This window comes from Strongylocentrotus purpuratus, unplaced genomic scaffold (genome assembly GCF_000002235.5).
Source record: "Strongylocentrotus purpuratus isolate Spur 01 unplaced genomic scaffold, Spur_5.0 spur5_scaffold_4, whole genome shotgun sequence".
Lineage (NCBI taxonomy): Eukaryota > Metazoa > Echinodermata > Echinoidea > Camarodonta > Strongylocentrotidae > Strongylocentrotus > Strongylocentrotus purpuratus.
Genome location: NW_022145610.1, coordinates 11113717 through 11185805, shown reverse-complemented (window position 1 = coordinate 11185805; position 72089 = coordinate 11113717). Strand labels below are relative to the sequence as shown.

The 72089-nt window shown below is 37.6% G+C and overlaps 1 protein-coding gene across 1 annotated transcript; it reads right to left on the bottom strand.

Annotated features, from left to right (window-relative positions):
• Nucleotides 1-38144: 38144 nt before the first annotated feature.
• LOC115929032 lies at nucleotides 38145-44495 on the bottom strand. The gene is made up of 3 exons (XM_030997090.1): nucleotides 44299-44495; nucleotides 40242-40401; nucleotides 38145-39552 (listed from the first exon to the last, which is right to left on the bottom strand). The coding sequence occupies exons 1-3, from the start codon at nucleotides 44446-44448 to the stop codon at nucleotides 39494-39496; spliced, it is 369 nt and encodes a 122-aa protein (XP_030852950.1). The 5' UTR covers nucleotides 44449-44495; the 3' UTR covers nucleotides 38145-39493.
• Nucleotides 44496-72089: the final 27594 nt, after the last annotated feature.

Genomic DNA, 72089 nt, shown 5'->3' with positions numbered 1-72089 from the left:
TCAAAAGCTTTTGCGGAGAAATTATTTTTCGTTCGGCCGTGACGAACGAAAACGTGCAAAAATGCGTGTTTTGCGTGATTTTTTATGAAATGCTTATAATGGCCTAAAACGTATGCAAAAAAAATTTAAGACGATTTTGAGCAATTTAAAATTTTACGCGCGCATTAACGCGCGCGCCTACGCGTACGCGCATTTTTGCGCGCATTTATTGACCTCAAATTGACCCGACGGATATTGATCTTAATCTTGATAAATATGAATGTAAAATTACTTTCCGTTATGAAGATATGATCATAAGTTGATTTTTACAAAATGGCGCCTGGATGACGTCACGATGACTTTGAGTCTTTGAAAAGTCACGCAGTTCTAAGTTAGACTAAGATCTATCATCATTGAAATATTCATAACAATGGCTTCATTCAGTCTTGAGATATCCTGCGAACAAATTCGAGGAAGAATAATAATAAATAAAAAACTAGACATATAATACTTGTTTGGAACAAGTATAGGTGGGCTGGTCAACTAACATTTGAGACAAAATAGAGCAAAAATAAGCGACATACTGCTTACAAATTCTTAAAAGACAATATCATGTAGATTCATAACGTGAACTAAATTCACCTTCTATAGGCATAACACGCAAATTATGAAGTTTTTGACATGAGGCCTTTAATCAAAATTTTCACTATGATGACGTCATCAAAATGAAAAATGGTTATTACTGCGCTTGTAGAGAATTGTCTTAGCTACAACATATCGAAATTTTGAAGAAAATTGATCAATATTTACAGAGATACAATCAATTTTACATAAATATGCTGACGTCATAATATGCAAATTCGTATTTTGAGTTCCAAGGCCATTGTGATGATGTCACGATACACTTAATGGCCAAACTAGACATGGAATCATATTTCCGACTCATACTCTATCTTAATATGAAAAAAATTGAGGATCCCGGTGCATTCCAAAGAGCTATAACGGATTTTGTATAGGCATGTTTTTGCCCATATATGCTATGTATTAAAAGACCTCGCGCGCACTGACAATTATCTTGAATTTACGCTCATCTTGTTAATAATGGTCATAAAGAGATAAACATGGAATCAAATTCCTTGAAAAAATATGAGAAATATCATGAAAGAAAAAAAAATGGCGATTCTATGTTTTTTAATGGTGTTACGCGCGAAAACGCGCGCGCATGCTCGTACGCGCGATTTTTTATAAAATGCTTAAAATGACCTGAAACGTATGCAAAATAAATTTAAGACGAATTTGAGCATTTAAAAATTTTGCGCGCGCACTGACGCGCGGACGTACGCGCACGCGCGCGTTTTTTGACCTGAAATTGACCGGACTGATATTGACCTTGATCGTGATAAATATGAATGAGAAATGAATTACCGTTATGAAAATATGATCATGAGTAAATTTTCAGAAAATTTCACAAAATGGCGCCTAGATGACGTCATCAGTCAAGGTCAAGGTTGAAAACTTTGCTGTGCCTTGTTCATATGCCTATACATATGTGTGCCAAATTTTAAGATATTTGATTGAGTCATTTTCAAATTATCTTGCTCACAAAAAAGTGGGTCGAAATAAGAAAAATAAATAATAAAGAAATAATAAAGGCAATTTTAACAAAATTATAAGGTGGTCTGTATTAGATACAGCCCACCTAATAAATAAATAATAATAAAAATCTTGACGAAATCAAAAGGTGATACGTTGACTTCGTTACGTATCACCTAATGATTCCTTCAAAATTTGCAATTTCAACTTTCGATCGAAAATTTTAACATGATCCCAACATCTGATTAAAAAACAAAGTCACCCTTTTTTATAGCCCATGGTCTCAGCTATAACATACCCCAACTTGGGAGAAAACAGAGCACACATAAGATAGATAGTGCTCATAGATGAATGCCATGTAGATTCATGATGTGAACGAAATTCACCTTCCATAGACATAACACGCAAATGACGAAAATTCTGACATGTGGCCTTTAACTGAATTTTGTACTATGATGACCTCATTAAAATGAAACTTAGTGAAAAGTGATCTTGTAGAGAATTGCCTTATCTACAACATATCGACATTTCAAAGAGAATCGATGAATATTGAGAGAAATACACTACATTTTCCATAAATACAATGACGTCATAATATGCAATTTTGTATTTTTGACTTCCAAGGCCATTATGATGACGTAAAGATGCACTTAATGGCCAAATGAGATATGAAATCATACCTCCGACTCATACTCTATCTAAATATGAAAAAAAAATTGGCAATCCCTATTCATCCCAATGGACTTTTCATAGGCATGTTTTTGCCCATATATGCAATGTATTACAAAAATCGCGCCTACGGACGGTTATCTTGAACGGACGCTCATTCCGTTTTTAATAGTGATAAAGAGCTAAACATGGTATCAAATTTTCCGGAAAAATATGAGGAATATTCGGTCAAAAGCTTTTGCGGAGAAATTATTTTTCGTTCGGCCGTGACGAACGAAAACGTGCAAAAATGCGTGTTTTGCGTGATTTTTTATGAAATGCTTATAATGGCCTAAAACGTATGCAAAAAAAATTTAAGACGATTTTGAGCAATTTAAAATTTTACGCGCGCATTAACGCGCGCGCCTACGCGTACGCGCATTTTTGCGCGCATTTATTGACCTCAAATTGACCCGACGGATATTGATCTTAATCTTGATAAATATGAATGTAAAATTACTTTCCGTTATGAAGATATGATCATAAGTTGATTTTTACAAAATGGCGCCTGGATGACGTCACGATGACTTTGAGTCTTTGAAAAGTCACGCAGTTCTAAGTTAGACTAAGATCTATCATCATTGAAATATTCATAACAATGGCTTCATTCAGTCTTGAGATATCCTGCGAACAAATTCGAGGAAGAATAATAATAAATAAAAAATAAATAAATAATAATAAAAATCTTGACGAAATCAAAAGGTGATACGTTGACTTCGTTACGTATCACCTAATGATTCCTTCAAAATTTGCAATTTCAACTTTCGATCGAAAATTTTAACATGATCCCAACATCTGATTAAAAAACAAAGTCACCCTTTTTTATAGCCCATGGTCTCAGCTATAACATACCCCAACTTGGGAGAAAACAGAGCACACATAAGATAGATAGTGCTCATAGATGAATGCCATGTAGATTCATGATGTGAACGAAATTCACCTTCCATAGACATAACACGCAAATGACGAAAATTCTGACATGTGGCCTTTAACTGAATTTTGTACTATGATGACCTCATTAAAATGAAACTTAGTGAAAAGTGATCTTGTAGAGAATTGCCTTATCTACAACATATCGACATTTCAAAGAGAATCGATGAATATTGAGAGAAATACACTACATTTTCCATAAATACAATGACGTCATAATATGCAATTTTGTATTTTTGACTTCCAAGGCCATTATGATGACGTAAAGATGCACTTAATGGCCAAATGAGATATGAAATCATACCTCCGACTCATACTCTATCTAAATATGAAAAAAAAATTGGCAATCCCTATTCATCCCAATGGACTTTTCATAGGCATGTTTTTGCCCATATATGCAATGTATTACAAAAATCGCGCGTACGGACGGTTATCTTGAACGGACGCTCATTCCGTTTTTAATAGTGATAAAGAGCTAAACATGGTATCAAATTTTCCGGAAAAATATGAGGAATATTCGGTCAAAAGCTTTTGCGGAGAAATTATTTTTCGTTCGGCCGTGACGAACGAAAACGTGCAAAAATGCGTGTTTTGCGTGATTTTTTATGAAATGCTTATAATGGCCTAAAACGTATGCAAAAAAAATTTAAGACGATTTTGAGCAATTTAAAATTTTACGCGCGCATTAACGCGCGCGCCTACGCGTACGCGCATTTTTGCGCGCATTTATTGACCTCAAATTGACCCGACGGATATTGATCTTAATCTTGATAAATATGAATGTAAAATTACTTTCCGTTATGAAGATATGATCATAAGTTGATTTTTACAAAATGGCGCCTGGATGACGTCACGATGACTTTGAGTCTTTGAAAAGTCACGCAGTTCTAAGTTAGACTAAGATCTATCATCATTGAAATATTCATAACAATGGCTTCATTCAGTCTTGAGATATCCTGCGAACAAATTCGAGGAAGAATAATAATAAATAAAAAATAAATAAATAATAATAAAAATCTTGACGAAATCAAAAGGTGATACGTTGACTTCGTTACGTATCACCTAACTAGACTTTAATTCGTCACTTAGACGAATTAGGTGATACGTATGATAATGGTCTACATAACGAATAATGCATTACACGATATATTATTTTGTAAAATGCTTCTCCCATTCATATGCTTCTCCCATTATGATCTTTTCATATGTCAAGATTAAATTGTGTCTCCTTGATCATCATGGATCTAGGGAAGATAGATTAAAACAATATATGACCTTTGACCCTGTGCAGTAACCAGTTACACATTTGACTCTAATTTACATCATGAAGAACACCTTTTGACGATTTTTATCTCATTCAAAGAAATGAAAATGTAATTGATAAATGATTATCATCATTATGATAATGATGATCATGATCATCATGATCATGAGCGCGATCATGACATCTTATTGAAAAAATGAGGGTTGATTTAGATAGCATATAGTCTCAGCTACAACATACTCAAAAATCAACAAAATCCAAGCAGAAATAACGGCGATATTGCTCGCAAAAGACAGGAATGTAGACTCCAGATTTTAGAAAAAGTCATCTCCCATAGGGATTACACGCAAAAAGTAATGGATTAAGTGAAAATAGGGTAATAATAAAGTAAAAAGGGTTATTTATGACATTATTTGCGAATCTACGTGTTTAAATAATCAAAGGAGATGGTACAGTGAAAGTCAAAAGGAAAAAAAAGTGAAGCAAAAAATTGTTGGAGGCACCCGGACTCGAACCAGGGATCTCGAGGTTGGAAGTCAAGTGCGTTACCGATACACCAAAACATCTCCCATAGCGATTACACGTAAACGGGAAATGGAATTCTCACATCCTACTTTGCAAGTGAAATATGAGCATGATCCCGGTATCTAATCGAAAAAATAAAAAGCAAATTTGTGATAGCTTATGGTCTCAGCTACAACATATTCGAAGCTCAGCGAAAACTAAGCTAAAACAACGGAGATTTTGCTCGCGAAAGACAGGAGTGTAGAATCCAGTTTTGAGAAAAAGTCATGTCCCATAGAGAATACACGCAAAATGTGAAAAATAGACATGCCTCCTTTAATCGCAAAAATACGCCATGATGCCTTTGTCAAAATGGAAAATCGTGATAACTATGTTTGTAGAAAATTGTCACAGCTAGAACATAGCCAAATTTGGAAGAAAATCAATAAATATAACGAGAAATACACTAAATTTTCCATGAATATGCTGACGTCATAATATGCAAATTGAAATTTTGAGTTTGGAGGCAATTATGATGACGTCATGAGTTAATTGAGGGTCAAATGAGACATAAAATCATATCTTAGACTCATAATCTATCTAAATATGAAAAAATATTGGGAGTTCCTGTCTATTCTGAAGAGTTACAAAGAATTTTGTATAGGCATGTTTTTGCTCATGTATTGTGGATAAAGATAACGCAGGTCCGCGCGCGCTGTCAACTTTGACGGACGCTCATTGCGTTATTAAAAGGTTAACAAGTTATCAAAATGCTTGGAAAAATGTGCCAAATATGATGATAGACAAAATTCGGCGATTTTATGTTGCAAAATGCTAGTACGCGCAAAAAACGCGCGCGCATGCGCGTGAGCATAATTTTTTGTCAAATGCTCCATATGGCCTAAAACGTATGCCAAAAAATGTTGGGATGATTTAGAGCATTTTAATTTTTTGCGCCCGCGTAAACGCGCGAACGAACGCGCACGCGCGCATTTGCGCACGTTTATTGACCTGAAATTGACCGGACGGATATTGATCTTAATCGTGATAATTATGAATGAGAAATACTTTTCCGTTATGAAGATATGATCATAAGTTGATTTTCACAAAATGGCGCCTGGATGACGTCACAATGACTTTGAGTTTTTGAAAAGTCACGCAGTTCTAAGTTAGGCTAAGATCTATCATCATGGCAGGTTTCATGATAATGGCTTTAGCCATTCTTGAGATATCCTGCGAACAAAATTGAGGAATAATAATAATAATTTCTTCTATACAGACACAAAATAAATACTAGACTTTAATTCGTCACTTAGACGAATTAGGTGATACGTATGATAATGGTTTACATAACGAATAATGCATTACACGATTTATTATTTTGCTTCTCCCATTCATATGCTTCTCCCATTATGATCTATTCATATGTCAAGATTAAATTGTGTCTCCTTGATCATTATGGATCTAGGGAAGATAGATTGAAACAATATATGACCTTTGACCCTGTGCAGTAACCAGTTACACATTTGACTCTAATTTACATCATGAAGAACACCTTTTGACGATTTTATCTTATTCAAAGAAATGAAAATGCAATTGATAAATGATTAGCATCATTATGATAATGATGATCGTGATGATCATGATCATGATCATGAGCGCGATCATGACATCTTATTGAAAAAATGAGGATTGATTTAGATAGCATATAATCTCAGCTACAACATACTCAAAAATCAACAAAATCCAAGCCGAAATAACGGCGATATTGCTCGCAAAAGACAGGAATGTAGACTCCAGATTTGAGAAAAAGTCATTTCCCATAGGGATTACACGCAAAAAGTAATGGATTAAGTGAAAATAGGGTAATAATAAAGTAAAAAGGGTTAATTATGACATTATTTGCGAATCTACGTGTTTAAATAATCAAAGGAGATGGTACAGTGAAGGTCAAAAGGAAAAAAAAGTGAAAAAAAAAGTGTTGGAGACACCCGGACTCGAACCAGGGATCTCGAGGTTGGAAGTCAAGTGCGTTACCGAAATACCAAAACATCTCCCATAGCGATTACACGTAAACAGGAAATGGAATTCAGAAATCCTACTTTGCAAGTGAAATATGAGCATGATCCCGGCATCTAATCGAAAAATAAAGGGTACACTTGTGATAGCTCATTGTCTCAGCTACAACATATCCGAAGCTCAGCGAAAACGAAGCTAAAGCAACGGAGATTTTGCTCGCGAAAGACAGGAGTGTAGAATCTAGTTTTGAGAAAAAGTCATGTCCCATAGAGAATACACGCAAAATGCGAAAAATTGACATGCCTCCTTTAATCGCAAAAATACACCATGATACTTTTGTCAAAAATAAAAATTGTGAACATTACATTTGTAGGAAATTGTCTCAGCTAGAACATATCAAAATTAAAAAGAAAATTGATCCATATTTACAGAGATACAATCAATTTTCCAAAAATATGCTGACGTCATAATATGCAAATTAAAATTTTGAGTTTGGAGGCCATTATGATGACGTCATGAGTTAATTGAGGATCAAATGAGACATGAAATCATATCTCCGACTCATAATCTATCCAAATATGACAAAATATTAGGAGTTTCTATCTATTCTAAAGAGTTACAATGAATTTTATATAGGCATGTTTTTGCCCATGTATTGTGGATAAAGATAACGCAAATCCGCGCGTGCTGTCAACTTTGACGGACGCTCATTGCGTTAATAAAAGGTGAACAAATTATCAAAATGCTTGGAAAAATGTACCAAATATGATGACAGAAAAAAATCGGCGATTCTATGTTGCAAAATGCCAGTACGCGCGAAAACGCGCGCGCATGCGCGTGTGCGTAATTTTTTTATCAAATGCTCCATATGGCCTGAAACGTATGCAAAAAAATTTGGGATGATTTAGAGCATTTTTAATTTTTGCGCGCGCGTAAACGCGCGGACGAGCGCGCACGCGCGCATTTACGCACGTTTATTGACCTCAACTTGACCGGACGAATATTGATCTTAATCATGATAAATATGAATGAAAAATTATTATTCGTTATGAAGATATGATCATTAGTTGATTTTCACAAAATGGCGCCTGGATGACGTCACGATGACTTTGAGTCTTTGAAAAGTCACGCAGTTCTAAGTTAGACTAAGATCTATCATCATTGAAAGATTCATAACAATGGCTTCGTTCAGTCTTGAGATATCCTGCGAACAAATTCGAGGAAGAATAATAATAAATAAACTAGACTTTAATTCGTCACTTAGACGAATTAGGTGATACGTATGATAATGGTTTACATAACGAATAATGCATTACACGATATATTATTTTGCTTCTCCCATTCATATGCTTCTCCCATTATGATCTATTCATATGTCAAGATTAAATTGTGTCTCCTTGATCATCATGGATCTAGGGAAGATAGATTGAAACAATATATGACCTTTGACCCTGTGCAGTAACCAGTTACACATTTGACTCTAATTTACATCATGAAGAACACCTTTTGACGATTTTATCTTATTCAAAGAAATGAAAATGTAATTGATTAATGATTAGCATCATTATGATAATGATGATCGTGATGATCATGATCATGATCATGAGCGCGATCATGACATCTTATTGAAAAAATGAGGGTTGATTTAGATAGCATATAATCTCAGCTACAACATACTCAAAAATCAACAAAATCCAAGCCGAAATAACGGCGATATTGCTCGCAAAAGACAGGAATGTAGACTCCAGATTTGAGAAAAAGTCATTTCCCATAGGGATTACACGCAAAAAGTAATGGATTAAGTGAAAATAGGGTAATAATAACGTAAAAAGGGTTATTTATGACATTATTTGCGAATCTACGTGTTTAAATAATCAAAGGAGATAGTACAGTGAAGGTCAAAAGGAAAAAAAAGTGAAAAAAAAGTGTTGGAGACACCCGGACTCGAACCAGGGATCTCGAGGTTGGAAGTCAAGTGCGTTACCGATATACCAAAACATCTCCCATAGCGATTACACGTAAACAGGAAATGGAATTCAGAAATCCTACTTTGCAAGTGAAATATGAGCATGATCCCGGCATCTAATTGAAAAATAAAGGGCACACTTGTAATAGCTCATTGTCTCAGCTACAACATATCCGAAGCTCAGCGAAAACGAAGCTAAAACAACGGAGATTTTGCTCGCGAAAGACAGGAGTGTAGAATCCAGTTTTGAGAAAAAGTCATGTCCCATAGAGAATACACGCAAAATGCGAAAAATTGACATGCCTCCTTTAATCGTAAAAATACACCATGATACTTTTGTCAAAAATAAAAATTGTGAACATTACATTTGTAGAAAATTGTCTCAGCTAGAACAAATCAAAATTAAAAAGAAAATTGATCCATATTTACAGAGATACAATCAATTTTCCAAAAATATGCTGACGTCATAATATGCAAATTAAAATTTTGAGTTTGGAGGCCCTTATGATGACGTCATGAGTTAATTGAGGATCAAATGAGACATGAAATCATATCTCCGACTCATAATCTATCCAAATATGAAAAAATATTAGGAGTTTCTATCTATTCTAAAGAGTTACAATGAATTTTATATAGGCATGTTTTTGCCCATGTATTGTGGATAAAGATAACGCAAATCCGCGCGTGCTGTCAACTTTGACGGACGCTCATTGCGTTAATAAAAGGTGAACAAATTATCAAAATGCTTGGAAAAATGTACCGAATATGATGACAGAAAAAAATCGGCGATTCTATGTTGCAAAATGCCAGTACGCGCGAAAACGCGCGCGCATGCGCGTGTGCGTAATTTTTTTATCAAATGCTCCATATGGCCTGAAACGTATGCAAAAAAAATTTGGGATGATTTAGAGCATTTTTAATTTTTGCGCGCGCGTAAACGCGCGGACGAGCGCGCACGCGCGCATTTACGCACGTTTATTGACCTCAACTTGACCGGACGGATATTGATCTTAATCATGATAAATATGAATGAAAAATTATTATTCGTTATAAAGATATGATCATTAGTTGATTTTCACAAAATGGCGCCTGGATGACGTCACGAAGCATTTGAGTCTTTGAAAAGTCACGCAGTTCTAAGTTAGACTAAGATCTATCATCATTGAAAGATTCATAACAATGGCTTCGTTCAGTCTTGAGATATCCTGCGAACAAATTCGAGGAAGAATAATAATAAATAAATAAATAAATAATAATAAAAATCTTGACGAAATCAAAAGGTGATACGTCTACGTACGTATCACCTAATAAATAATAATAAAAATCTTGACGAAATCAAAAGGTGATACGTCTACGTACGTATCACCTAATAATAATAATAATAAAGAAAAATCTTGACGAAATCAAAAGGTGATACGTTGACTTCGTTACGTATCACCTAATAATGATAAATACTACTACTACTAAAATAAATAATAGTAATCATCATCACCATTACCATCAACAATAATAAACAATAAAGAAAATAATAATAGTATTGTTGAATATTGTCCTGATAGGATGGTTATCGGGAAAGTGGATGATTGCCACATGTACTACATAATTACTCACCTGAAATATAGTACCAGTCTTGATAGTATATAATTTCCTGCTTGTCAAGGTATTTACGAAGTTTTTCGTATTGCTTCACCGCATTGTGATTGGGCCCAACAAAGGTGATGCCGTAGAACTCCACAGATTCTTCCAAGTGCAGTAGCTCAATCCCAGAGTCCTTTAAACAAATGAAATCCACAATATCGATTAATTCTACTGAACAAAATGTTTGTACTTCAATCTTTCAAAGAGATTAATAGATTTCAAACATTTCCCGTTGATTATCATGTTTTCAAACAGAAGTTGTAGCTTTTTTTTGGGGGGGGGGGGGGAAGGGGGGTTTCAAACGTACCCCCAATTGGTTCGGCCTTATTCAAGATTATTTAAGTAACACTGCCTTTCAACAAGATGATAGTGAGAAAGAAAGAAATAACGAGTCCTTAGATCCTCAAAACTGCCGATGTAAAGGATAGCTCAATTAGAAAGTAAGGATGCCAGCAACTATAGCGGAACAGGCAGGTATGGCAGGCGGAACGTGCCATATTAATGTTGTTTTTGTTGTTGTTGGTAATACTTTAATGGCGTTCATTCAGTATTGAATATATACGCCATAAATATCCTCAATTTTATAAGAAAATCAGTTATACATAAGAAAACTGAGAATAAAGATTTGTAATGATATAATTGATTAATCAGTAACGCAATTTATTAGGAGTCTCTGGATGGTTTGCAACTTCGTGTTTCTGCTTTTTTTTAATGTTTAATCTGGTCAGCCCGGTTTCGATTGCATAGAAAAATGTCCGATTTGAAACAGGCTTCTCGGCTACTCGGCGTGCGTGCGCAGTGATCTTTTAATTTTGTAACGCACGGTGCCTATTAATTACAGCTATTCAACTTTATATACCTCACTTAAGAAATCCAGCCGTCTGATTGGTCGGAATTGGAGACGTGATTTTAGCCATTCCCGTAAAGAAAAAGAAAAATGTCAATACCGGTTTAGTCCAAGAGTGAGATCCCTCAAAACTCCGGTTACCAATAAAATAGCAAAATTTTGCTGCGATACCCATTGGATAACGTGTTGAAATGTTCCTTGTGCGAGCGCGGACACCATACAGTCCTTTTTGTCTGCGATTCCCAATTATTGAAATTTTCAGTCATTTTTTAAGCAAAGATTACAGACAGTGTTTCAGATTTTCAGCGATGTTTTAACCAATCTCTACTCAATAAATGGATAAGGTAAGAATTTATCATAGATTTTTTTTCAATTCGGCATATAAAAGACATATCGACTGCTTTAATATTCGAGGTCTGGCTGCTTTATATGCTGTCGGGAACTAGCACGTCCTGCCATGACCCCTCGGCGGCCGGTGCAATTTTTTTGTACACGCTAGCCTGGCCAGTTTCGCAATAATACTCGTAAAAGTGCGCTGGTGGGAAAGCCTACACATACATATAAAATACTTAATAAATGTAGTCTTTATTTGTAGAGGACAAAGACAGCCAGTCTAGCATTTTCTTAAATTAACAATGCCTTTACTCCTATGTGTAAATAGAATTAAAGTAGTTATTAATTTAGGTATGTGCACACAACATTTTATGAGTTCAATACTATCTTTATGTATCTCTTTTTTTTCTTATATCAAAATTGTTAAATTGATATCAATAATATTTTCAGTAATTCATTAATTCATATAACAATTGACTGGTTCCAGTAACTTTCGTTTTCAATTGGTTCCATTTACAGGGGGTGGTTAATAATAACCCAAAGAGTAACGTTAAATCTCTGATTGTCTAAAGACAACAAGCTTGTCGTGCACATAACCAAGTCCTTTGGCGTCACTTAAGAAATAAGGTAATCTTTGCTATAAAAGCCGCAAAGTCTTACCCACCTACAATCGATGAGTTAATTAAGACCAATTGCACTCACTTCATATTTTGCGAAGATTGCAGAGTCATTTATTGCAAAATGGTTTTGGGAGAATATTTCAGCCAAAATTGATCCAAATCAATTTGGAAATAGATAGAAAATGTCTACATGTCACTATCTGATTAGGCTGTTGCATGCCTTGTATAGTAATGCTGACAAACCTAAGTCACTGTCAACACTCATTCTGAATGATTTTTCCAAAGCATTCGATCGGATTAACCATAATATCATCATTGCTAAATTATGTGAATAGATTCTGGGGCAATTTCTATCAGTCATTTTAAATTTAAATTTAAATGTACTACCTATCAAATTTTAAATGATGCTTGTACACTTTATACATAATTTCATTTGTCCTGGCCTCATGTTGTTATATCATACTTGCATTGTATTTTACCTGCACTGTGAAAGCATGTACAATTTAGTCTTGACTGCCATTCATGTCTTTAATAAACCTTGATTGATTTGATTTGATATGAGAGAGAGAGAGTAAACTTCTCCGATACCCCAACGTGGGTGACATGAGAATACATTGTCATTGTCATTTGTTGCTCACTGATGATTGGCATGTATGATGTGTATAATGCACCTAGCATGGAGGCTGCTAGACTCTATTATATACCTCACTTTAGAAATCCAGCCATCTGATTGGTCGAAATTAGAGTCGTGATTTTAGCCATTCCCGTAAAGAAACGTAAAATACCAAAACCGGTCAATAGTCTTTTGAAATACGCCCTAGGGCACTTTTCAAAAGACTATTGACCGTTTTTGGCATGTTACGTATATGCGTGCAATCTCAATGGGAAGGATTTTAGCACACAAACTCGAGTGATGCGTGATCAGACACCCTATTAAGACTAGCTCTCGATAGCGTAAACAAATTTGATTACCATGATTAGTGATCGCACATGACTGTAATCGGACCCTTTTTGGTATATACAAGTTATAATGACTGCTTTAATATTCGACCATAGTTGTTTTTATAGGCTCTCGGGGAGATAAAATCGTGCTATCATTCCTCAGCACGTCTCAGGGCGAAAGCACGATGTAACCTACCCTTGAGCGTATAAAAAACTATGTCTCTCATAGCAGTCATTATTACTATAAGATTAGTCGCTTCCATGGTATTTATCACAAAAACTGCCAGGCAAGCGTGTACACACAATTTGCTCGCGCCGCCAACCCAGGTGCGTCTCAGGGTCATGGCAGGAGGTGCGCGCGCTCCCTTGAGCATAAAAAATAGCCAGGCCTCTCCAAGCAGTCGATATCCATTATATGGATGTATAGTTTTAACCAATCAGAACGTATGAAACTGTACGAATATACACCATAACGGGCCAAGCAGGCCAATATGCGTACACCTGTACGATTATACGTCTATCCAGCCATCCAATCAAAACGCAGGAAATTGTACATCTATACAACTATATATACAACTATAAATCCATTCGATGGCTGTATAGTCGTATATAGTCGCACGGTTGTATAGTGTAAACATGTACAGTTTCCTGCTTTCTGATTGGTTCAAACCTGTAAAAGAAAGTACAGTTTCCTGCTGTATTCGTACAATATACAACGATGACTATTATAAACTCTATGGCCCACATTCATAAAGCCAAAGGAGGTTTGTGGACAATCCTTGGTTTTCGTGCGTCATAATGACGCGTTTCGACGCGTTTTTACAAACCAGGTTTGTAAAAAAACGCGTCAAAACGCGTCATATGACGTACATAGATTTCATCGCTAATTTCTCTTCTTATTTCTCGGCTATTTCACTGGACATTTTTCACTTTACCCCTTTCACAGTGGTCGTTTCTTCTGATGCGTCTGCACTAGACGCATCCGATGAAATTCTGGGCCCCGTTGCACAAAACTTACCATTGATGGTAACTGTGCAATCAATGGTAACTACCATGGAAACCTTGATTTTGATTGGCTGTTGAGACCTATTACCATTTTATTTGCTATTGATGGCAAAGTTCCCATCAGTGGTAAGTTTTATGCAACGGGGTCTTCACTGTGCCCTGAACCTACCGCCATAAGGAATTCTCATAAAAATAAAGCTTCCCTAATCGTCGAGATATGGATTGGCAAGCTGAAGTATCTTCTGGCGGGACAACGGGTTCACTGTCTGTTTAAGATGTTTAAGCGCAACCAAATCTGGTGTCAGCGAATTATGATGCAATACGCCTGGACACTAACTACTACGTGGTTTTAAAGGTACTATGTCCCATTTGCAGGCCAAACAAATTAAATGGTGAAATTCCAACGGCATTTGGAAGATAAAACTAATTTAGAATTTCCCTTAAAATAAAAGGACTTGAAAATCTCTGTTGAATCGAATTTAGCGAGCGCGCTCGTTTATTAAATAGTCTGATTTTCAGACCCTTGTACCCAATTGGTCGTACATTTTGTGCTGCGCAAAGATTCAATCAGTTTAATTTTGGCTATTACAAGAAGTGTGTAATGGATGTAGACAAATGCTCATGTAGCCTACTGTATGTTATCACCACAGAAAAAAAGAAGTCAGTCAGTCAGTCACTCAACTAGTGTCTGACAGTGAAGTCTAGAAAGTGAACGGGTTTCCTTGCATAATTTGAATACTAGGACACTGCTAACGTTTAAATATTACAGATAGGATATACGTATAATTATGTATATTATATTCATAATTCCTGCAAAGTTCTACATAATTCGATGTTGGCTGAAAAAGGGGTACACTACCTGGGCTTTGAGTTTTGTACCTGTGATGGGATTGGGGTGTTTTCTTGCGAAGCTACAGGAATGAAGTGGTGAAGTGCGAAGCTTTGGTCACAGCAAGGGTAAGATCCTAATCCGTCGGTACACGAGGATTTTGGCCCGGGTATGTTTTCCGAGACTTTCAAAACCATTGGTGTTGTCACAGTTATGTTGTTGTCTAGCAAAACAATTCGACATGAAAAAAATGTTGATAGAATAAGACGAAACAGGCCTAATACAACATTTATGTTTACAAGTGCCAAAGTATACATCTCCCCTTCATTGGCCTGAAACAATTCATCAAGATTGAACAAAAAAAGAAACGGAATATAACATTGCGGCCAAAAAAGAGTGTAAATTGCCGTTTCATTTTAGGAAGCGGAATTTTAAATTTAATCTGCCATCTTCACTTTTATCCCATGTCAAATGACTGATTTAAACTGATATCCATGCTAATATTTTAAAGGAGGAGGGGGAGTCATTTTTTCTTATTTAAAAAAGATGAAGTAGGCATAGTAAGATAGTTATATTACTCTATCAACATAGAAAGTAATACAAGTAACAATAATTTATTATGGAAAACTGTAAAGGAACTCTTAAGCAAGAAAAATACAGAAAGTAATAAATGTTTCTTAATTTATGAACAACAAATAACAGATCCAATTAAAATGTCAAAAGCTTTTTATTATATAGATGTAGAACCCAAATCAGCAGCTAATATTGATTCAGGTGACATGGATTACAATAAGTCCTTGAATTTCACACGTGAAAATTCCTTATTTCTTACTCCAACCAATGATTATGAAATTATTAATGTAGTTCAACACCTTAATTCTACAAAATATAGTGGCCATGATAGTATAAGTGTTCACTTATTGAAACAAATAATCTTTAATATCGTAGCCCCCTGACATATATATTTGATTTATATATTTCAACGGTGTATTCCCACATTTGCTTAAAATCGCTAAAGTGATTCCTATTTATAAAAAGTACGATTCCTCAGTAATAAGTAATTCAGGCCAATTTTATTATTACCAAGAATCTCTAAAACTCTCGAAAAAATAATATATAAAAGACTTAACACTTTCTTACAAAAAAATAATTCATTGATTCCTAACCAGTTCGGATTTAGAATTGGTCATTCTACCGATTACGCAATTTTGCATATGTATAATAAAATAATTGAGGCTTTTGCGAACAGAGAACGTATTGTTGGAGTATTTATGGACTTGTCAAAAGCTTTTGATACGATTGATCATAAAATATTAATTCATAAATTACAATACCATGGCGTAAGAGGTCAAGCTCTTTCATGGTTTACTAACTATTTACAAGACAGACAACAATACGTATCTTTCCAAAATCATGAATCAACAAAATTAACAATTAAATGTGGAGTATCGTAAGGATCTATATTGGGTACATTGCTATTTATTATTTATATAAATGATATTATTGAAACCTCTTCACTTTAAAATTTAATCATCTTTGCTGATGATACAAGTATTACTTATTCCCATAAAAACTTTGATACGCTCATAACGCGGTTAAACTGTGAATTAATGAAAATTTCTAGGTGGTCTAAATCTAATAAGTTGTTATTAAATCTTAGTAAAACAAATTTAATTTATTCTAAACAGACCAACGCACATGATATAATAAATTGTAATATTGAGATTGATGGCTTGCCTCTCATTGAAAAACAATCTGTTAATTTTTTAGGAGTCACTATTGACTCTCATCTAAATTTTAATGAGCATTTTATACGTAATATACATACATCAATATCAAGCAATATTGGAATACTGTATAAGTTAAAACAAATTCTTTCTGAAAGATCTATGATTATATTATACAATTCTCTAATATTATTACATGTGATATATTGTAATATTGTATGGGGTAATTGTAGTTTAACAAGAATTAATTCCTTATTTTTGCTTCAAAAGAGAGCGATTCGCATGATCACAAACTCACATCATATATCACACACGGAACCTTTATTTCAGCGTTTAAAAACATTAAAAATACAAGATATTCACATTTTTCAGACATGCATTTTTATGTATAAATATTCTCATAATCAATTACAATCCCTATTTCACAATATTTACAGTTTAAGCTCAAACATTCACACATACCCCACACGTTATTAACGTTAACAAATTATCACTTAGAAAATCCTAGAATACTTTGAGCACAAAAATCAGTAAGACATCATGGACCAGATGTTTGAAACTCCTTACCTAATTCAATAAGGCATTGTTCATCTCTCTATTCTTTTAAAGCATCTCTCAAAATCTCTTATATCGAAGTATCTACATAACTGATTTCAACATGCAGTAGGCAATTGTCAAATATTGGTCACATTGCAACTCAGTTTTGCAAATTTTGTTTTCTATTTCGTACTCTTAGTTTCCTTTATTTTAAGGCTGCATTTGTTTCCACTCGACTATACCACAAAGAGCTACGTGCACTTCCAATATTCGTTACAAACACGCACGGTCGCGTGCACGCGCACACACATACACACACACTCACACTTTTAAAATATTCAATATTGATGCTTTTACATATACATAATTAAACACAAATTTATTTGCAGTATATATAACTTAGCAACAAAGTAAACTTATAAGTACCTACACATAATATGTCAATTGTAAATGCTAAACACTTATATACAAAACAAAACAAACTTAAACAAATCTGGAGGTAATTTTACTGGAACAATCCTGCCCCCTCCCTGCCCCCCTCCATCACACAAACATACTCACCCACCCACCCACACACATACTCACCCACCCACCCCCCCACACACTACTCACTCAGTGGATGTCTGCTAACATTCTCAACTCAAGAAAAATATACTAAATAAGTTATCCAGGCCGCAAAATAGAGTTACCTTTTAACAGACTCACGGTGGAGAAGAAAAAAACAATCTTAATTAATCTTAAGCTGCTCCCACTTTAAGAAATGTGATCCGGCTTTCCCATTTTAATTGCTATTTTCTTTTCCTTATCCCTATACTTAATTTTTTTTTCTTCATCTTTTCTAAAGTTGGTACTCGCCCCCCCGATCTTGACATAAATGTTACAAACTTCACCATGAAAATGATAGTATTACACATTTTTATTCTATATGAACTACCTACCAACCCAACAAATATATCTCGCCATTCTAAATATTTAATTTCATCTAACTCAAAAAGTTGTATTAAAGCCCGCCATATCCTTTGAACGCTCCCGCAAGATAAAAATAAATGTTTGTATGTTTCTATTTCCTGCTTACAAAACGAACATAAATTATCACCTACAAAACCAAATCTATGAAGATGCTCATTAGTTTATATGGCTCCATGAAATAATTTAAATTGAAATTCTCGTTGTTTTCTAATGAGTATAGTAATTTTTGGTCTAACAAATATTTCTTTTATTTCTTTATCTACAAAATCATAATCATTTTGCCCATCCATTACCTGCAAATCAAAAGTTTGTTGCAGTGCTTTGATAAAATAATCATAAATTGTTCTTGAACCTACATCCACAAACTGTAATTTTTTACTAAAAATATGGAAATAAGTATTAAAGCTTATCAAATCAACCTCGAGGAATTGTATTAACCCTGAATCATCCTTCCATAACCTGGGTATCGCATCATAAATATCAATAATCATAAGCAAATTATTACCTTTCATACCGAGGTTCATAAAATATTGAACAGACACACACACACACAATCACGCACACACACACAATATATATATATATATATATATATATACTGTATATATAAGCAAGTTTATATATATATATATATATACACTTGCACAACACACTCCCCAACTTTTTGGCCGCCATCCTTGTCAAGCTTTGCTTATGATTGCGGTCTCCTGCACTTTTCCAACATAATAGTTCGGATAATACTTTAAATTATAATAATTTGTTATGGAAATAATAACTTTCGTTATTATATGTACATATATTATGTAAAAAAAACATTTTGACATGAAGAAATTAATGTTTGTTTATGTTGTATTATACCTTACATTTATATGTTCTTTGTTATTCAGTTATATTTTATTTGGAAAAAATGCAGAAATCAAATCAAATAAAATCAAAAAATATCTGTAAAAGTCCTCATTCCATTTTCTACCCTCGGCATGTCCCCCTCCCCGCCCCTCCTCTCTTCCATATCTTTTCTCTTACTTTCTCTTTAAAAAGGCTTTTATATTCAATTAGATAAGGAAATAGGCGACTGGGCTGCTATTTTCTATTTTGGATAATGCTTACTATATATTATTCTTAATAATTAGAGGTACATTGTACACAAAATATACGAATACATAAATTATGGCAATATTCTTCCAAAGCTAACGTAAAGAAAAGCAAGACGTAGGAAATCAAACGGGACTAAAAAAATATAATAAATGTATAATTCGAATAGATGAAATTCATCAAGAAATAATTATCAAAAAATGATGTAGAAGATAATTTTGATTTTATCAATTCATTGCCTGGTTATAATTATTAATTACTTGTTACATCCGATTAGGGTACGTCCTTTTTAGGAGTAGAATGCATTACGCTAGTGCACATAACCTTAATATTTGTTTTTTGTTTTTGTTTTACAGCAGCTAACCAATGTTTTCCATTTATTATCAAATACCCGTTTAAACTTATTGTTTTTAACATAGGTTTAATATTGCAATGAACGATAATATCTTAAAATGGCTTTGAAATGATTGATCAACGATAAGCTAGATTTGCGTTTGATGGAAAGCGTGTAGTATTTGGCGTATAAGATAATAAAATTAGATCGAATTCATTCACTTCCATCAAATCCAAACAAAAAGCTAACCTTATTTAAAGTAGTTTTATCATCTAAAATCAAATGTTGGATAAACCTTCTTCTAAATTTGGCAATCTCAAAATAAGTGTTCTATGCTTTCTTCGGAATTATAAAAAAAAATGTACGAAAGTCTGATTCTCAAAGCTTACCCACAAAGTAGTTATGGAGGTCAAGACAGACTAAACCTACTGCTGCAGTTAGGTCGCAGGTTGGAGCAAACTTATACGCCCATACTCCTGGTACCATCCGTCTCTTCCACATATCTGAACCAATTTCTTCTAATGTAGTATAGACGGGGCACTCTAAGACTGCAGATAGATAATTAAATTGATATAAAGGTAAATAGATAAAAACAACAACAAAACAAACATGGATAAATATATCGATAAATGCACAACTAGAGAAATAACTGAATACATAAATAAATACTTGCATACATAGTCTACTAAATGCACAAATACATATATACAAATAAATTAATATATCTATTAAAAGACTCACTTGCACATTGGGGAATTCCATTAGGAGGCTGTGGGGTCGTGGTCGGGGTCGGTGTCGTGGCCGGGGTCTTTGCCGGGACTGCGGTAATCGACATCGCGATGAAAGTGAGGAGACATACTGCCAACATGATTAACGATTCTGTGTGAAGAAAACAAATATTGAAAAATCTATTCAAACACGACGGCAAAGATTTTCGAAAAAAAACACACAATTTAAGTAGATAAAGCAACTTTAATAACTAAACAAACGTGCTAAGGGTAGAAATTGATCTAATTCTTATTTTTTAAGCAAATAAGGTGGACGATGCTCCGCATGTTAGTAGATACCAAGAAAACATCACTTACGGGTGTTCAAAATGGCTACAAAAGTCACCCCCCCTCCTTGGCAAAAAGCTAGATCCGCCCCTGCTTTTTTGTAATATTTGTATGCAAGAAATTGCCACTCCCGGTGGTAACATTTCACACTGACTATATGCGTACGCATGATTATTATAAGTTACGTGTATAATAAAGGTAATTTTCATGGCGGTTTGCAAACACTAAAAAGCCCACATGTACATACAGACTAAAGCAGCGTTTTTCAACCTTTAAAAAAAAAAAAAATCCGCATTGCACTTCTTTCAAAGAAATAAAAACAGTTTCACGTCACCCCAATCCTAAATACTTTACAGAAGATTCAGTTAGGATCACTCTAACATGCGTCAAGTGCCATCTACACTTTGGCAATTTTTTCTCTCTAAATTTTGCGAGCGACCGGAGCAAGCGTGCAAATTTTTTTTTTATGATACTTTTGTTATGATAACAAAATGTACCTCATGATTAACACACGTGATAAAATATAGAATTAAGAGTGCGAGCATCTCGCTGCAGAAAACATGAATGCCAAAATCATATGATGCGGTCAAGTCGATGCACGAACATGAAGAGATTCGGGCTTCTCATTGGCCAGAATTATTATCATCTTTCTAAATATTGCGAGCGAGTGAAGCAAACAAGCGTGGTTAAAATTTAATTTTGATATAAAGAATGTAATATATATTCAGGCAACTCTCTATTAAATAGCTCAACGATGAAGGTATTAAGGCACTTCGCTGCCAGAAATTATCCTATTTTTAAAGGTTGTGAGCAGCGAAGCGAGCGAAGAACAAAGACACTCTATCACCTTTAAAATGCCATTTCCTCATGAAATTACATACTCTAACGGTTTCTAATAATTTTGTTTTCACGAAATCGACGTTATTCCCAAATAATGATTTTTTAAAAGTATTGCTCAAATTCCCTCGCGGCACCCTGGTTGAAAATTAAGTACTTCTTAGATAGCACAAAATCTAATAAAATGTTATTCAATGCGCTCAATGTTCATGAATTTGAAAACGGGTATTTCTTTGTAAAGATCAATTAATTTGAAGAAAAGTGTCGTATTCTCAGTATCGATGTTCGCAAACTTCGCAGATCGACATGTGAATGCGTATGTATCTTTTTGTTTTGTTTTGTTTGTATGTTGCGAATAAAATAAGGCACTCTTTTTTAAAATGTGTACTCAATAAGCCAAAATATGGTTAGACTTAAAATTTATATAGTTCCCATTTTGTAATTGTGAAATTAAAAAGGGGTCACGTACGTATTGATTTATATATTCTTGAACGTATGCAAAATTAAAGGGTCATTATTGACTTCGCGCTAACCATCGTGATCGAACACTTAAGAACAGTTGTTGAAAATGAATTGGCATCACTGCGTCCACAAAACGTAACTCACCAATCGCTTACTGTATTTGTAAAGAGTCTTGCAAACGGCCACCCTTTGTGCTGCTCAGTGTATGACGTTCTGGTCTGCCCGTATCAACAGCTTTGACTCCAAGCTGAGGATACTGGTGGTTTTATGGCTTTCAAATAGTAGCGTATGAAGATGCCAGGCCGGGCCGCGAATTTTTTTTTCCCAAACAGGTTTACCTATGAGAGTAAAATCCTGCCTCCTGATTGGTTCAGAGGTATACGCATCATGAATATTCATGACTGAGCTGAAAGATACTAGTAGTATTACGCATGCGCGTGACACAAGGCGAAGCTGCTCATGCAGCTCATCGAAATCCAAGTTTGAGTTCGTTGAAGCAGCGCAGCTATAGTACGTAGGCTATACACTGCATGCATGGAAAAGCTTGTCTTTGACATGTGTAGAGCCTGTATATATTACTTTATGTCCTTTGTTTTCTTTGGCCAGGTTCATCTGTCACAAAGGAACCAGAACCACTGATATGTTTGTTTGTTTTGTTTTATTTCCACTTTTTCATATCAATACAAAGAAACATACAAATAAATATAATGAATAACATGTAAGTTTGACAAAATTTGTTTCTAGTTAAAATAAAAGTTTCATACAAAAGGAAAAAGCAGGAGACCACATGTCGTAAGCGTAAATGCTTGAACATGACCGTGGCCTCTGCCGAGTTAACAAAATAAAAGAACAACCCATGCAACTGCATTGTATTCAATGTTAAATAAGATATAAGTGAAGTGATTAAAAGTGAGCATGGCTGAATTAATTTTGAGTGAAAATAACAAAACAAATTTAGTGAAATATTTCGTGTTGAGAAGTGCATTTGTGCAAGGTGCAAAAATTAGCTTGGTGGAACAAAAAAGAGACTAATACCGTGATATTAATTGTGTGTTGGTTTCAGTTACGGGTGATAATATTAAATGTTTGTCAAGATATCATGCTCAGAGCAACACAGTGGCTTTGACCCACATCCAACCATCTCATGTCGGACCATCCTGATAAGATAATTCATACCCCTTGTGTGTGTCTATTGTGTATTCTTGACAGCTAGTGTGTGCATTTGTTGCTTATGTGTTTGTAAATACATGAGGGTGGGTGCAGGTCTGTGTTTATAGAGAGAGAGAGAGAGAGAGAGAGAAAGATAGTGTTTGTATGTATAGCCTATGTGTGAAATTGGAATATTAGTGTGTGTACTGTAAGTGAACTCTTTGAGAAAAAAATCCGCAGTGTAAAACTATATAAACCAAGCACCAGAATAACCAGAAATGTTCACAAACAAACAGACCCCCCCCCTTCCCCCAATAAAAATCCCCTCGCACCACAGCTAGCTCACATACATTTTGTTGTACACCTAAATGGCCAGCAAAACTGAAGTCCACGCGCATGCGTAATACATATACTAGGTACTGCAGCTCAGCCACAGTGCTGTGAACTCAGCTCGTGAATATTCATGACGCGTATACCTCTGAACCAATCAGGAGGCAGGATTTTACTCTCATAGGTAAACCTGTTTGGGAAAAAAAAATTCGCGGCCGGGCCGCGATTTTTTTCCTTCCCAAACACAAGTTTACCTATGAGCGTAAAATCCTGCCTCCTGATTGGTTCAGAGGTATACGCATCATGAATATTCATGACTGAGCTGCAAAGATAGTAGTAGTATGACGCATGCGCGTGACACAAGTCGAAGCTGCTCATAGCATGCAGCTATATGCTAGCTAGCTGTGTGCGTACGTACGGACGTACACAGCATGCATGCGCAGTGATTGGTTCAAAGGTGTAACTTTTACATGAGCAATTATGGCGGCGTCTGAATCTGAGAATAAATAGTGAGAGTTCAGGCTTTAATTAAAATTTGGATTTGTTGTTAATGCTTAGAAATAGTCAGTATATAGTGTCAGTACATGCATGTGGCAAAAAAATGTTAGGTTATGTATTATGTATTCTGAATTAGTCTCAAAAGCGGTGACACATGCATGCAATATAATTATATAGAGTCTCAACTTTAGTTGACAGAGGCAGTGAAAAAAATGTGTATGAGGATTGTATCTTAATAACATAAAATGTACAATCATATCCTGTGCATGTCATATTAAGTTTAAATTCATGAAACTAGGTCAAAGGTTATGAACTTGCTGTTTGTATTTATTGTTGAAAGCTCAAATTAATGCAAAGAAATGGAAGTCCTTTAAATATTGTTTTGATTCTGATTTCAGTTGGATGATCTTGAGAAAAGAAGTTTTAAGATATATAAAAGATTGAAAAGGGACTTAGTCAGATACTCCTGTTAAGAGATAGATCAGGATAATGTGACTAGGTATGCATATTAATAATAAAAGCTTGACATGTGTAGAGCCTGTATGTATAACTTTTTGTCCTTTGTGTTCTTTGGCCAGGTTCCTCTGTCACAAAGGAACCAGAACCACTGATATGTCAGGATATCATGCCCAGAGCAACACAGTAGCTTTGACCCACACCCAACCATCTCATGTATTCAAGGACCATCCTGATAAGATCATACTCATTGTGTGACAGTTGGTGTGTGCATCTGTTGTTTTATGTGTTTGAGGGTAGGTGGGTATGTGTTTAGAGAGAGAGAGAGAGAGGGAGAAAGAGGAGGGGGGGGGATAAAGAGAGACAGGGAGAGAGAGAAAGAGAGAAAGAGAGAGAGAGAGAGAGAGAAAGAGAGTGTTTGTATGTATAGCCTATGTGTGAAATTGCAAATATAAGTGTGTGTACTGTAAGTGGACTGTGTGTCAAAAATCCGCAGTGTAAAAAATAGATGTGGGGAAACTATACAAACCAAACATGCACCAGAACAACCAGAAATATTCACAAACACACAGACACCCCCACCTTCACCCAATAAAAATCCCCTCACACAACAGCTCACATACATTTTGTGCACCCTACATGGCCAGTGAAACTGAAGTCCACGCGCATGCGTAATACATATAGTAGGCATTTGCAGCTCAGCTACAGTTCTGTGAGCTCAGCTCATTAATATTCACGATGCGTATACCTCTGAACCAATCAGGAGGCAGGATTTTACGCTCATAGGTAGACCTGATTGTGAAAAAAAAATTCTCGGCCGGACGGTCATGAATAAACACGATCTATGACGTAATGAACGTCATACGCATCGCTCAGCTTGCGCTGCATGCACTGCAAGGGACCATGGGAGTTATAATTATGTAGCAGCCCTATGTGTATTTACTCATAATTTTCGTAATTATATATTCGCCATTTCGTAGAACTATCATTCAGTATTTTCGCTCCAGCATTGCACCAGCCTATTACCAAACGATTATACGGAGCTATGAATGACTTTAAAATATGATATATATATATATTTGATGTCAAACTCATTTAGAAGAAGAAAATCAATCAGATCCAATCTTTCTCATTTAAGCTAACGACTCCGTCCAGCCTCTCACTAATTACCCAATACATCCACTCTTCTTCCAACTCCATCCAGCTTAGGACCAACTCCATTAAGCCTCTCATTAACTCCACATATACAGCGTATCAAAAATTATAAGCAACTTTGGTAGATTCCCATATAAGACTTATAAGCATGTGTGACCTAAACATATATTTAATTTCAAAGAATAACTAATATCCTGTTTAATGATACCTTATTAATAACTTTGCTTTTACGCATGACTGGAGCAACTGCCATTTTAAAAATGATTGTTAAAATCATATTCTGACAAGTTCGGGATGAAGCACACTTAATGTTGGTCAAAATCCCATATAGAGCAACTTGCACCAGCACATGGTATTATTTTGATAAAAAATGCAGCGATAACAAAATAAAGGAATCTGTCGCTTGTGAACAAAGTAAGACGACATTGTATTTTGCTGCATACACCGCGGAATGTTCAGCGTTTCAAGAGGGAACAAATGCCGTCTATGCTATCGGGGTTTTTTCAATTTGAAAGTCTGGTTTCTTGATTGTCGATTAACCCCTATCCTATGTTTTTGTTTTTTTGTTTTACAAACAAAAGATTTTGATTATCGGAGTAGGTTTCACATTCCCTTTTGAATGGTGTGGATGCCTTCACATTTAAATACACTTAATTCATTATAATTTGAGAAATAGTAGCATTGAAATTATGTTCATTCTTTATGGGATGTCGTCTGCTTTGGCAGTATTGGTGCATTATATTAAAACATCGTTATTTTTCTGGCGAATCTCTCGTATATCCCAGATGCTATGGAGGTGGTTAAATTTGTATTTGTATAAATCACCCGATATGTAGTTTACCTAAAACTTGTACGATGGCTATATGTTAACTTACCAGTTTCTAGTGATACATTATTTGACATATTTGTGATTTTCTGTGAATGTCCGCTTGGAATGAGTATAATGTAATAAACTATAGGTATTTGATATTTGACTTTTCATCCATTTGTATTACACTTTTGTTTCTAATTAGCTTGTCTACGTGTAATATTTAATGTGTACCCAAGCAGTGTTTTTTTATAAATTCGAAGGTACCAGGCTCGATTTGTATTCATGCTGTTTTCTGGTTAATTTTATCCTTTTATGTTAATGTATAAAACTGTTTATACATGCTGTTATGTGTTTATTATTGGATAATAAAATTTAAGCTCAGTTGAAGTTTAAAAGCCCTTATGCACTGTTATTCGAGTCTCAAAACATTTGCTAACATATTTGCATCGATTTTGTGATTTTAAAAAGAAAGGGTGAAAATGTCGGACCTAAAGGAAAATCCCTTTGATAACAAACCACTCTAGAGGAAAGCAGAAATATTAGATGTAGACTGGTGAATGTTTAAATGAAATCGAACAAGAACCAGAAAATTATGAACCTTTGACAAATGTAATCACTTTAGGTATGGGCTCTTCAAATTGGCTGAATCGGTCACGTATCTATGATGTAGTGGCGGACAACTTCCCCATTTATTCCGACACACAAAATTACTAACATTCACTTTTTCAAAAATGTATGACTTAGGAGGGTCTGTGCTATTTAGAGGACCTATAATAGGCAATCCATCGATGTTTTTAAAAGTGCCCCAACAGTGGAGGCCTTTAAGAGACAACAGCAATTAATGATATTTTTGCACATGACAAACGGCAGAGTTACCCGCGACTACGTCACAATCCACTGACCAAACTGCCAATTTGAGATTCGCATATAATTAGTGATCTCATATTTCGAACATCCATAGTGGTAGTAGTAGTAGTAGTAGACTTTATTGGATAACTTGTTTAGCACAAGACTATTCTGCCACAAGGCCCAACTTTCTGCCACAAGGTAATAACTTTCTTATCATTGGTCCGATTTTTCTTAAACTTTTTCGCCATTCTGATTATCTTATTTTTCTGCTTTAATACTAATGAACTTATTACAAGGGTTGGATTGTCCTTTAAGAAAATGCTCATTTACAAGCACAATTCATGATATTCTATTTGCAATGATCACACAACCTTGAATATCTTTTTCATGAAAGTATATTTTCAATTTCTTTGGTAATTTATCAACAAGTTTTCTTTCTTGTACTTACTAAATCTTTGAGGTAAGTACACCTATGAGTTTTCATGTGCTGTTCGTGACAAAAACTTTCATGCACCTTTAATACACATCTTATGCAATTTGAAATGATGCAATGGACAAGTGAACAGGTAGATCTTAGATAATAAGACAAAATGTTGATAGGCTGTTTCAAATAATTTTAGGTTATCCTGTCGATTGAAACTATGTCCTTTGAAAGCTTAGACAAATTGGATCACTTTAAACATAGTGCGCCCCACATTTTCGAGCACACCACAAGTGCCCCAATATTATTTCGGGAAAATGCCCCTTTACTTCAGTTAAGTATCCCACCCCCTTTTTCAAAAGCACCCTTTTCACCCCTGATGAGTGCCCTTTTTTAAATAGGAAGATTGTATCTTTGTACTTTGGACTTTGTACAGGTGAGTGCCCTTTTTTTCCTTTCTAACAAGTGTCCAATCTCACTTCTGATAATTTCCCTATTCTTATCTAGTAGGTTCCCTTTTTACTTTGACAAGTGCACTGTTGTAATAAATTGTAATAAATGCACTCATTTCACATCTTATAAGTGCGCCTTTTTAGGTGCAAGAAGTGCTCCTGTTTACCTCTGAAAAGTGCCCCTTTTTCTTAGCTTGTAATAATTACATTTTTCCCTTCAAAGAAGTGTCCCCTTATATCTCTGATGAGTGTCCCGTTTTACGTATGAGAAATACCCATTTTAAGCTCTTATAAGTGCTCTTTTAAATATAAGTATAATTATATAAAATATAAGTTCCCCTTGTTACTTTTGATGCAATTTCCCTTTGATAAGTACCCCTTTTTATCTATATATCCCACTGTAGCTTAAAAATTGTACCCTTTTGCGGTCATCTAAAGAGCCATAACCAGTTTCAAAGAATCGAAGCAGCTTTTTGTAGGATCAGGTACCCTTCTAAAACCACAATAAAAGGTTGTAGCCGAGGGGGCAGGGGGTACAATGCCCAAATATTATATGAACGAACTGTGCCCCTTTTAGAAACATAATCGTACTCGTTTTCACAGATGTAGTAAGTGTGTCCTTTCCACACTAAAACGTTTGCCCCTTTAAAGGGATCCGGTGACTTTGTCTCAGATTCCTAAACGAAATTCTGGATTTAGATCATGCTGAAATGATAATTATAAACCTTTAGGTCAGTCAGGAATCCCATGACTTTTACAAGCCGATCGCCTGTCTGATTATCAAGATATTTATGATTGGAATTACAAATTTTGAAAACACTACAGTCTATGGGGAAAACGAGTATGGTAAAATCGGTCACTCAAAGATTTTTACTTTTCTGAGGCACTTCTTCATCATTTTGAAGCGCCATTTTTTTTAGGGAACCAATATTACACCATATCACAGACACAGATAACACATAGGGCCGTGCATCTCATAATTAACATTGTTAAACTACCTTGGCATATTCTATACAACTGCTAAAACACGCATTTTCCTACCCACAATCCTATAAATCTCATGCTCTTTTGAAATTCATTAAATTCCTAGGTAATCAATTGCTTTTGTCCATGAATGTAAGGTTTAGTATAACAGATTGTAATAACAGATGTTAACAACTAAATGGTACATTCACAGAACAACAATTATTGCATTATTATTATTCAGTAGGCATCACACAGTTTTCCACCGAAGGTCATTGGAACACCTATTTAATTACTGATTGCTATTTAATTAATATTTGGGTATTAGAATTACACAATTTGTAAACATTATTTTGCTGGTATGTCTGGGAATATGTTTTGTTCGCTTCTAAACTGTATGACATCTATTTTGCATTGTATATGTGAATTGCTTTGTATACGACTACTAATTTGGATCTATTATTGCCAATACCATCATCTACTTCATCAGCGTCAAAATGGCTGTGGGAAGATATTTCAGCCAAAATTGATCCAAATCAATTTGGAAATAGCAAGAAAACGTCTACATGTCACTATCTGATTGGTCTGTTGCGTGCCTTGTACAGTGCGTCCCAGAAAAAACGAAACCGGGAATTATTGAATTGATAAATGACACATATTTGGAAAGCTTAGATCCTCTTTCATGTGATGCAACTCATATAATACATATTTCACGCATGAGCGATTAAAATGAAGGAAACCAAAAAGTCATTTGGCGGACGGTATCTGAATTTCAAGGAGAAAATCACATTTCTAGAAAGTTGAGGTTCTGCCCTTTCATATAACACCTCAATCAAGAAAAATGAGCAGGGGGCGACCACATTTACACAGTCACATGACAGTGTCACGTGACACCATCAAAAAGCACATAGAACACACGTACACATTAAACAGTGCACCCCTTCCTAACACACAGACAGAGTGCAGTGGGAGCGAATATATAAGGTAGCATAATATATTGGCACGAGCTTTAGTGGAGTCATGAATATTCATTAGTCATTACGTCACAGACGTAGATACCGTGATGTGAAGGTTGTTATTTTCTTGTGTATCCTTTCAGTGCCGATGTCACACAATCAGGGGCGTAAATCTCGGGGGGGGGGGATGGGGGGATGCATCCCCCCTCGCTTGAAGGAGGGGGGGGGGGTGGCCTGTACAGATATCCCCCCTGAGATTACAATACAAAGAGAGAAAAAAGGAAGAAGAAGAAGAAAGAAAAAGTGATTGTTTCAATTTCAGCATAATGCATGAGAAATGAGTTATTTTTTTAATGTATGTATAACTGTATAGCCTACACGTATACAGTATGTCACGATCATTAAGAGTAGTTGCGCGACGTGCGCGAACAAGCACTTCATGAACTTTAGAATAATTTTTCGTTATTTTTTCAAGGTATTATTATAGTCCAGACGTAAAGTGCGCCAGTGCGCGAGCAATTAAAAAGTGCAATCGTGTACAATACATGCCCGGCTCCTCCCACTCAGTGTTATTTAGGGTACGCGTATGCTCGTTCCCTCCCTTTGAAAGCACCCCCGTATCTCAGGACTGCCAACATTTCTGAATCCCCACTTTCGACGGCTTTTCGCTGGCTTTTCGCTGGCTTTTCCTGCCTTGGAGACCCCCCCCCCCCCAAAAAAAAAAAAAAAAAAAAAAAAAATCCGGAACACTGCTAAAACAACCCCCTTTTTATAGAATTCTCCGGGTGAAAAGTCAAATACACCCCCTTTTTTTACAATTCGCGGGCCGGATTTTGTCGCGCGAAAAAGCACCCCTTTCCTGAAGATTTTAGGAACGCGCATGCGGCCCTCCGACCCGGAGTGTGTGTCTGAATTCAGACAAGGATTAAGAGTCGAGAACAGTACACCCAATCGTCTGTTTTCTCTAATAATTTAAGGAAACGTCAAGGCTTCCGCGCTTCGCGCGAGAGGGGGAAACTGAATTCAGATAAATAGGGCTTATTAAGAGTCGAAAACGGTACAACGAATCGTCTGCTTTCTCTAATAATTTAAGGAAACGTCAAGGCTTCCGCGCTTCGCGCGAGAGGGAGAAAATGAATTCATACAAAGATTAAGAGTCGAGCACGGTTCAACGAATTGTCTACTTTCTCTAATAATTTAATGAAATGCCAAAACTTCCGCGCGGGAGGGGGGGGGGGGGGCCGGGGGGGGGGGGAGGGGGAAATGAATTCAGACAAGGATTAACAGTCGAGAACGGTACAACAATCGTCTTCTTTTATAATAATTTAATGAAACGCCAAAGCTTTCGTGCTTCGCGCGGGAGGGGGGAAAATTCATTTAGACAAGGGTTAACAGTCGAGAACGGTACAAAAAACCGTCTTCTTTTCCTAATAATTTAAGGAAACGTCTAAGAGGACACTTTTTTTTTTTATTGGTCTCGAAATTTGGAAATTTGACATTTTGCTCAGTTGGGGGGTGGGGGGGGGGGGGGTAAGGTCACCTTTTTTAGGTCAGCCGTGGGCATATTTAAAAAAAAAAAAAAAAAAAAAAAAAATCAAAAGGGGGGGGGGGGAGGGGGGGTTTTAGTTTTTTTTTAGGGGGGTTTACATACATCAAATTTTTAAAGAGGGGGGGGGGTTAACCCCCCAACCCCCCAACCCCCCCCACCCCTGCGTACGCGCCTGGTTTAAAGACTCACACAAGTCCGACTGCTATCCAGCCAGGCATCATATTAGTAATATCATTCTGTGTGTTGGTTTATTTAGGAAAAAGGGAATTTAATACTCGCAAAATGCTCGATAACATCGGTCAGTATATGATTTTATCCGAGATATATCTCATTAATGAAGCCATGCAAAGGCATTCTAGTCTCAGCCGTTCTGCAGGCCCTGACATGAGGAGGTGGAGCACACGAGATGAGGAGTGGGAGGAGGAGGAGCGGGAGGAGAAGGAGGAGGACTGGGGAGAAGGAGGTGAAAGGGGTATCAGTATAATTGTAGAGCCTCTTAAGCTTTGGGAGCCCCAAAAGTTTGAATGCAAAATTTGACTCAAATTGTATCATAATGTGAAAGAGGATCTAATTTAAGACATATTTCTGCAAGGGTTTTCAAAACAAATGCGTTTTAAGTGGAATATTGAAGAAAGAATACAAAATTTAGTGGACTTCCCCTCCCTGTATTCAATAATGAGCAGAACAGTGTAATCTGTTCCTTTTTCCATTAGACCATTTTTCTTCAACATGTCTCAGCAACAATTTGTTTATATTCTCCCAGCCAAATAAACCAACATTTCAAATATATACAGGGCGTCTATAGGTGTTTTTTGGTTAACAAAACTTTAAAAGGTTACGAAAACTTTGTTTGAATATAAAGCTAAAATCTGACCGAACGTTGCCTGCCCCAGATATCGATTTGCACAATCATGGTTTGTATGTACTAATTCCAATCATGTTTTGACTCCGTGGGATTGATAATATTTTCCTTAGCATATAATACAAGCTACAATAAAACACCGTTTGGAATAGTAGAATTGTAAACAGGTTACGTTGGGTTCTTGATTATGTGCATGACAATCAAACCTTTCTGATCATCATAATAATAACACCATATCTGGAATAGAAGTGTAAGCAGGTAACATTAGGTTCTTGATTATGTGCATGACAATCAAACCTTTCTGATTATCATAATAATTAAAACACCATATGGAATAGAATCGTAAACAGGTAACCTTATTTTCTTGATTATGTGCATCAGGCGCGTACACAGGGGGGGGGGGGGGGGTTTAAACCCCCCTTTGATATTTTTATATGTGTAAACCCCCATTTCCCCGCTAAACGCCCCCCCCCCCCTTGGATTTTTTTTTTAAATTAATTAAAAAAAAAAAAAAAAAATTCCCATGGCCGACCTAAAAGGTGACCTTATTCCCCCCCCCCAATGGAGCCAAATGTCAAATTTTCAAATTTCGATACCAAAAAAAAAAAAGTGTCTCTAACCCCCCCCCCCCCCCCCCCCCCCCCCCCCTGCGTACGCGCCTGATGTGCATAACGATAAAAACTTCACGATTATAATAATACTAAAAACACCTTTGTTTCACAATATTTTTAGGTGCTCTTCAAAAAAAAAGATTTGAGATAAATGAGGTAAAAGTAATTATAGTACAATTGTACAAGTTAATGCACAGAGAAATTCAAGTATTGAATTGAAAGAGTGAATAAGCAGGCTTTGTAAGAAAGGTAATGTATGAGAGTATTATTAAAAGCATATTAACTAAGTACTCTAGAATGCAAAGACTCTCCGGAGTCATAAATTTTGCACAATAATTTTTTTAGTACTATGCGAATTTCGCCGGTAAATATTTTCTCACGATTTTGGCCCTTCCCTACCAGATCGTATTGATATTTTCCTAACTTTCTTCCTATCTCCTTCTTTCTCTCTCTCTCTCCTCTCTCTATCTCATTCTCTCCCCTCTCTCTCTCTCTCTCTCTCTCCCTTTCTCATTTCCTCTTTCTCTCCCTCTGTCTTTCTCTTTTCTTTCTCTATGCTCTCTTGGGAATTTCTTTATAGTATGTTAAATTTATTTCAGGTTCATTGCAATGATGTCTACAATGTTGAATACTTGGGCTGATTTTACCGAGTCTACAGATCGTACTGATATTTCCCTAACTTTCTTCCTATCCTCTTCCTTCTCTCTCTCTCTCTCTCTCTCTTTCTCTTGTCTTTTTTTTGGGTCTTTTTCTCATTTTCTCCCGCTCTCTCTCTTCCTCTATCTTACTCTTTTATCTTTCTATGCTCTCTTGGGAATATCTTTATTGTATTTTAATTCTTATGCATTTTAATTTTCTTTTTATTGGACTCTCGGTCTGTGCCTGATTTAGTTATTGCACAGCTCGAGAGCCCTCTTTTGATGAAATTGTAATGATGTATACTTATTGTTGTTTTTGTTTATATGTCCTTTTTGCAATATTTACTGATAATAGTTCAGTTATTTGATATTTTAACTTATGTAAATTGTGTATTTATTAATTACTGCTATTTTATTATGTATATTTGATTTGAATTTTATTTTGTACCCAAGACAGTTGTCAGTCTTTGGACTGTTTGCTCTTGGTTTTTGATGTTTTGATTTCAATAAAATCCTATATATATCTTACCAGTATTAGATTTCCATTTCCTAAATAAACCCGTGAAACCTCGGTCTTTCGATACACAAAAGAAGATTACTAAATTTGGCACTCGGTTTAATGGTCCAGGTTTGTTTTAATCTAGAATGCCTTTGCATGGTTTCATTAATGAGATATATCTCAGGTCAAATCCTATACTGAGTGATGTAATCGAACACTATTATAGTATCAAATTTCCATTTTCCTAAATAAACCCGGGAAACCTCGGTCTTTCGATACACAAAAGAAGATTACTAAATTTGGGGCATGGTTTAATGGTGTTGGCACTCGGTTTAATGGTCCAGGTTTATTTGAGACTAGAATGCCTTTGCATGGTTTCATTAATGAGATATATCTCAGATCAAATCCTATACTGAGTGATGTAATCAAACACTATTATAGTATCAAATTTCCATTTTCCTAAATAAACCCGGGAAACCTCGGTCTTTCGATACACAAAAGAAGATTACTAAATTTGGCACTCGGTTTAATGGTCCAGGTTTGTTTGAGACTAGAATGCCTTTGCATGGTTTCATTAATGAGATATATCTCAGATCAAATCATATACTGAGTGATGTAATCGAACACTATTATAGTATCAAATTTCCATTTTCCTAAATAAACCCGGGAAACCTCGGTCTTTCGATACATAAAAGAAGATTACTTAATACTTACTGTGTTATATTTCCATTTTCCTAAATAAACCCGTGAAACCTCGGTCTTTCGATACACAAAAGAAGATTACTTAATACTTACTGTGTATATATTTCAAGAACAACATAACACAACAATAAACAATTATACCCTTTTTTATGCATCGTTATTATTATTCCATGAAAAATCATGGACTATAAGTTTTATGAAACAAGAATAAGTCAGTCGATCTTTTGCAGAGACTTTTAATTTCGTTCAACTGCCGAGTTTAATAAGCGAGTTAGATTCTGCGCATGCGCGAAAAATCCTCCGTGACCTTTTCGCTGGATCAATTGGGATTAATATTGGTCGGTGCTGTGCTTACACACAACAGTGAACGGGGAATGTTAGCATTTATCACGTACTAGATACGATTTTTTTTTACATCATGACATCATTCCTTTTCTACAAATCATCTTGAGCTGGTAACTGGATATATTTTCCTTCTTTCCTTTTGTTTTGTACGTGATCAGCAAATGATTAAGTATTTTTCTTCTTTGCAATCGGCAGTTGCCTCCACAGAGGCGAAAGTATGCCGTGTCCCGACTTTTGCCCCATATAGTATATTTTGTGTAAGCCGTCTGCTTCGCATGGCAATCGTTAAAAAAGGTCGTGATTCTGACCTTAAAATTTGATAACCGGTGTTAATAATAACTCATATGTGAAGGGGTATTATAGGGAACAAGGCAGATTTATTTGGTAAATTTGTATGATCATTGGGATTTTAACCTTAATTAAGGCAATAATCTTCCTTTCTTAGGGGGGGGGGGGGGGATTGAGACTATCGGCTGTGATTTTTTTTCCCAAGAAAGAAGAAATATTTTCCTGCCCAAATAGAAATCATTATAATTTGTGTTAACATGAAATATTTTCTCTCTTTTTTACAATCAGACTATCATCATGGGGAGAATCTATGCTGTTATTGGGTGCTCGAACAGTACATTCAAGCTTGATAAATGGTATTCACAATTGTGTGACAGACATGGCCTGAAATATGGGGCCTGCGTATGCACACCACCTTTTGTACCATTACCTTTTCCTTTGCAAAATAAAGATGCAGACGGCCGTCGACGATGGATAAAGGCGATAAATCGAAAACGTCCAAATGGCAAAAACTGGGAACCGACGTATGGAGATAGGGTTTGCTCATATCACTTCCGAGATGGACAACCTAGTGCAGCGTGGCCAGACCCAACAATGAATCTGGGATACAGCTCAGCACACCAGTCTTCACATAAATCTCCTCGTCTGCCTCCAAGTGAAAGACCTCAGTGCCCAGAAAAGAAGAAATCAACAAGTAAACGGAAGAGAAAGAAAGTCGACCTGACAGGAGATCCTGACTCATATGAAACCTCTATGGCTGAGGAGCACCTAGAAGTCAGTGAGACAGCTTCAGGTAAAGAAAAGAGGAAATCAACATGTAAACGGAAGAGAAAGGATGTCGACTTGACAGGAGATCCTGACTTTCATGGATCCTCTACTCTTGATGAGCACCAAGAAATTGATGAGACAGCTTCAAGTAATAAGGAGAAAAGATCTGATCATATTGTTGGTGCACATCTCACTGATCACAATTATGGGCTACATTGTGATAACAGATTATGTACCTGCCTTGGCTGTGTTGCAAAGCAAAAACAAATTGAATATCTACAACAGAGGAATAGCCATTTACAGGCAAAAGTGAAAGCTACAAAGAAACAGCATGGTAAGAAAGGTGATTTTGATATGACTACTGTTGTCACGAGAACTGATAAAACTGTCAGATTGTACACTGGATTTGAATCCAAAAAGTCACGAGTAATATGTCCTTTCCTTTTATTCGTCTGATGAAAGGGACATAATGTTTCTGGTGATTTGTTGAACTATTTGATTGGAGCCAAGGAGCCCTATGTCTAAGCAAATATAGGCTATGCAGGAATGCAGTAATTGTGCTACAGTGTCATATGTGGTTATTTTCTCTTACCAACTATGCATAGTGGAAACTGAAACCGGTCATTCATGTTGTCAATAAAATATGATTTTGATATGAAAACAAATTGTTTAATCTTATGATTTTATTAATTATAATGCGAAAGAGTGCATGTGCACCCTGCAATGTGCAATTCTACACCATATAAAGGTTGCGAATCTGCACCCCTAAAGGTGCTTGCTTGCATCCCAAGGGGTGTATGTATGCACCCTTCAGGGAACAATTGTGGACCCAAACCCGTGCACCCTATATGGGACAAGTCTGCACCACAAATTGGGGTGCAAACGAGCACCCGTAGGGGTGCAGACCGCTGCTACGATAGCAGCCACCTATAGGGTGCAGATCTGCACCCCAAATAGGGTGCAATTTTGCACCCAAATTGGGGGTGTAAAATTGCACCCTATAGATGGCTGCTATTGTAGCAGCGGTCTGCACCCTATAGGGTGCAAATTTGTACCATTATTTGTAGTGTGTACCCCCCCCATCAGTACGCCAGCGTTCAGGGGCTCATGATATGCGCGTATCGCTAATATGAAAACCTCCATTGATATGGGTGGCATGCGGAATGTTTAGGAAAATTAATTCCTGTTAACTTTTCTTTGAATGAAATTTTATATGTGATTTAATTCAGGTTTTTGATATTATTGTTATGTTCTTTGGGTTTAAAAATACAAACCACCTTTACTCCTTTACTGCTTTTCTTACCCCCCAAACCCACTGTTTTGGTTCGGGGTGTGGGGTGGAGAGGCGGGGGCAAGTGCCCCCCCCCCCGCCACCCCACTTCCGGCACCTATGTCCTACCCTTCCCCCGCCTCCTTATTTTCATCATCATCACCATCGTCACAATAATATATCATCATCATTGTCACCACCACTATTATACCACCATTATCGTTTTCATCATCAACATCATCATCATCATCATTATCATATCAACATCATCATCATCATCACCATCATCATCATTATCATAATCTACATCATTATCTCAAATATAAAAACCTGTGATTTTCGCAGAGAGGTGTAAAGAAATTGAATGTAGAGAAATTTGCGGGTAGAAGTATTTATTAATCAATAGGCCCAAACAAATTCCAATACCAATCCGAGAAAAACTATATCAAAGAGAACGACATTACGATTACGTCATGTTTATATATTACACGTAAACACTATATCTCAAACAGATATACAGTACTTATATTATCATTTTTGAAAGTATAGACATTCGGAATAATGAACCCTATTTCACTTTTGGAATAAACGAAACTTCGGAATAACGCAACAAAATGTATGAAACCCTATTTCATTTTTTCGGAATTATGACCCCCTGGTATGGGAAATTTGGGTTTAGGAATAACCATAATTATGATGATGAACCTACGGATTATCATGAGCATTTGGCAAATTTAACTTTCGGAAAAACGAACGAATGAATGAATTTGTTACTATTTCTGAAAATAATATATTTACAGGGTATAACAAAACTACATGTATATGGTAATGGGACACCACAAAACGGCTGAAATGGACAATGCCGGAAAATATGGTTCCCTGATCATGCTGATTATGATACGTCATATTACTGGGATAATAAATAAATAATATTGACTGCCTCCAGGGCAATACGACATAATCGCCAGAACCGAAGGTGAGGGTGATATACAACTGTATGGATATGAGAAGCCGTATTGCCCTGAATTAAGCAATTAATAAATGCGCAATGAAAGTTACAAATACCTGGATGTTGGATCTACATTATTGCCCGCTAGTTTAACACGCATTTTGCGTTGACTTTTCTGATCGGGCAAAAATATTTGTTCATTGGTTAACTGTGTATTATTATTTAATAATATTTCTTTCGCCCGTAGTTTTGTTGGCTTATCAATAAAAACTTGAAAATTGCCTTGCTCAGATGTCTGACACGGTTAATAATATGATTTTTTTTTAACACTAGTTAAAAAGCAAAGTAATGTATTTTATATCATAATAGATAAAGATAGCAAACTGCTTTATGATTATATGCCTTGGAAATGGTTTATAATATGATGTATTTCAAAACTACTTAAAAAGCAAAACACTGTATTTTATCTCATAATAAATTAAGATAGCAAACTACTATGATTATACACCTTGGAAATGTGAAGAAAAAAAAAACGAGTGCTTCCCATCGAGTTGTTCTTATTTTGTATTCTTTAGCCAATCTTATCATATGTGACGAAAGAAATGAAATGAAATGACATAAAATCATTAAAATCTTGGTCGGAGTCGTTTGTCGACCAGCTCAAAACGGAATGAGATCGGTGTGGTCTTTGACGACCACCACGCCCACTGCGATCTCATTGGTTTTCTTGGGCTGTCGTTCGGGTTATCGGTGCCCTCATTATTATAATTCCTTCTGGGTTTCTAGATAAGAACCATGATTTCATTCCGATGAGGCTGAGGGTCCGTTGGTTTGTCATAAGCTGTAAGAGAAATACAATAAATAAATAAGTACATCAAATTACTTGTACGTTTAATTTTTCTTAACTAAGGGTTTACGTAGCCTCATCAGCTTCACCCTTGTTCATCCTGATGGCCCTTCAATTTGTTAATGTTGTTTGCTTGTTTGTTTGTTTTACCGGACTGCTAAAAAGTCATGTGTATGTTTGAAGGAAGCAAGGAGGGGACCGAAGGCTTTAGGTCCTCTCCGAGGGACTTGTTATTGCCAGGTACACATTCACACCGAGGTGGAGAGTAGCACATGTGGATTAGTGTCTGGCCAAAGGACGTTAGTGTCGGCACGCTGAGATTTGAACCCTCAAACCTTGGATATAAATTGAGTGAATGAACCACTATACCACGACACCTCAATGATGTGATGATGATGATGATGATGATGATGATGACAATAATAATAACAATAATTATTATAATAATGACAGTAATAATAATAATTATAATAATAACAACAACAATAACAATAATAATAATAATAAATACTACTAATACTAAAATAAATAATAGTAATCATCTTTATCATCGTCGTCATCATCACCAATAATAAACAATAAAGAGAATAATAATAGTATTGTTGTATGTTGTCCTGAGAGGATGGTTATCGGGAAAGTTTTCTTAAGTGGATGATTTCCACATGTACTACATAATTACTCACCTGCAATAAAGTACCAGTCTTCAAAGTATGTCTTGCCCTGCGCGTTGAGGTATCCACGAAGCTGTTCGTATTGCTCCACCGCATTGTGATTCTCGCCAACATAGGTGATGCCGTAGAACTCCAGAGAATCTGCCAAGTGCAGTATCGTCACCCCAGAGTCCTTTAAAAAAATGAAATCCACAATATCGATTAATTCTACTGAACAAAATGACTTAAGATCAAGTCACTTTGTACTTCAATCTTTCAAAGAGATTAATAGATTTGAAACATTTCCCGTTGATTATCATGTTTTCAAACAGAAGTTGTAGCTTTTTTTTGGGGAGGGTAGGGGGGGGGGGGGTTACAACGCCGTACCCCCAATTGGTTCGGTCTTATTCAAGATTATTTAAGTAACATTTGGGCCGTCACTGCCTTTCAACAAGATGATAATGAGAAAGAAGGAATAACGAGTCCTTAAGGGCCTATCTCACTGAGCGGCGAATGCTTGCAAACGTAGCGAATTTGGGGTTTCGCCAGAGTTTGTAAAATGTTGTAAAAGGTTGCAAGAAAGATCGCAAACAGTTTTCTTTGTTGTAAACAGTTTTTCTTGTCGCAAAGAAATTTTGAACATGTTCAAAATTTCTTTGCGAATTTATTTTTCCGCAAACAGTTGCAGGCGTTTGCAAAACAGTCGTAAGCCTTTGCAAACGGTTGTTAAACGGTTTTGCTCTTTGTTTTCGTCAGTTCTCTGTGTTTCGCCAAAGCTAGCGACCACGTTACCATATGGTTCCTTTATAAAATCGACCCATTGAGTACCAGTAGTTAGCAAAAGGTCTGAAACGTTCATAAATAGTGGCAAAGGATTGGCAAATAGTTGCTAATCTTCGCAAAAGTTGTCGCTAACATTTGTTTACAGTCGCTAATAGTCGCCAACTGCCTTTCGCAAACACTTTCGGAGACATTCGCTCAAATGTTGCTAATTGTCGCTAAACGTCACTTAATGTCGCTGATTTTCGCCAACATTCGTCAGAAAAGTTGGCGAATCCAAATTCGCAACGTTCGCAAGCATTCGCTGCTCAGTGAGATAGGCCCTTTAGATCCTCAAAACTGCCGATGTAAAGAAAAGCTTGATTAGAAAGTAAGGATGCCAGCAACTATAGTGGACCAGGCAGGTATGGCAGGCGGAACGTGCCATATTAATTACAGCTATACAACTTTATATACCTCACTTAAGAAATCAAGCCGTCTGATTGGTCGGAATTGGAGACGTGATTTTAGCCATTCCCGTAAAGAAAAAAAAAATGTCAATACCGGTTTAGTCCAAGAGTGAGATCCCTCAAAACTCCGGTTACCATTAAAATAGCAAAATTTTGCTGCGATACCCATTGGTTTACGTGTTAAAATGTTCCTTGTGCAAGTGCTTTTTGTCTGCGATTCCCAATGATTGAAATTTTCAGTCATTTCTTAAGCAAAGATTACACACAGTGTCTCAGATTTTCAGTGATGTTTTAACCTATCTCTACTCAATAAATGGATAAGGTAAGAATTTGTGATAGATTTTTGTTTCAATTCGACATATAAAAGACATATCGACTGCTTTAATATTCGAGGCCTGGCTGCTTTATATGCTGTCGGGAACTAGCACGTCCTGCCATGACCCCTCGGCGGCCGGCGCAATTTTTTTTTACACGCTAGCCTGGCCAGTTTCGCAATAATACTCGTAAAAGTGCGCTGGTGGGAAAGCCTACACATACATATAAAATACTATATAAATTTAGTCTTTATTTGAGGACAAAGGCAGCAAGTCTAGCACTTTCTTAAATTAACAATGCCTTTACTCATATGTGTAAATAGAATTGAAGTAGTTATTAATTTAGGTATGTGCACACAACATGTTATTAGTTCAATACTATCTTTATGTATCTCTTTTTTTTCTTATATCAAAATTGTTAAATTGATATCAATAATATTTTCAGTAATTCATTAATTCATATAAAAATTTACTGGTTCCAGTAACTTTCGTTTTCAATTGCTTCCATTTACAGGGGGTGGTTAATAATAACCCAAAGAGTAATGTTAAATCTCTGATTGTACAAAGACAACAAGCTTGGCATGTACATAACCAAGTCCTTTGGCGTCACTTAAGAAAGAAGGTAATCTTTGCTATAAAAGCCGCAAAGTCTTACCCACCTACAATCGATGAATTAATTAAGACCAATTGCCATTGCGTCATATGACGCGTTTCAACCCGTTTTTACAAACCAGGTTTGTAAAAAACGCGTCAAAACGCGTCATATGACGTACATAAACCTCGGTTTGTCGACAAACCTCCTTTGTGAATTCGGGCCTATAGGAGTGGGGTCTCATGGGGAATTTTACACCATCACGATGTTTACCCAATAAAAGGACCCTCTTCATAGTGACTCTATAAAAAAAAAAAAAAAAAAAAAAAAACACCGATAGAATTTGTCTTATGAACACAAAGTTAGGCCGTGTATGCTTTTCATACTGCCGGAGAAATTCACTCGCGTAGGTCCATGCTTGGGCGAGCCTCGGCCGCCGGAAGTGAATAATTATTGCGCAGTCGATTGCTAGCTGGGCGCGCTTTGATTTTGGATTCAGTCGGCAGCCCAACTAGCTAGCACTATAGCTCAATGCAGCTCGATTGAAGTCAGCGAAATGGTCATCAATTAATTTTACAAGCGCTAGATCATATCGCACTGGTGGAATACAATCATGGATCTACGGCGGTTGCTTCTATTTCCTTTATTACGGACATTACAGTTTATAACAAGCATTTAAAAAAAAAAGCAATTTGTCTGGCTGCAAATCCGTAATTTGGCTTCATACTCAGTATGAGGCCAAATTACGCAGGAGGAAGCAACAGTTTTGCCGATCTCGAGCGCGGGGGTTGTGGCTATTCAGCGCTGCACCTTTGATCAATTCCCCCGCAGTTTTTCTCCCAAACCCATTCATATACAGAGTTTCATCAGAGTCACACAAGAATTTCACCTGCTCTTGAGCAGGAGAATTTCATTGCTTATTTCTTTTCTATTTTCTCGGCTATTTCCCCGGACATTTTCAGTGCAGGCCCCGTTGCACAAAACTTACCATTGATGGTAACTGTGCCCGCAATGGTAATTACCATGGGAACCTTGATTTTGATTGGCTGTTGAGCCCTGTTACTATTTTATTTGCTATTGATGGCAAAGTTCCATCAGTGGTAAGTTTTATGCAACGGGGTCTGCACTGTGCCCTGAACCTACCGCCATAAGGAATTCTCATAAAAATAAAGCTTCCCTCATCATCGAGATATGGATTGGCAAGTTGAAGTATTTTCTGGCGGGACAACGGGTTCACTGTCTGTTTAAGATGTTTAAGCCCAACGAAATCTGGTGTCAGCGAATTATGAAGCAATACATGCACATGTATATTAACTACTATATGGTACTATGTCCCAATTGCAGGCCAAACAAATTAAATAATAATAATAATAATAGCCTAATAGTCCACTCCAAATTTTATTAAACCGAAACGGAAATTCTTTTTGCCCAATTGATCGTGAGCCCGGCAGCCACTGAGCATCGCCAGAAATTCCAACGGCATTTGAAAGATAAAACTAATTTAGAACTTCCCTTAAAACAAAAGGACTTGAAAATGTCTGTTGAATCGAATTTAGCGAGCGCGCTCGTTTAATTAAATGCTCTGATTTTCAAACCCTTGTACCCAATGGTCGTACGTTTTGTGCTGCGCAAAGATTCAGTCAGTTTAACTTTGGCTATTACAAGAAGTGGGTAATGGATGTAGACAAATGCTCATGTAGGCTACTGTATGTTATTACCAAAGAAAAAAGAAGTCAGTCAGTCAGTCACCCCAACTAGTGTCTGACAGTGAAGTCTAGAAAGTAAACGGGTTTACTTGCATGTTTCCTTGAATACTAGGACACTGCTAACGTTTAAATATTACAGATAGAATATACGTATAATTATGTATATTATATTCATAATTCCTGCAAAGTTCTACATAATTTGATGTTGGCTGAAAAGGGGATACACTACCTGGGCTTTAAGTTTTGTACCTGTGATGGGGTTGGGGGGGTTGCTTGCGAAGCTACAGGGATGAAGAAGAGCAGTTCGTAGCTTTGGTCACAGCAAGGGTAAGATCCTGATTGGTCGGAACACGAGGAATTAGATGACACGGGTATGTTTTCCGAGACTTTCAAAATCATTGGTTTCGTCTCATCAATCCCGTTGGCTAGCAAAACAATTCGACATGAAAGAAATGTTGATAGAATAAGACGAAGCAGGCCTAATACAATATTTATGTTTACAAGTGCCAAAGTATACATCCCTCCTACATTGGCTTGAAACAATTCATCAAGATTAAAAAAAGAAACGGAATATAACATTGCCAAAAAAGAATGTAACTTGCCGTTTCATTTTAGGAAGCGGAAGTTTAAAATCCCATCTGCTATCTTCACTTTTCTCCCATGTCAAATGACTGATTTAAAATGATATCCATGCTAATATTTTAAAGGAAGAGGGGGAGTCATTTGTTCTTGTTTGTTTTATTTAAAAAAGATGTAGTAGGCATAGTAAGATATCTGTGAAAGGTCCTCATACCATTTTCTTCCCTCGGCATGTCCCCCCTCCCCGCCCCTCCTCCCATCCATATATTTTCTCTTACTTTCTCTTTAAAAAGGCTTTTATATTCAAATAGATAAGGAAATAGGCAACTGGATTGCTATTTTCTATTTTGGATAATGCTTACAATTATTCTTAACAATAAGAGGCACATTGTACACAAAATATACGAATACATAAATTATGGCAATATTCTTCCAAAGCTAACGTAAAGAAAAGCTAGACGTAGGAAATCAAACGAGACTAAAAAAAAAACCGAAAAGGTTTTCCCCATGTATAATTCGAATAGATGAAATTCATCAAGACATAATGATCAAAAAATTATGTAGAACATAATTTTGATTTTATCAATTTATTGCCTAGTTATGATTATTAATTACTTGTTAAATCCGATTGGGTACGTCTTTTTTAGGAGTAGAATGCATTATGCTAGTGCACATAAACTTAATTTTTGTTTGTTTTTGTTTTACAGCAGCTAACCAATGTTTCCAATTATTATCAAATACCCGTTTAAACTTATTGTTTTTAACATAGGTTTAATATCGTAATGAACGATAATATCTTAAAATGGCTTTGAAATAATTGATCAACGATAAGCTAAATTTACGTTTGATGGAAAGCGTGTAGTATTTGGCGTATAAGATAATCAAATAAGATCGAATTCATTCACTTCCATAAAATCCAAAAAAAAGTTGACCTTATTTAAAGTAATTTTATCATCTAAAATCAAATTTTGGATAAACCTTCTTATAAATTTGGCAATCTCAAAATAAGTGTTCTATGCTTTCTTCGGAATTATAACAAAATGTACAAAAGTCTGATTCTCAAAGCTTACCCACAAAGTAGGATTGGAGGTAACTGAAGACTAAACCTGTTGCTGCAGATTGGTTGCAGGTTGGAGCGACCTTATACGCCCATACAGTTGGTTCTAACCGTCTCTTCCACATATTTGAACCAAATTCTTCTAATATAGTAGTGGTGGGGCACTCTAAGCCTGCAGATAGATTATTAAATAAATTGATAGATATGTTAATAGATGAAAACAAAATCAAAACAAACATGGATAAATAAATAAATAAATGCGCAACTAGATAAATAAATGAATAGATAAATAAATACTTGCATACATAGTCTACTAAATTCACAAATACACATATACAAATAAATTAATATATCTATTGAAATACTCACTTTTACATTGTTGAATTACACTATGAGGCTGTGGGGTAGGGGTCGGGGTCGGGGTCGTGGCGGGGACTGCGGTAATCGACATTGCGATGAAAGTGAGGAGACAAACTGCCAACATGATTAACGATTCTGTGTGAAGAAAACAAATATTGAAAAATCTTCTCAAACACGACGGCAAAGATTTTCGAGAAAAAAACCCAAACAATTTAAGTAGATAAAGCAACTAACTAAACAAACGTGCTAAGGGTGGAAATTGATCAAATTCTTATTTTTTAAGCAAATAAGGTGGACGATGCTCCGCATGTTAGTACATGCCAAGAAAACATCACTTACGGGCGTTCAAAATAGCAACAAAAATCGGATCGCAGCTTTGCGGCTCGTAGACGATGCTCTGCATCGTCATTGGGTCAACCCCCCCCCCCTTGGCAAAAAGCTAATCCGTCCCTGCTTTTTTGTAATATTTGTATGCAAGAAATTGCCACTCCCGAGGCGGTGTCACGCAGAGGCCAAAAATCCGGATTTTAGTTATCCGGATTTTAGTTATCCTCTTAATTGCTGTCTGTCATAAATTATCTCATTAAAAATCCACTAACGAAGCAAGAAAATTCTCCCTTGAAAGGATTTTTCAAGGGATTTTTTAAGGGATTTTTCTGTGTAACACCGCCTCCGGTGGTTACATTTCACACTGACTATATGCGTACGCATGATTATTATAAGTTACGCGTAAAATAAATATAATTTTTATGGCGGTTTGCAAACACTAAAAAGCCTACATGTAAATACAGGCTAAAGCAGCGTTTTTCAACCTTTTTTTTAAATAATCCGCATGACACTTCTTTCAAAGAAATGAAACAGTTTATCGTCACCCCATTCCTAAATACTTTACAGAAGATTCAGTTAGGATCCCTCTAACACGCGTCAAGTACCATCTACACTTTGGCAATTTTTATCTTCTAAATTTTGCGAGCGACCGGAGCAAGCGAGCAAAAAATTATGATACTTTTGTTATGATAACAAATGTACCTTATGATTAACACACGTGATAAAATATAGAATTAAGAGTGCGAGCATCTCGCTGCAGAAAACATGAATGCCAAAATCATTTGATGCGGTCAATTCGATGCACGAACATGAAGAGATTCGGGCTTCTCATTGGTCAGAATAATTATCATCTTTCTAAATGTTGCAAGCGAGTGAAACAAACGAGCGTGGTCAAAATGTAATTTGATATAAAGGATGTAATATATATTCAGGCAACTCTCTATTAAATAAAAGTCTATTTAATGGGCACTTCATTGCTCAACGATGAAGGTATTCAGGCACTACGCTGCCAGAAATCATCCTGTTTTTAAAAGTTGTGAGCAGTGAAGCGAGCGACGAACAAAGACACTCTATCACCTTCAAAATGCTATTTCCTCATGAAATAACATACTCTAACGGTTTTTAATAAATTGGTTTTCACATAATCGACGTTATTCCCAAAAAATGATTTTTTTAAAGTGTTACTCAAATTCTCAAATTCAACCGGCACCCCGGTTGAAAATTAAGTGCTTCTTAGATCTAAAAATCACAAAATCTAATAAAATGTTATTCAATGCGCTCAATGTTCACGAATTTGAAAACGGGTATTTCTTTGTAAAGATCAATTAATTTGAGGAAAAGCTTCATATTCTCAGTATCGATGTTCGCAAACTTCGCAGATCGACATGTGAATGGGTATGTATCTTGTTGTTTTGTTTTGTGTGTATGTTGCAAATAAAACATGGCACTCTTTTTGAATGTGTACTCAATAAGCAAAAATAGGGTTAGACCTATAATTTATATAGTTCCCATTTTGTACTTGTGAAATTAAAAAGGGGTCACGTACGTATTGAGGTAAATATTCTTGAACGTATGCAAACTTAAAGGGTCATTAAATTATTGACTCCGCGCTAACCATCGTGATCGAACACTTTAGAACAGTTGTTGAAAATGAATTGGCATCACTGCGTCCACAAAACGTAACTCACCAATCGTCTACTGTATTTGTAAAGAGTCTTGCAAACGGCCACCCTTTGTGCTGCTCAGTGTATGACGTTCTGGTCTGCCCGTATCAACAGCTTTGACTCCAAGCTGAGGATACTGGTGGTTTTATGGCTTTCCAATAGTAGCGTATGAAGAGGCCAGGCCGGGCGGCGATTTTTTTTTCCCAAACAGTTTTACCTATGAGCGTAAAATCCTACCTGATTGGTTCAGAGGTATACGCATCATGAGTATTCATGACCGAGCTGCAAAGATACTAGTAGTATTACGCATGCGCGTGACACAAGTCGAATTAGCTGCTTATATCATGCAGCTATATGCTAGCTAGCTGTGTACGTACGTACTCTGCATACATGCGCAGTGATTGCTTCAAAGATGTAACTTTTACATGAGCAATTATGGCGGCGTCTGAATCTTAGAATAAATAGTGAGAGTTCAGGTTTTATTTAAAATTGGGATATTTTAATGCTTAAATTCATGAAAGTAGGTCAAAGGTTATGAACCTGCTGATTGTATTTATCGTTGAAAGCTCAAATTAATGCAAAGAAATGGAAGTCCTTTAAATATTAAGACTCAATATGTTGTTTTTAGATCAAGGGGCAAAAGAATCCCAGATAATATTGACCCCCTGACAATAGGTGGTCATCTGATCAACCGGAGTCAAAATGTAAGGTTTCTTGGAGTTACAGTTGATGAGCATTTAACTTGGAAAGATCACCTCAGCAATGTTTGTACCAAGGTCTCGAGGAGTGTTGGTGTGATTTTTAAGTTACGCTTTTTTTTACCAGAGCAAACTTTAGTAACTCTTTATAATGCTATCATTATGCCTCACTTAACTTATTGTAATGTTGCATGGGGAAATACGTATAGGAGCCATATAAACAAGTTAATAGTCCTTCAGAAGAAAGCTATCAGGCTCATTACAAATTCAAATTACAGAAGTCCAAGTAATCCTTTATTTGTGCAACTTCAGATGTTGCCTCTTGATGAATTAGTCTCCATGAATTGTTTGATATTCATGTACAAATCTCAATCTGCTCAAAATAATTCATTTTTAAAAGATGCGTTTATTGTAAATTCGACTGTCCATTCGTACAACACACGTCAGAGAAATCTTATCCATCAGCCGTTTGCGAGAACACAAACTGCTTCGAACTCTTTTGTAATTAATTGTATCAAAGAATGGAATAAGTTGCCACAAAACATCAGATCCAGTCCAACACTACCTATGTTTAAACATACATGTCGAGAATATCTTTTTGAGAGATTACAAAATATGTTAAAGTAAATCCTGGAAAGCCATGTGTGTATGTGTGTATGTGGGTGTGTGTGCGTGGGTGTGTATGTGTATGTGTGTTATCTTTTTTTTCTGTTCCCATATTTACTCATTAGTTATCATTGTAAATATGTTTTTGTCATCGGTTATTCTAAATACTGTTATTTTGTTTTTGTTTATGTACCTTTTAAGGGGCCCCTTATCACAAGCTCTGCTTCTCCGGGGTCCCAAACCTATCATGTTTTTTATTTCTTTTGTGTCAATTGATTGTAAAATGTTGTGTTTGATTGGTTTGAATAAACTTGAACTTGAACTTGAACTTATTGTTTCGTTTCTGATTTAAGTTGGATGATCTTGAGAAAAGAAGTTTGAAGATATATAAAAGATTGCAAAAGGACTTAGTCAGATAAATCAGTATAATGTGCACTAGGTATGCATATTTATAATAGAAGCTTGTCTTTGACACGACTTATGTATTACTTTATTTTCTTTGTTTTTTCTGGCCAGGTTCTTCTGTCACAAAGGAACCAGAACCACTGATATGTCAGGATATCATGTCCAGAGCAACACAGTAGCTTTGACCCACACCTTACTATCCAGCGGCGTACGCAGGGGGGGGGGGGGGGGGGTTAACCCCCCTTGAGTTTTTTATGTGTATGTTTTGTGTATGATTTTTTTTTTGGGGAAAGAACTCTTTTGAGTTTTAAAAATTTTTTTTTTTTAAATATTAAAAAAAAAAAAAAAAAAAAAAAAAATAGAGGACCTAAAAAAGATGACCTTACCCTCCCCCAAAGGGGAACGGTATGCCGATGGGTCAGAATTTCAAATTTCGGCCCCCCCCCCCCAAAAAAAAATGTCCTCTTACCCCCCCCCCCCCCCCCCTGCTTATTCAGTGACTGGGTGAGTCGTTGCGATTTTTAGGGACCCCCCCCCGCTTATTCAGCGGCTGGCTGAGTCGTTTAAAAGAATTGGCCCGATTAAAAAAAAAAACATTGAAAAATCCTTCGTACGCCCCTGCGACCATCTCATGTCTTCAAGGACCATCCTGAAAAGATTCATACTCATTGTGTGTGTCTATTGTGTATTATTGATAGCTAGTGTGTGCATTTGTTGCTTATGTGTTTGTAAATACATGAGGGTGGGTTGGTATATGTTTAGAGAGAGAGGGAGAGAGAGAAAGAGAGAAAGAGAGAGAGAGAGAGAGAGAGAGAGAGAGAAAGAGAGTGTTTGTATGTATAGCCTATGTGTGAAATTGCAAATATAAGTGTGTGTACTGTAAGTGAACTGTGTGTCAAAAAATCCGCAGTGTAAAAAATAGATGTGGGAAACTATACAAACCAAACATGCACCAGAACAACCAGGAATATTCACAAACACACAGACACCCCCACCCTCACTATGAACATGACTGACTAAGAAAGCGGACAAAATATACAGTTCCTCAGGTAGACAAAGGAACATCCCTTCACTGCTATTATGTAAAAAGGTGAATATGCATGTGAGTGACACCTGTTTTACATAATAGCAGTGAAGGGATGTTCCTTTGTCTATCTGAGGGTCAGGTACAAGTTGCCAACAAGTTGCGGATCGGGATTAGGGTGGGGCAAAAGGCCTTTGCCTCCTCCCGTCCCCGCTAAAAAAAGAAAGAAGGAAGGAAAAGGAAAAAAGGAGAGCTAAAAGGAACCAACAAAAAGGAGGAAGAAGACAAAAAAGGGTGAATTTTTTTTCGATGCGGTATTCCAGTAGCATTCTGTGAGATGATGCTAAGTCACAGAGTTGCCAATTTGTATTTGATTGATCACAACTTCAATAATTCATAACTTTCTTATTTTCATTCAGAATTTGCTCAAACTTTCACTCACCTGATTTTCTTATTATTCTGCCTCTATCGAAACAAACTTATTTGGGGGTGGACTTTCCCTTTAAGTGAGAATTATCGAGTACAACCATGAATTGCATCCTTTTTTAATATTATTCAATTCGCTGAAAATATTCAGAATATGAATATGATAAATCCACATAATACACCAACGCTGTTCAACGCATCCAACGCTCCAACCATAGCCCATATGCCAATGCACCATATTTATCAAATATGAAAAGATTTTTAAATGAAATGTGAAGAAAAATCAAATGTACAATGCACTAACGGGCATCAGTTGAAATCATGAATTCTCTGTGACTGGCTTAGCACTAGTTTCTGAGGGACCAGTCACTGAAGAGGAGATAAAGGGAAGGAAAATTAAGGAAGAAGTAAAGAAAAGAAGGGGGATATCAGTTGCAATTTTCCCGCCAACAAGTTGCGGATCGGGATTAGGGTGGGGCAAAAGGCCTTTGCCTCCCCCCGCCCCCGCTAAAAAAAGAGAGAAGAAAGGAAAAGGAAAAAAGGAGAGCTAAAAGGAACCACAAAAAAAAAAGAGGAAGAAGACCAAAAAAAAGGTGAAAAGAATTTCGATGCGGTGTTCGAGTAGAATTCTGTGAGATGATGATATACTTTCTGACTCGTAGCTTGAAGTGTCTATATCCAGATATCTGTTGATAGTATTATAAAATATAGAAGCCTGAAATGACCTTCTGCTCGTAACCGACAAGTCACCGCATTGAAATTAAATTGCAAATAGTGTTCAACAACACGATGGTGGATGAAACTTTCTAATATTCGAAGATATATGACCCTGAGACCATATTGTTTCATTATTTTTTATTCAATCAATCAACGTCAAAGAATAGATTTATCATCGCTCTTCAATTTGTTATTTCACCTTTGTATGTACTTTCATTCGTATGCATCACGACAGAACACTGAATGGGATTCTCCAATGTTTGTTTTGATTAATTTTCTCTCCTTTTCTTCTCCTTGTTAAACACTGATACAATGTTCAATTTTTCTTAATCAAGGCAAAATATTATTTTCATATTTACCTTTATGCAAGACAGGGAGAGAGAGAGAGAGAGAATATGTTAAGTGAGAATTATCGAGTACAACCATGAATTGCATCCTTTTTTAATATTATTCAATTCGCTGAAAATATTCAGAATATGAATATGATAAATCCGCATAATACACCAACGCTGTTCAACGCATCCAACGCTCCAACCATAGCCCATATGCCAATGCACCATATTTATCAAATATGAAAAGATTTTTAAATGAAATGTGAAGAAAAATCAAATGTACAATGCACTAACGGGCATCAGTTGAAATCATGAATTCTCTGTGACTGGCTTAGCACTAGTTTCTGAGGGACCAGTCACTGAAGAGGAGATAAAGGGAAGGAAAATTAAGGAAGAAGTAAAGAAAAGAAGGGGGGATATCAGTTGCAATTTTCCCGCCAACAAGTTGCGGATCGGGATTAGGGTGGGGCAAAAGGCCTTTGCCTCCCCCCGCCCCCGCTAAAAAAAGAGAGAAGAAAGGAAAAGGAAAAAAGGAGAGCTAAAAGGAACCACAAAAAAAGGAGGAAGAAGGCAAAAAAAAGGTGAAAAGAATTTCGATGCGGTGTTCGAGTAGAATTCTGTGAGATGATAATATAATTTCTGACTCGTAGCTTGAAGTGTCTATATCCAGATATCTGTTGATAGTATTATAAAATATAGAAGCCTGAAATGACCTTCTGCTCGTAACCGACAAGTCACCGCATTGAAATTAAATTGCAAATAGTGTTCAACAACACGATGGTGGATGAAACTTTCTAATATTCGAAGATATATGACCCTGAGACCATATTGTTTCATTATTTTTTATTCAATCAATCGACGTCAAAGAATAGATTTATCATCGCTCTTCAATTTATTATTTCACCTTTGTATGTACTTTCATTTGTACGCATCACGACAGAACACTGAATCGGATTCTTCAATGTTTTTTTTTGGATTAATTTCCTCCCCTTTCCTACTCCCTGTTTAATACTGATACGATTTTCAAATTTTCTTAATCAAGGCAAAATATTTTTTTCCATTTGTTCGTCTTATTTCTCTACTGATTTAATGAAACGTCAAAGCTTCCGCGCTTCGCGCGGACGAGGGGGGGGGGGGGGTAAAATGAATTCAGTCGAGGATTAATTTTCGATAACGGTACAACGAAACGTCCCTGCAACATCCTTGCTGATGTTCTTCTTAACATTTATTTATTGGTCGAGTTATATTATTTGTTGTTCTTTTAGAACAACCATATTTCAGAGGATTCTTTTTACAACGAAAAACCTCTCTATGTTTCAGTCTTTGCGCGATCGTCTCCAGCTCCAGCAGATATTGGGCGTCAGCGTGCACATCGGTACTACCGGTGCAGTATAGCCACTGCTGACGGCCGCATTAGCTGCACTGCGAGCTTCCGTTGTTTGTACCGGTAATACATAGAGATGGGAGAGAAAGCGCCATCTAAGTTCCATTTCATTGGTTTAAGGTTTGAAAATTGAAACTTATTTTGTGTTAAAGTTATATAAGAAAATATAATCTTTATTTTATAATTCCCCGGGGGCGACTTTTAATTTTGCAATCGTCCCCGTGGGCAACCTGACGGGGGCGATTATGGAGCTCACGGGGGCGAGATGCCCATCGCCTCCGTGTATTTTGGGCGCTGATAAGGAGTAATATGAAAGTACAACAAACAGGAGCAATTGATAATGTTAGTTTATATTTTGCACGATTGGAGAAATAAAGTATCTTGAATCGTAATCTTGAATTTTGTGCAAGAGTATTGATTTAACTTAATAAGATTTCGTTTGTGATGTGAGCAAAATCAACGCAAATTTCTAAACGAATGTCAATCAATGATTTGTTACCTTCCTTCCATTACCCCCACCTAACAAAACAAACAAAAAAACCGGATACACATTAGTATACTTGGGAGAGGGAGGAAGAAAAAATAATGAGTGCAGTTTTCACATTTTAATGAGATTTATTGAATGGAAGAGTCAAATCAACTTCATTCATTGCTTTCCTTTCATTATTCATCACCCTCCCCATCTAAATAATGATAATAATAATACCAAGATGATGATTATAATGATAATAACAATCCGGAGAAACACTAGCGTACGGGGGAAGGAGGGGGGGGGGGGGGGGCACGGGGCAGAATGCGGATAGGAAGGCAGACTGCACCCATAATTGGTGGCCAGTGAAGAAACAAAAGAGAGGGAGAAAAGAGAGAGAAAGAGAAGAGAGGGAGGAAAAGAGATGATCAAGAGCAAGAGAAAATATTTTCTTTGGAGAGGGCTTTATACCAAGTTCAAAGAAAAAAAAATATTTAAAACCTTCCGTAAAATGTGTTTTGCCTCAATGAGTCAAATGACAATGGAATAGCATAGTCTCCAAACAAGAATTCATGAATCAACACATTGGCTGTATGGGCAGCACGCAATTGTTTATACCGGCGAGAGAGAGAAAAAAACACTAGTCTTTATTTCCATGAATTGCTGAAAAATTAAATATGAATGGGGCTCCCATAACCCGTGTGTCTAGACACCTCCAAGTTACCTCCCCGAAAAAATCTACTTTTTAAATATTCATTCGGTTATATATACACAGATAAAACGTTGTTTAAAATGCTAACAGTTCATTACAATACAACAGCTTGTTGAATTTTTTGAACAGGTGTTATTATTTGTAAACAACCTTTTAAACGGTGTTTTGATTGTGCATAATGATCCATTCCAAACATACAGTGTGCAGTGCTAATTAGACACGAAATCAAGCATAGATAAAATAACTTAGTTTAGCCGCAGAGGGAGTATGACGAGTATGACGAATCTTTCAATGGGTTGAAAATTAATCGCGGTTTTTCTGGCTTGAAAAAGACGTCACGGTCTTCGTACACACACAATGCGGCTTTTCGTGGGCAAATCGCACATCTGGGTTAACTCAATACAGTTTTCATGCATGCGCTCTCAGGTTAAAAGGCTGCAGCTTCTCGCACATGATAATTAATCCAAGGCGCCTTAGGAGGGTCTGCGCTGTTAAGTGGAACTATAATAATATGCAATCCATCGATATTTTTTAAAAGTGCCCCAAGAGTGAAGGCCTTTAGAAGAAAAACAGCAATTAATGATATTTATGCACATGACAAACGGCAGACTTACCCGCGACTACGTCACAATCCACTGATCAGACTGCAAATTTGGGATTCGCATATAATTAGTGAACTCATATTTCAAACATCCATAACTTTCTTATCATTGGCCCGAATTGTTTTAAACTTTCGCCATTGTGTTTATCTTTTTTTTTATGCTTTAATACTAATGAACTTATTACAAGGGTTGGATTGTTCTTTAAGAAAATGCTCATTTACAATCACAATTCATGATATTCTCTTTGCAATGATCACATAATCTTGAATATCTTTTTCATGAAAGTATATTTTCAATTTCTTTGGTAATTTATCAACAAGTTTTCTTTCTTGTACTTACTAAATCTTTGAGGTTAGCACACCTATGAGTTTTCATGTGCTGTTCGTGAAAAAAAAACTTTCATGCACCTTTAATACACATCTTATGCAATTTGAAATGATGCAATGGACAAGTGAACAGGTAGATCTTAGATAATAAGACAAGATGTTGGTAGGCTGTTTCAAATAATTTTAGGTTATCCTGTCGATTGAAACTATGTCCTTTGAAAGCTTAGACAAATTGGATCACTTTAAACATAGTGCGCCCCACATTTTCGAGCACCCCAAAAGTACCCCTATATTATTTCGGGAAAATACCCCTTTACTTCAGTTAAGTATCCCATTCCCTTTTTCAAAAGTGCCTTTTTGCACCTCTGATGAGTGCCCCTTTTTAAATAGGAAGATTGTATCTTTGTACTTTGGACTTTGTACAGGTGAGTGCCCTTTTTTCCTTTCTAACAAGTGCCCCATCTCACTTCTGATAATTTCCCTATTCTTATCTAATAGGTTCCCTTTCTACTTTGACAAGTGCACTGTTGTAATAAATTGTAATAAATGCACTCATTTCACATCTTATAAGTGCGCTTTTTTAGGTGCAAGAAGTGCTCCTGTTTACCTCTGAAAAGTGCCCCTTTTTCTTAGCTTGTAATATTTGCATTTTTCCCTTCAAAGAAGTGTCCCCTTATATCTCTGATGAGTGTCCCTTTTTACGTATGAGAAATACCCATTTTAAGCTCTTATAAGTGCTCTTTTAAATATAAGTATAATTATATAAAATATAAGTTCCCCATGTTACTATTGATGCAGTTTCCCTTTGATAAGTACCCCTTTTTATCTATATATCGCACTGTAGCTTAAAAATTGTACCCCTTTGCGGTCATCTAAAGAGCCATAACCAGTTTCAAAGAATCGAAGCAGATTTTTGTAGGATCATGTACCCTTCTAAAACCACAATAAAAGCTTGTAGCCGAGGGGGCAGGGGGTACAATGCCCAAATATTATATGAACGAACTGTGCCCCTTTTAGAAACAATCGTACTCGTTTTCACAGATGTAGTAAGTGTGTCCTTTCCACACTAAAACGTTTGCCCCTTTAAAGGGATCCGGTGACTTTGTCTCAGATTCCTAAACGAAATTCTGGATTTAGATCATGCTGAAATGATAATTATAAACCTTTAGGTCAGTCAGGAACCCCATGACTTTTACAAGCCGATCGCCTGTCTGATTATCAAGATATTTATGATTGGAATTACAAATTTTGAAAACCGTTTGCTCAACGGTTTTCATATCACTACAGTCTATGGAGGAAAACGAGTATGGTAAAACCGGTCACTCAAAGATTTTTACTTTTCTGAGGCACTTCTTGATCATTTTGAAGCGCCATTTTTTTAGGGAACCAATATTACACCATATCACAGACACTGATAACACATAGGGCCGTGCATCTCATAATTAACATTGTTAAACTACCTTGGCATATTCTATACAACTGCTAAAACACGCATTTTCCTACCCACCATCCTATAAATCTCATGCTCTTTTGAAATTCATAAAATTCCTAGGTAATCAATTGCTTTTGTCCATGAATGTAAAGGTTTAGAATAACAGATTGTAATAACAGATGTTAACAACTAAATTGTACATTCACAGAACAACTATTGCATTATTATTATTCAGTAGGCATCACACAATTTTCCACCGAAGGTCATTGGAACACCTATCTAATTACTGACTGCTATTTAATTAATATTTGGGTATTAGAATTACACAATTTGTAAACATTATTTTGCTGGTATGTCTGGGAATATGTTTTGTTCGCTTCTAAACTGTATGACATCTATTTTGCATTGTATATGTGAATTGCTTTGTATACGACTACAAATTTGGATCTATTATTACCAATACCATCATCTACTTCATCAGCGTCAAAATGGCTGTGGGAAGATATTTCAGCCAAAATTGATCCAAATCAATTTGGAAATAGCAAGAAAACGTCTACATATCACTATCTCATTGGTCTGTTGCGTGCCTTGTACAGTGCGTCCCAGAAAAAACGAAACCGGGAATTATCGAATTGATAAATGACACATATTTGGAAAGCTTAGATCCTCCTCTTTCATGTGATGCAATTCATATAATACATATTTCACGCATGAGTGATTAAAATGAAGGAAACCAAAAAGTCATTTGGCGGACGGTATCTGAATTTCAAGGAGAAAATCACATTTCTAGAAAGTTGAGGTTCTGCCCTTTCATATAACACCTCAATCAAGAAAAATGAGCAAGGAATGACAAAGTTCTGTTTATTTAAAGTAGTGCTTGCATTTCCATAATTTTATCGAACAAATTCGTTTTCACTGGGTGCCTGCCATAGCAACAAACAGAGTTGACAAAAGACTTTATATAACTCCATTTCGTTGACAATCAGCCGTAGACGAAAAACTTCATGCATGGCTGATTGTCAACGAAACGGAGTTAAATCTGTTGTCACTTGGGGGAAATTTCAAGGTTATGGAAACCACCTTTGATTTTAAAAGTTGTTTAGTTGAATTTATTATGTCAGAAAACATATTATTAGACACTAAAATTATTAGAATCGGACTATGTTAACTGTGTTGGTGAAATTGACCACCAGTCTAAAGTGCATTGACCTTTTTGACCATAGCGCCCTCATTTAAGGTCGGAGGTGTAACAAGCTAAACATTTCTGGAATCCCCATGACCAGACGAGTAATTTGATATGCAATTAGAGAAGGTTAACTGTGTTGGTGCATTTTACCACCAGTCAAAAGTGTGTTGACCTTTCAAGGTTTTTGATCCTAGCGCCCTCATTTAAGGTCGGAGGTATAGCAAACTATACATTTTTGGAATCCTCATGACCAGCCGAGTAATTTGATATGCATATCGAAACGATTGGAATATATTTGTATATCTACCCCTGTATGACCTTTGTTGGCCCCTCACGAAAATGCCTGGGATTTTCAAGGGGGCAGCCCAAGTAAAAATAGTTCGGTATTCATCAGGGAACACAAAAACACTTTCAAACCTTTGTTCCCAGAGATTGGTCACGGGACCTACAGACTGGTCTCCTACCAATTTTCCTTTCTTTCTTTATTTCTTTCATGAATATTTACTTAAATTTTTCAATATAATAATTTGTTAAAATCTGAACAGATCATTGATAATAATCAGAGTATTTTTGTTATCGATTTGAAATTGCTCATTGAAATTTATCATTCTTACTACGGCTTTGTTTCATTATTCACTCTTATTCTTTACTTATTTTCTGTTATATGTTCCTATGTATTGATGTTTTCGATGATTTTTATATTGTTCAAGTAGTTTGTATCTTCATATATGTTGCATTTGTTTACAGGGCCCCCTAGAAAACAGTACTGTGATTACTGATGGGGCTACCCTGTTTAAATAAAACGGAATAAATAAATAAAAGAGAGAAAGAGAGAGAGAGAGAGAGAGAGAGAGAAAGAGAACGAGAGAAAAAGAGATAGGCAGAGATAGAGAGGAAGAGAGAGAGAGGGGGTGGGGTTGAAGTGAGAATGGGTTACAGATGATTGCACGCATCATTGCTAATATTAAGCAAACATAAACATTCATCCTTGAAGAGGTTCATCTGATTGGTAGTGATTCCATAAATTGAATCAAAAAGGTTGTTTCACCTGTGACACATTCGCCTACTCGTTGCTGCAGGCATCATCAGAATGACATTTTATCGACACTAGATGGGGTAATACGACAGTCCGAGAGAATGGGAATGTACAGTGACGATAGGTTAAACTGGCCCATGTCGCGGTTCATGACATGGTCGCGTTTCTTCTGGTTATGCACCGCCTCTCTGATCCATCTGCTGAATTTGTTGTCATCTTTGGTTAGGATTTTGCTCCTTTTCCAGTTAATGATGTGGTTGTGCTGTGCTACGTGATCGCTAATGGCTGACTTGTTGAAGATTGTGCCGGACTCTTTCTTCGTGGCTCTTGTGAAGTGTTCCCTTGGTATAGACTCGGCTTTTTGCTGGTATTTGGTCTTCCTTACTCCAAACTTTCTGCATGTCTCTCCTATGTATACGTATACTTCGTTACGATCGTTACATGGGATGTTGTACAAACCCCCCGAGGAGTCTTTCATTGTGCGCTCATCCTTGGGATGCACTAAGAAACCACGAAGTTTTTGAGAAGGGCCTCATCGTGGTGGCAATGTTGTACTTCTTGAGGACCCTTTTGAAGGCTTCTGATGTTCCCTTGACATATGTGATGGTAACCATGTCTTTTCGTCTAGTGTTACGGGTTGGTTCTGATCCAGGGGTTGTGGGTTTCATGGCTGCTTCCATTCTTCTGAAGACCCATTAATCCGGGTAGCCACACTTGTTGAGGCATCTAGCTTCTTGCTCTGATGTAACCACGAAATTCTCGTTATGCCTAGGTGACATAAACACCGTGCGGGCCCTGTACGATTTTCCCTACCCGATGGCTTGTCGTGGATTTTAGAGACAGTACGGACGTTTCCGATTTTCATTTCTACGGCATGTGTGGTCACATATTCTGCGGCGCCCGGTGAAAATTGGTCGAGTGAAATGCAAGGCGCCCTTAAGGGTGCCGGCCGGAAAGCTTAAGGGTTCCGTCCGATGAACAGGGGCACCCATTGCTCCCGGAAGGTGCCCTGCCTCAAGGCGCCCGACTGGGTTTCGTGCGGTGCACTGAACTATGTGTCCTCTGGCATCCGCACCTCCTGTATTTAAAGCTGCTTTGTACATTCTGAGATGCCGCCTTGAGGGACCCGCACAGGCAATATTCATTTCAAGACGACAGACACCTGTTGTTGTACATATCACCCGGGGCTCTTGAGGGGCCCGTGAGGGGGCCGTAGGATACATGTACGGACCCTTGAGCACCGCAAGGCGCCCGTAAAGATTTTGTATGCGAATTGACCCCCCAAATCGCGAGGGGCCCGTCAGGGTAACGTCCGGAGCCCGTAAGGAACCCGTAACATATCCTACGGCACTTAACGGGCTTTCTACGGCCTAACGGTCAGATAAAAACGCCGGGAGAATTGGGAGCAGCCAACTCAGCACCACGGCGCCCGTACGGCTTAAAAAACTGTCCCGGCGCCCGTCGGATCTTTACGGCTGCCAGCCGGGTATGGGCCGAAAATTCCCAAAATGTCTGTTTTTACTCGCTGCACGGGCCCCGGAGTGTATTATGTGAAAGCCCCATTATGCCTAGGTCACATATAAACCGGGCCCCGTACGATTTTCCCTACCCAGCGGCTTGCCATGGATTTAGAGGCCGTACGGGAACCTTCCGAATTTCTTTTCTACGGCATGTGTGGTCACATATTCTGCGGCGCCCGGGAGGTGCCCCGTGAAAATTGGACAAGTAAAATGCAAGGCGCCCGTTAGGATGCCGGCCGGTACGCTTACGGGCTCTGTACGAAAAGCAGGTGCACCCGTGGCTCCCTGGAGGTATCCTGCCGGGGCCTGGCCCGGGTCCTCAAGGCGCCCGGTCGGGGTCCTCTAGGCGCCCGGCCGGGTCCCGTGCGGTGCACTGAACTATGTGTCCTCTGACATCCGCACCTCCTGTATTTAATGCTGCGTTGTACATTTTGAGATGCAGCCGTGAGGGGCCCGCACGGGCAATATTCATTTCGAATTTCCCCCAGACGGCAGACGCCCGGTGTTGTGCATATGGCTCTTGAGGGGCCTGTGAGGCAATCGTAGGGTACACGTACGGCACCCTTTAGCACCGCAATGTGCCCGTAAAGATTTTTCATGAGAATTGATCCCCCAAAATCGTAAGGGGCCCATCCGGACATCGTCTGGAGCCCGCACGGGACCCTTCACATGCTTTTTACGACCTAACGGTCAGATAAAAACGCCGGGGGAATTGGGAGCAGCTGACTCAGCACCACGGTGCCCGTACGGCTTCAAAAACTGTCCCGGCGCCCGTAGGATCTTTATGGTTGCCGGCCGAACACCGGTCGAAAATTCCCAAAATGTCTGTTTTTACTCGCCGTACGGGTCCCGGAGTGTTTATGTGAAAGCCCCATTAGGGTGCCGGTGCTCCCAATGGCTCCCGATGCCCGGCCGGGGTCCTCAAGGCGCCCGGCTGGGTGCCTTGCGGTGCACTGAACTATTTGTCCTCTGACATCCGCACCTCCATTGAGAATTAACAGAAAAAATCGTGAGGGGCCCGTCCGGGCAGCGATTAATTTTTCCGTACCACTTATGCCTGGATTACATTTGGCCTGCAATTAGTCTATGGAGCCCGTATCCTGCTCGTATCCCCTTTTCCGTGCGGCCTCTGTGCAGTGGCAGGAGGCGGCTGTGAGATTTTTAGTACGGATTCTCGGGGTCCGCAGCCTTTACGACTATGTTTCGCGATAAGTTAAACAAATTAAAAAAAAATCGTAAGCCCGTAGCCCGTATACATGCCGTAGGTGGCATTGCACTATCCCCGCACGGGCATCGCCCGGAAGCCTCGCACTGATTGTGCAGCAAACGTACAATTTTTCGGTGAACATGGGGGCAAAGAAAATCGTACGGAGATTGTAGACTCATGGGGCATTCGCACGGCAATTGCACAGCTATCGCAAGGTTGCTGTACGGTCACCGCGCCTTCTCCGTGAATCCTTTGCACGGAAGCTGCACGGGCTCTGTATGATTTCCGTGCGGAGGCTGTGGAGACTGCACGGCTACTGCATGCAAATTGCACGAATTTCGTACAATCTCCGAGCAGCCTCTGTACGGATTTGCCCCGGCCTGCCCCCTAGGGCCATTACAATAAATGGCACGATGTTCGTAGATAATGTAAACACAAACATCGTAGCCCGTAGCCTCCTACGATGTCTACGAAAAATCGTAGACTAATTTATCGTACGGCGCCCGGGGTAAATGTAATCCAGGCATAACGCGTCATATCGGCCAATTTTATTCCGCAGAGCGACTTGGTCAAAGACAACTCTCGAAAATCCCTCTACCTGTAATCTAGCTGTCTGTGTGTGAGGAAGGGGTGCACTGTACGTGTGCTCTTTGTGCGGTGTGTTGGTGTCATGTGACTTTGTAAATGTGGTTGCCCCCTTGATAGCAGACGACGTTGCAAATGTTTATTTTGCTCTTTGCAGGTTTCTTCACTTTGTTGTAGACTACTCAGAGGTCCGATTGTAGCGATCTATACATCAAATTAAAGCTCTGACACTAGTACAATATTGCAAGTGAAAACCTTTAGCTTCGGTTTCCTTTACTTTAGGTCTATTTGGTCTGCTTGACAAGGTTCGTCTCTACTAGCTGTAATTTGAAAAATTAAAACGTCGGAAAGCACTAATATCATCTCGTTAAAAGCGGGACTTTGATAAATATGAGCTTTCGACACGTCAACAAGAGTATATGCCTATGTTTCACTAAACATGAGGGTGAATTACGTTAATGATATATTATTATTTCATATGGGAATCAGTGGTTCCCATAATCATTTCCGGCAACTTGTAAATGCTCTTGAGAATCACGATAATGTTTTAAAAATGATATTTCTTACTTTGTTTTTGTATGATTTGTTTTTCTATGTAATTTTTTTGTATGCACTTTGTTTAACGAATAAATTGATAATAATAATGATAATAGTTCTAGTCAAAGTTAAAATGTATAGGCATTGGTAGTTAAATTTGAAATATTTATTTGACAAGACATTTTTCGCAACAGAACTTTTTTTTTTTGGGACGCTATGTCTGTATCCAGTGTTTTTTCTTTATTTTAATTTTCGTTCTCAACAAAATATAAAGTAAAACTAAAGCTAGTTTCAATTTGGAAATGTGTTATTCAAAGTATATGCAAATGCAATTAGATAATACCCTTAAAGGTACTATGTCCCATTTGCAGGTCAAAAAAACTAAAAGGTTAAATTCCACCGGCATTTGAAAGTAAATACTAAATAAGAACCTCCCTAAAAAAAAAAAAGGGGGGGGGGGGCTTGAAAATGTTTTTAAGTGGGAAAATAACGACTATTAGTTGTCGAAACGACTTAAGAGCTATAGAGCCAGTAAGTAATAGTCTGATTTTCAGACCGTTGTATCGAATGGTGGGTTATTGATGTAGACAAATGCTCATGTACCCTTTACAGTTCATTTTATGTATGTTATTACCAAAGAAGAAGAAAGCCAGTCAATCACTCAATAGTGTATGACAGTGAACTTAGCAAGTAAACAGGTTTCCTTGCATAATATCAATATTAGGACACTGCTAACGTTTAAATTTTACAGATAGGACATACATTACATGACATATTTATAATTCCTGCAAAGTTCTACAGAATTTGATGTTGGCTGCAAAAGGGAAACAGTATCTTTAAGACAGGAATTTGTTATACATATTTGTTGTTTATTTTATTATTGGTGTGTTCTATCTCTTTTGAAGATTCGACAGATTAAAGTTATGTAAAATTTGTGAACTTTTGTTTCAAAAAATATTTGTTTACTTATTTATCTTTAAAAAAAATAGCTTTACGACTTGCACTCATCGGTAAATGTTTCTTTATCTGAAGCTATTTATCCCATGTTATACGCTTGTTATGCTTTATAATTCATTGAAATAACCGTATATAACATATTGCAATTTAGTATGGGCCTCAGCGCCAAAACTAAAATTAACTCTATTTATTTATTGCAAAAGAAAGCCTTTCGTTTATTTACTGGTTCACCATATTTGTCTCACACAAGTCCAATATTTTACAAACTGAAAACCCTAATAGTATTCCACATAAATTCGCTACAAAGTTAACTGATCATGTTTAAGTATTTAAATAATATGCCCCCTCTTTCATTTCAATACTGTTACACTATTTATGAATAAAGCCATTTACTCTATACCCTACCCGTAATTCCTCAATTTTTCATCTATTAAATTACTTATTGCCCATAGATCCATAAGACACCATGGTCATGACCTATGGAACTCTCTCCCAGAATCTATTAAATCATGTTGCTCCCTCTACTTACTTAAGGCCAAAGTTAAAACAATGTTATTATCAGAATATTCAAGGTAAAATCTCTGTGTAAACTCTTTAGTCTTTATTATAATGTCATTTTCTCTTTTAGTCGAATCATTATCATCATCATCATCGTCATCATCATCATCATCATCATCATCATCAAAATTTGTATTTTCAATTACCTATCCGTTTCTGCCTAATAACCGTGTGAATCTATTTCATGAGTTTTGTCTGGGGCTGTCGTATTATCAAGCAACCTGCTTACAATGACAGTCCTTCTTCCGCAAAAAATTGTATAATGTGTAAAAATGTTTGAGGAAATTTAATATTAATGACAGTTTATCATTTCGATTTTGAAAATAACAATGTATATATATATACATATATGTATTTGCCTATTTATGATTCACTGTCAGAAAAATACTTATTGTACTTTATGTTATTATTGTTATCGATAAACTGTGTACTTACATGAATGCAGAAGAAAATCAAATCAAATCAAATAAAAAAAAATTCCTTGCATGGCATAACTTCTTATTTTAGACAAAGTGACAGAAAAAAAATGATGGACGATTAAGTCTTAACTGAACTGACAATTGATGATGGAGTGTATTAACTAAAGCTCTGGAAGGAAATCCTACTTTACAGAACTGATCAAAATCTGAAGGATTCTAAATAATTAAATGAGAAAATGAAGTTTGTAATAATTATAAAATTGGATGACGAAAGTGTCATCGATCGCGTTCTTAAGTTTGAAATATCATTGATGGTAAGAGAAGAGTGTTGAAGAATAACATTGAAGCTAATTGGAATGTTGTGGATTTTCTGCTTGAATATGTTGTCCAGGCGCGGATCCAGGATTTCTTAGGGGGGGGGGGCCCAAATTTGAAATTATGCGAGCCAAAAATTGGAACGTAATGGTGACCAACAGTGACGTAATGCGGGGGGGGGGGGTCGGTGCAGGAAGGGGCGAGTTCCCCCTCCCTCCTCCGCGAACGCGGAAGTTTTGACGTTTCATTAAATTATTAGAGAAAGAAGACGATTCGTTGTACCGTTCTCAAAAATAATTCTCGTCTGAATTTAGTTTTTCCCCTCCCGCGCGAAGCGTGGAAGCTTTTACGATTCATTAAATCATTAGAGAAAGAATACGATTCGTTATACCGTTCTTGAAAATAATCCTCGTCGGAATTTAGTTCCCCCTACATCCTGCGCGAAGCGCGGAAGGTAACATTAAATCATTAAAGATTTGTATTACCGTTCTCGCCTCTGAATCCTCGTCTGAATTCAGGTTCCCCCCCCCCCTCCCGCGCTTTGCGCGGAAGCTTTGACGTTTCACAAGAAAATTTTACGATTTATTAAATTATTACGATTCTTTGGAGAGCTCTCGACTCTTAATCCTCGTCTGAATTCAGGTCCCCCCCCCCCCCCTCTCGCGCAAAGCGCGGAAGCTTTACGTTTCATTAAATCATTAGAGAAAGAACACTATTCGTTGTACAGTTCTCGACTCTTAATCCTCGTCCGAATTCAGGTACCCCCCCTCCCCTTCCCGCGCAAAGCGCGGAAGCTTTTAAGTTTCATAATGTTATGAGAGAAAGAAGACGATTGGCTGTACAGTTCTCGACTCTTAATCCTCGTCTGAATTCAGGTTCCCCCCTGCCGAGCGAAGCGCGGAAGTTTTTAATTTTCATTAAGTCATTAGAGAAAGAAGACGATTTGTTGTACCGTTCTCGAAAATAATCCTCTTCGGAATTTAGTTTCCCCTCCATCCCGCGCGAAGCGCGGAAGCTTTTACGTTTCATTAAATCATTAAAGATTCGTATTACCGTTCTCGCCTCTGAATCCTCGTCTGAATTCAGGTTCCCCCCTCCCGCGCTTCGCGCGGAAGCTTTGACGTTTCACAAGAAAATTTTACGATTTATTAAATTATTACGATTCTTTGGAGAGCTCTCGACTCTTAATCCTCGTCTGAATTCAGGTTCTCCCCCCCCCCCCCCTCTCGCGCGAAGCGCGGAAGCTTTTAAGTTTCATAAGATTATGAGAGAAAGAAGACGATTGGCTGTACAGTTCTCGACTCTTAATCCTCATCTGAATTCAGTTCCCCCCCCTCTCGCGCAAAGCGCGGAACCTTTTACGTTTCAATAAATCATTCGAAAGAAGACGATTCGTTGTACAGTTCTCGACTCTTAATCTTCGTCCGAATTCAGGTCACCCCTCCCCTTCCCGCGCGAAGCGCGGAAGCTTTCAAGTTTCATAATGTCATGAGAGAAAGAAGACGATTGGCTGTACAGTTCTCGACTCTTAATCCTCGTCTGAATTCAGGTTTCCCCCTGCCGCGCGAAGCGCGGAAGTTTTTAATTTTCATTAAGTCATTAGAGAAAGAAGACGATTTGTTGTACCGTTCTCGAAAATAATCTTCGTCGGAATTTAGTTTCCCCTCCATCTCGCGCGAAGCGCGGAAGCTTTTACGTTTCATTAAATCATTAAAGATTCGTATTACCGTTCTCGCCCCTGAATCCTTGTCTGATTTCAGGTTCCCCAATCACGCGCGGAAGCTTTGACGTTTCACAAGATTATGAGAGAAAGAAGACGATTCGCTGTACCATTCTCTATACTCTTAATCCTTTTTTCAAAGGTGTTCTTTGTCTGCTCCTTTTTCTTCCTACGTCCTCTTCCGATTTGGGGGACCCCCCCCCCCCCTGGCTACGCGCCTGCGGTCAGATAAACACATTTTGATACCTTGTCCGACCCCGCAAGCTCAGGGGTTTAAGGCAATAAATTGCGGTCTCATAAGCATTCAGGGGCCCGCCTTAGGGCCCCTGGTGGGGTCGAGGCGGCTGAGCCGGCCCCGGAAGCTCAGGGGTTTTAGGCGTTTAATTAAGGTCAGATGAGCATTTTTGTATACCTTATTATTTTATGACACTGGCAGGTCACTATTTGGCGTGGGTTCCAGGGGGCGGAGCCCCAAAAAATCAGGGATTTTAGGCATTAAATTACCGTCAGATGAGCATCTAAGGGCCCGCCGTAGGGTCCTAGTGGAATCCAGGGGCAGAGCCCCCGGGAGCTTAGGGGTTTTAGGCATTTAATCACGGTCAGATTAGCATATAGATGCCTCATTAATTTTTAACACTAGCAGTTAACTATTCTTTCTTTCTTGCTCTCATTCTATTTTATTTCTCTTTAATATACTTTTTCAAGAAAGGTGGGGGGGGGGGGGGGGGAGGGAGCTCGAGGCTCCTAATCCCCGCCCCACCTCGGGCCTGACATGTAGGAATCTCAAGAATCATATTTTTGCCTGGCTGTAAATTTAGTAATTTGTCATTCTCCAACAAACACATATCAACAAACGTATTTACTAAAAAGTAAGGAAAAATCTCGGAGATTATGTCATTTCTTTCCCTTTCCTTCCTTCTCTCTTATTTTTTTGATTGGGGGGGGGGGGGGGGGGGGTTAAACAGCCTCGGTGGGAAGGCCCTTTCGGCCCCCCGATCTCCTTCTTCCCCCTTTTCTTCTTTTTTTCTTCCTCTTCTTTCTTTCCCTTCTCTCCTCTTTCCCTTTCCCTTCTTTTCCTTTCTTCTCTTTTTTTTTTTTTTTTTTTTTTTTTTTTTTTTGGGGGGGGGGGGGGGGGCCAAGGCCCGCTCGGCCCCCCCCTGGATCCGCGCCTGATGTTGTCTAGGATTGCGTGCCACGATTTTGGTTCGCACAAAGAACACCACTGTTAGTGTACAATAATGTTTCTCTTCATAGAACTTTATTGCATTGATTTACACTCGAGATGATGGGCAATGAATAGGGGTGGGGATGACCATGATTGTGTTATGCCACATAGTGATGATGAAAGCAGTGGTAGTGTTTGCGAGACTGATTGATAATGATAGTAGTGGTGATGGTGGTGAAAATGATGATTGTAATGATGGTGATGGAGATGTGATGATAGTGCTGATATCGATGGATGGTGATAATAGAGTGAACATTATATTTAAAAAATTTAAAAATCGGTTTAAACAAGACCAACCAAAACATTAATATTTTACAGCTGATTTGGACTAACAGTCTCAGGCTAGTGCCAGGAGGTTTAGTGGGAGTACTGTGTCAGAGCTATTCCCCTCTATTCGAATAATGCACATCCTTTGTGTTTCAAAAAGTCTTTTCATATAATAATTTAAATCAATTAAAATAAACTTGATTAAGAGTTTTCTCCAGGATTCCGACTTAAAAAGAAGGTAAAAAACATATGCATTTAATCCATCAAACGTCTATATTATAGTATTTTTTTTACCAGTTAACAATATACAACTGTACAATGTATCAGTGGCGAATCCAGGGGGGGGGGGGGGGGGAGAGATGCATTTTAATAATCCGGCTGCCCCCTCTCCCCACATTTTTCAAATTTGCCGACTGTGCCCCCTATTATTTTCAAATCCTCGATCCACCGCTGATGTATTACAATATTTACAGCACGAATATAGCAGAACATAATAATGCAAGTTAAAATAAATAACATTGATTTTATGCTAGCCCTCTCCACTTATAATGCGTAATGATAAACACGTACACTATTCCACTTCATATTTTTATTTTTCAAATTACAGCGAGTAGTAGTAGACAAACCTTGTTAGGCAGACCAAATAGGTCTATAAACTAAAGTAAACCAAAACTATAGGTTTTCATCTGCAATATTTTACTAGTGTCACTAAGAGCTTTAATTTGATATGTAGATGACTAAAATGATGACTATGAGTACAGGGGCGGCGATTTCTTTTCATGACCGAGGGGGGGGGGGGGGGGGACGAAATGCTAGGGACAGGGAGCAGTGTAGTAATGAGTAAAAACTTTTTTTTTTTGGGGGGGGGGGAGGGTGGGCACCAGAAAAAAAATCCGCATCACCACCACTTTAACATGGTACATGCAGGCCCCGCGGAACGTTTTTGAAGGGGGGGGGGACTAAAATGTTTTCGGTCAGGTAGAGCAAATCGAGGGAAGTAAATGGAGCGTAAATTGGCTTGAGGTCAAGTGGCAAAGCCCTGGCGGGGGTCATGGGGCGGGGTTTTAGGCATGTAATAACGGATAGGTCAGCATCCGGGGCCCGCATAAGGGCCCCGATTGGGGTCCAGGGGGCGGAGCCACCGGAAGCTCAGGGTTTTAAGGCATTTAATAACGGTCAGATAAGCTCGCCTTAGGGCCCCTGTGGGGTTTTGGGAGCGGAGCCCCGGAAGCTCAGGGTGTTTAGGCATTTAAGTACGGTTCTAGGCATATATTACGTTGAGATAAGCTCGCCTCAGGGCCCTCGTGGGGTTAAGGGGGCGGAGCCCCCGGAAGCACAGGGTTTTAAGGCATTTCATTTACGGTCAGATGAGCAACCAGGGGCACTCCTTAGGGCCCTTGGTGGGGTCCAAGGGGCAGAGCCCCCGGAAGTTCAGGGAAAGAATCATGTCGTTCCAGCAACATTTGTAAATCACTGGTATGGAATTAGAAATAAACCACGCTTGAATTTTACTCGGGGGGCAAGCCCCCGCCCCCCATCATTAGTCCAGTGTGAGGGAGTATAGTGAACGAGAGGGGTGACGGTGAAGGAAGTGACTATCCCCTCAAAGCTTTGTTGTATTAACAAATTACATTCCTTAGCAAAACAATAGTATACAACAAGCACTATAACTTTCTCACACTTTCACAATTATGCAAGGGAGCGTAGCTCCCGAAAGAGAAGATTTTTGCATTTTTATTTGTCTAAACGCTGCACTCTCGGGCCTTCCACAGCCTTAAAGTTTGTTGCAGTCTTTAGTCAGTATTTGCTACACATTATTTTTGTTGCACTTTTTCAAATTTTCAGGGGGGAGGGGGGGGGGGGGGGACGTGTCCCCCCGTCCCCCGGTATCGCCGCCCCTGTCTGAGTAGCCTACAAAGAACCTGTAAAGAGCAAAATAAACATTTGCAACGTCGTCTGCTATCAAGGGGGCGACCACATTTACACAGTCACATGACAGTGTCACGTGACACCATCAAAAAGCACATAGAACACACGTATACATTAAACAGTGCACCCCTTAACACACAGACAGAGTGCAGTGGGAGCGAATATATAAGGTAGCATAATATATTAGCACGAGCTTTAGTGGAGTCATGAATATTCATTAGTCTCTACGTCACAGACGTAAATACCGTGATGTGAAGGTTGTTATTTTCTTGTGTATCCTTTCAGTGCCGATGTCACATAATCAGGGGCGTAAATCTCGGGGGGGGGGGTGGGGGATGCATCCCCCCTCGCTTGAAGGAGGGGGGTGGCCTGTACAGATATCCCCCCTGAGATTACAAAAAAAAGAGAGAAAAAAAAAAGGAAGAAGAAGAAGAAAGAAAAAAGTGATTGTTTCAATTTCAGCATAATGCACGAGAAATGAGTTATTTTTTAATGTATGTATAACTGTATAGCCTACACGTATACAGTATGTCACGATCATTAAGAGTAGTTGCGCGACGTGCGCGAACAAGCACTTCATGAACTTTAGAATAATTTTTCGTTATTTTTCAAGGTATTATTATAGCCCAGACGTAAAATGCGCCAGTGCGCGAGCGCTTAAAAAGTGCAATCGTGTACAGTAGATGCCCGGCTCCCCCACTCAGTGTTATTTAGGGTACGCGTATGCTCGTTCCCTCCCTTTGAAAGCACCCCTATCTCAGGACTGCCAACATTTCTGAATCCCCCTTTCAATGGCGGGGGGGGGGGGTAAAAATGAATTCAGACAAGGATTAACAGTCGAGAACGGTACAGCAAATCGTCTTCTTTTTATAATAATTTAATGAAACGCCAAAGCTTCCGCGCTTCGCGCGGGAGAGAGAGAGGGAGAAACTGAATTCATACAAAGATTAAGAGTTGACCACGGTTCAACGAATTGTCTACTTTCTCTAATAATTTAATGAAACGCCAAAACTTCCGCGCGGGAGGGGGGAGGGGGGGGGGGGGAATGAATTCAGACAGGATTAACAGTCGAGAACGGTACAACAAATCGTCTTCTTTTTATATTAATTTACTGAAACGCCAAAGCTTTCGTGCTTCGCGCGGGAGGGGGGGAAAATTCATATAGACAAGGGTTAACAGTCGAGAACGGTACAAAAAACCGTCTTCTTTTCCTAATAATTTAAGGAAACGTCTAAGCTCCCGCGCTTCGCGCGGTAGGCCTATCACCCACACCCCTAATAAGCGCGCTTCGCGCGCTTTTGAGTGATCCGCCTTCTCACTACCGCCCCTCCCTAAAATGAGATCCTAGCTCCGCGCTTGCATTAAAATATATAGCTATGATGCTGATTTAGTTGACGGAATAATTCGTCTATTTATGTCGTCGAGGAAAATGACCTTTGCGCATACGCAAGTACTATAG

Coding starts and splice junctions, on each gene's coding strand:
- LOC115929032 (XM_030997090.1), bottom strand. CDS start 44,448: ATGATTTTGAAAGTCTCGGAAAACATACCCGTGTCATCTAATTCCTCG. Junction 40,402..44,298: donor CCCCCCCAACCCCATCACAG/GTACAAAACTTA, acceptor ATTTTTTTAAAG/GACTCTGGGGTGACGATACT. Junction 39,553..40,241: donor AGACTGGTACTTTATTGCAG/GTGAGTAATTAT, acceptor TTTCTCTTACAG/CTTATGACAAACCAACGGAC.